This window comes from Haemaphysalis longicornis, unplaced genomic scaffold, assembly GCF_048455015.1.
Source record: "Haemaphysalis longicornis isolate Haplotype H1 unplaced genomic scaffold, Haemaphysalis longicornis Haplotype H1 scaffold_7, whole genome shotgun sequence".
Lineage (NCBI taxonomy): Eukaryota > Metazoa > Arthropoda > Arachnida > Ixodida > Ixodidae > Haemaphysalis > Haemaphysalis longicornis.
The window spans coordinates 87,766,718-87,838,264 of record NW_027526422.1 but is presented as its reverse complement, the minus strand read 5'-3'; the positions used below and the strand labels follow the sequence as shown (position 1 = coordinate 87,838,264).

Here is a 71,547-nt window from a genome sequence, read left to right as displayed (position 1 = left end):
CGTTATACATGGCCTGTCCCAAATCTCCCCGGAATTTTTTGTTTGTAAATCTTTTCTTTGATATAAGTTTACAATCTTTTTATAAATTTCAATGTATACTTCCCCTGAATCTATGCACCATTGACAATGCTTCACCTAATCATTGAAGGTGCTCTGGAAACCGTCAGCGGGAAATTTAACCTCTTTCAGCGAGGTCGTCGCAGCTGCTTTTACTGAGCCCAGTGCGCTATGCCGAGTTCCTGTCAGCGATATTTCAATTCTCGTCCCTTGTGGTTACTCTGTCGAATATTTGTGTGAACCTTTCGTAGCGTTCATGCAATTCCTGGTCCTTCAACGAACGCTCTTCCTTCAACTCACTCGTCAGGACTTTGGGCACCTTCGTTGCGCAGACTTTTCTCATTTGAGTATCCTCTGTTAAAATGCGATGAATGATTGTTTTGGATATTTCACACTCCTTTGCGGTAACACGTATGCGCCCATCCTTGTCCAAGACGTGACGCACATTTTGCACCTAGTCGTGATTTTGTGATGTTGGCGGACGCCCCGGTTCGTTACCATCGTTGACGGACTCCCGACGGACTCCCGACCCGAGCCTCTAGTGCCACATGAACGTTTGACTTTGTTTCATCGCGTCGCCATCAAAGGCTTTCCGAATAATTTTGTCCGCCTCCGCCTCGTTTCTACCCAGTTTCACACAAAACTTGGTTGCAGAATTCTGCTCCAAAAACTGGTTTTCTCGACGAGGGTACACTAAATCCACTGCGCGGAGTGTTACCTGCCTCGACAAATGCCCGCTGTCAACTGAGATCGGTCTTCTTTTGAAGCTTAGATCCCCTAATAACTTCTTCAAAAGAAGCCCCGCTGCACCAGGCAGCATTGCCGACTTCGAAAAATCATTCCGGGAACTCTTGGGCAGATCCTGTATAAATAACGAAAGACGACGCAACGCTTCTAGGTGATGCAGCCTTGCGTTGTTGGAGGTATATATTTTTAAAGAACTGGCCGAAGTATATGCTGTTGTGGGTATCTATATTCGTGATTATTTTAGTTTACCATACTGCTGCGGACATAGATTTCATAATGAGCATTATTTAATCCGGTAGGACGGTAATCGGCCGTCCTCGTTGCAAGTACATGGATCATCAAATGAAAAATGACCCAAAGAAAGAACTCCCATGCCAGCTCCACTAACGTGAAACCCGGGGAGGGCGAAGCACGAAGTGCGTAAGTGTATGCTTGGCGCCTTGGCATTTTTTGCCCACGGAGATGAAAGCGTAACGCGAAACTTGAGGAAGGGCGATTCATGCAGTGTATAAGTGTACCCTTGGCCGCTTGATCTTCTTGCCAACAGAGATGAAACCGTTGGGGGACAGAGGTATACCGCTTTGCTGTAAAACTCTCGTGTCTTTGAAGCACGAAGTGTTCTAGCGCGAGGCGTTGGAAAACGAGAGTCCCGGTGTGTACGCGTTACGCCTTACATTCTGTCGCGAGGCGTTGAAAGAGGGGTGTCCCGGTGCTTCAGTACTGTAACTACATGATGCTACACCGACATAAGACGCCGATGAGATGAGACGCTGATAGCCCGAGCCCCTAAGGGGCTTTGCCCCTAAAAGCACGTCAAGTAATGCTAAGAAATTCGGAAAAGTCATTTATGAAGCTACACTGCACAAATATGAAGTAATTCGGTTGGAAAGGATAAGGTAAATATTCAAGGGGGTAGGGGAGGGGTACTTGAACCAGTGTTTTCCGGAAGGCGACACAAGCACGATTCCTCAATTCTATGGCGGCTCCACCGCCATAGTTGACTAGACGCGCGCCTGGTTGATGCGATGTTGCGCTCGATTTTTAAATTTGTGTTGCGGCATGGATTCATAACCTACCTAAAGAGTAAGCTGATCAGGGCAATTTTAATAGCGAAGCTCTTGAGCAAATCGTTTGTGTATAGTGTACGGAGTTAAAAATACCAAGAAAAAGCCCCGCGCTGGTGCACGTGCCCCTGGAGCACACGTAGGGCTGTGGACGCGGCGCGAACTCAAGGCGTCCTGGACTAGGCAAGCCACCCCGAAGACTCCATTTTAATTTTTTTTCTCTATAACTTAAGTTTATTCTCTCTCTCTCTCTCTCTCTCTCTCTCTCTCTCTCTCTCTCTCTCTCTCTCTCTCTCTCTCTCATCAAGCTAAGCATGCCCCTTAGAGAAAGTGACCAATATTGGCCAAAAATAAAGCTCCAGTGTTCACCGCATGCTTCCAGCGCGCGTTCGTCAAGCCCAGCATACCCCCTTAGGGAGATTGGCTGACACTGGCCACAAAAGAACTCCACAGTGAACCGTATCGTGCACACAACACTTTCTCGGAACGGGAAACACACGTCATAGCGTGCGCCCCTCGTTTTTTCGTCTTTGTGTCGTCGTGCGGATCAGCTCTGTAGAGCCGAAAAGCCGCGACTAAACGTCGAAGCTGCTGTAAGGAAACATTGGCTCCCCATGTTCCTGCCGCGGATAGTTCGCACGGCCGAGGAAGAGGCCGCGCTTCGAAAGGCTTGGCGCTCGAGGCATCCGCTAGAGATGAGAAGTGGTGCTTGCAGATTGGCGTGCGAAAACGTCGACCGAAACGACCAGCTCACTGTGGCCTTGCTCAACCTAAGTTCATGAAAATGTCATGCTGTCGACTTCAAAGGCTACACCAGAACGATACTAAAGTTCGACCTTGTGTTCGTCAATGATCGCCTAGAACTTCGCCATTAAAATCTTGCGCGTGAGTGCACCCTTCTCCGTTTTTTTTAGAAGTGCAGTGAAACCTGAATGTAACGAAGTCGAGAAAAGTGCGCAGTTCTTTGTTACATCCAGGATTTCAATACATGCAGGTTTCCTGTTATGGCTCGGGGGAATGAACCAGAAACGAAACAAAAATTGTAGACATCAGTCAAGGTGCACTTACCCTTCATGAGTTTATTTCACAGCAAAAAAACTGAGTGAGCTGCGCCTCCTTTCTCAAAGGCTTAGGCACTACACGGCACTCCAAAAACCAAATTCACTTACCCCCGCATTAGAAAACGTATCTTACGTATCACTTTTGACAATTTTCGGCGCTTTAAAGTGTTACAAGAAGCAAGCTTATGCTGAAAGGGTGCCTTTCTGCGAACTTGATGCTGTTATACAACACTCAAGATTGTTGACAAGGTGCTAGCTGAGATACTATGCCAGGCGGCAACATTCTTCTTGCTCGCCAGCGCCGACGGCATTTAAGATCGTGCGCTTTTCTTGCAAAGACACATGTTTTCATTTTCTACCAGCAGCACTCATCACCGACGAACCGATACCACAGACGGATGTGGAGACGCGCGACTGCAGGCCGACAAGACGGCCTAGCCCCTACAAACATAAGTCTGCAACCGAAACCGCACGCACACGTATGAATGCACGATAGTTTGCGGTGCTGGCGAAACTAAAAAGGTGAAGGGTAGTTACTCTGGCTAGCTGGTGTGGTGTCACGCTACGCAAGCAACACCAGAACTGACTGCTACGTTACCCACGGGACAGTGCTAGTCCCTCCGTTCATCACCATCATTAAAATAATAATAATAATCAATCAATCAATCAATCAATCAATCAATCAATCAATCAATCAATCATGTTTTTTACGTGCCCAGGAACAGCCAGAGGCCTGGGTGCTGGCGCACGGATAGTTACATGAAAACAAAATACAAGAAACGTATTGAAAGAAACAAACAAGCGACAACTCACACACAAATTGAAGTAGCGAAAATTACAGAAATAAAGCACAGGCGGAGCCTGGGTACAGGTAAAAAAGAAAAAGAAGATGCCTTTGTGGCTCAGCTTATTGTAATGAAATACACAACAAGCAGAGAACAAAGTTTAACAGTAAGACGACAAAAACAATGACAAAGTATAGAGACAAATGATAAGACAAGCATGATAAGTAAACAGTGTCAAAAACAGGCAACTATATTGATTAAACAGAACCACAGAGAAACCAATAATAATAATAATAATAATAATAATAATAATAATAATAATCAATCAATCAATCAATCAATCAATCAATCAACCTTTATTTTCGGTGCCCAGGAACAACCCTAGGGTCTTGGTACTGGTACACCATATACAAATCGTACATAAAAACAAACTAAAATCAAGACAACACAACACACAAAACTGTATGCATGAAAGAAACAATAAAGTAAAGATAGTTACAGTAATCTCAGAAAGCAAAACAGCAAAAAAAAAAAAGAAAAGAAAAGAAACAGGAGACCTAGCGTTGCAAGCCATGACACTCGGACAGCGAAATGTTCAAGGCACGTGAAAAACAGGAAATACTCACTGAACATGACAGCGATAAGTTATACGCATAACACGAAGGTTTTATAACAAAATGTTCGGAAGTTTCAACTTTGAAAGAAGTTCAGCATTACAAGCACTGGCACTCAAACCTACAGAAATTCAAGCAACGCAAAACCAGGAAATGTGAAAAACAAACAAAGAAGAACATGATTTGCCTAAAATAAATACAGCACATAAATTTGCAATGACTAAAGGCACTTAAGCTACAACAGTTTTCAAGTCGTTTGAGAACAAAGAAAAAGAGCTCTGAAATATATCAAGACGATCAGAATATTCATTATATGCACATTGTATTCTGCAGATGGACGAGCGTCTTCTACTTAAAGCATCTGTTCTAAAAGTTCGAAATGTTCGGAAAAGTTTGTTCGGCAAGTTGACATTGATAAGTGTAACCAAGTCGTCACACAAAATATCCCCATGAAGAAGTTTATAAAGAAAGATAATATCAGCTCGCATTCGTCGACACCGAAGGGAAGGAAGACTTTTCAGAAAAGGCACACTGCCGTTAGCGTCTTCTAGCACATGACGGAAGCGGTGCTTAAAGATAAAGAGGAACTTATTTTGAACTCTTTCGATACGGTCACTATTGGACTTGCAAGTTCCATTCCAAACAACAGAGCCGTATTCGAGAAGAGGTAGGCAGAGAGCCGAATACAACTTTAAAAAAGGAAGAGGACCTTTAAACTCTCTAGAATACCTGCAAACAGCACCCAGACATCGAAGAGAGCGACGGGTAATTTGTGTAACGTGGGAAGAGAAAGTCAGAGAAGAATCAAATAGTACTCCCAAGTCTCGAATTTCAGTCACCCTCGGCAATGCAGTGCTTGCAATTTTATAAGAGTATTGCAGCTGTTGAGTTTTTCTACTATAGGAGACAACTTTCGTTTTTGAGGGGTTCAAAATTAGGTCGTTTTTGGTGCACCAACGATGGAATGACGCAATATCAGCCTGAAGATAATTACAGTCATGAATATTGCGCACTTCTCTAAAGATTTTCATATCATCAGCATACAACAAAAAAGAAGAATTTTGAATTACAGAAGCAACATCGTTAATGAAAATGGAGAAAAGAAGGGGACCCAGAACAGATCCCTGGGGTACACCACTTGTTGCTTTGTACCTAAATGAAGTTTGACCGTTAACACTTACATAGCAATATCGCTGCTGGAGATAGCAACGTATAAGACCCACCAAAGAAGCATGGACATCTAACAGAATGAGCTTGGCAAGCAATAACGAGTGGTTGACTACATCAAAGGCCTTGCTCATGTCACAGTAGACCACATCAAGCTGGCTTCTACCAACGATTGCTGGGACAGCCTGCTCCATGAAGCACGCGAGGTTTGTGGAAGTTGAACGACCACGCATAAAGCCATGTTGATTAGGAATGAGGACGTGTTTAAGTGAGAAAGACAACACCATATGAAGAGATAACTCGAATAGTTTAGAGGCAGAACAAAGGAGCGAGACTGGCCTATAGTTTATGGCGTCAGTTTTTGGGCCTGACTTGAATACAGGGAATACGCGAGAGATTTTCCATGAGCGAGGGAACGTGCCAGACCGGAGACAGTTATTAAACATTGAAGTGAACACTGGAACGAATATGTTTGCATACGTTTTTAGAATGGCGCCAGGAATACCATCTGGTCCACAAGAAAGCGAGGGCTTTAGCCGCTAATAATAATAATAATAATAATAATAATAATAATAATATTAATAATAATAATAATAATAATAATATTAACTTTCGGGCTTACCCAGTCGAAAATGACGACAACAGAAATTTCTGTAGTTTTGTCGTATTTTGGCGTGCCGTACTGTCCGATCTTGTCGTATTCTTATAGTAGTGGGATTCTGATGTTCTGTCGTGTGTCCTATTCCTGTCCTCATTTTGATGTTCCGTCGTGCCGAATTCCTGTCTTGTCGTGATCCTGACGTTCCATCAGGAGTTGCCCATGGTTTGAATGTTATTGCCTTTTGTGAAGCGTAGCGTCAATGGCAGTTCTTCTGTAACTACAGGAGTGTTTGTCGTTGAGAAAATGGACTTTGTCGTTACAACAGAAATGTGTGTTGTAACAACCGATGACTTTGTCGTAACAACAGGACTTAACAAAGTTTTTCTGTCGTACGACAGGAATACTTATTAGGTTTTTGCGGTATTCCTGTGGGGATTTTAGACTCGGTAGGGGATTCCAGGCGTTTTCATTGCTGCGGCCTCCTTACGGTAGTGCTTGTATTCGCTAAATTAGTTCATTTCTCCGGTCAATTTTCGACTAAAGGTGCATAAAACAATCACTGATCAGGCCGCCGTGTTCGTTACATTAAGGTGAACAGCCGCGACGTTTCGTTACATAGAGGTCGCAAACACACGAGCTTCAATGGGGGTGGCAATGCCGAATTGAAAAACTTCGTTAAATCCAAAAGTTTGTTACACAAAAATTCCTTACAATCGGGTTCAACTGTAGCGTTCTTGCAATCCGCCTCTTTGACAACGCTACTGCGCATGCGCATGGCCCTGGCGGAGGAGGCCGGAAACAGTCTGGCAGGTGCCGGCCGGTCCGCTCCACGGTGATTCCACTGCTGTCCGCGGCTGTAACTGAGCCCGTGTAGTGAAAGCCTGCGGCCGGGTTCGGCCCCCATCGATAAAACAAAACGCAGTACGTTTTAAAAATGCAACTATCGGCCAAACCATAACATGAAAGGTGAAATTTTTGTTTCTATCGACACACGCCAGCCCCGAAACGAAAGTGAACAAATAGGAGCTCTCCGCCACGGCACCATGCATTCTGCGTCCCGTCGCAGTCACACCAGGCATTCAAACCGCCGGTGACGATAACCTGCTGGCACGCCAAATCAAGAGATCACATTGTCATATTACTCCGGCGAAGATACGAACACACCGGCCGACCGAAAGTTGCCGTAGTACGACAGGCTCGTTGATTAAGGCGGCCAGTAGATCCGACTAGATTCGAGGTGCGACGAATGTGCCTCTATTTTGCTAGTTCGTACAGCGTAATAAACTTCGTAAGGTCAACGAAGCGAACGTATCTTCACACTACGTATGCGATCCGTATGTCGTGGCTAGCGACGCTTCGCTGACTTCGCTTAACCTAAGCTCCATATGCGTAAACGTCGGGCACGCTTGTAGAAAATGTGAGGCATGTTAAGTACACAAGAAGGTTTACTAACTTCATCTAGGAAACGGAGAATCAAAATCAACCAATGTTTCTGTCGTAAAGCGCAAAATAAGTACGACGAGCACATTTTTTTCGACTGGTGGACTCGCAATCTGCTTGCGAGCTAAAATTTGCTATCGTATTTCCTGGCTTTACAGTAACGTAGAGAAAGAGACGCTCAGTGGGCAAATGCTATTCAAAGAATGATGACCAGTTTCTGTGCCAGCAGTACTATAAAAAAAACTTTTGAGAGAGGTGCAAACATATAAGCTAAACCTCAGTTTTGTATCCACGGCATTCGAGAGCGGTCGCTTGCTGTGCCGTGGCCGAGTGGTCTAGAGCGTCAGAAACACTGGCCTGCTGGAATGTGGTGGTTAGAATCATCTTGGGGATCTCTTTTTTTTTTGTCCTGACATGCTTGTGGAAAGTGATGTATTTTTTTGTCGTAATCTGCACATACAGCCCTCCACTGTTGGGAAATGTATTCATCCAAATGGCCAGGAGCTTGTGATTTCAGTAGAAATGTAGGTCCGTGCACACTTTTTTCGCCCGTGATATTGCCGCTGTTTAAAAGAAATGAACTAATACTAACTCCTCAAACTGACAGTTCTTCTAAAGAAGAAAATGTAATCGTACGACTACGATGAACATGTGCGCTTAGGAATAAAAACGCTCCCCAAAAAGCAATTGTCTGAGATGCGTCGGTACTTCGGTTTATTTGTACTTCACTTTCTTCGGTGAAGACGCTAACAAAAGGAATCTGCACATGCATTTATGCTCGTTATGATAATTAACAGAAAAAAAAGAACGACGTAATTCAAGAAATCTGCAGCCACGTATAATATTTTGCATCGCTGATATCCACATACCAGCTTCAAGCAATGATTTGTATAAAGGCCACATTAAGGGCCTGCGTTTATGCTGCTGTCTTACAGATACCCATGTCCCTCTCCAATCTCTTTTAAGCGCTAGAAGAAAGAATGTTGTGAGAACATCTCTTCCACAGCCTAAGATAGCCACCCTCCGGTACTGACACTTGCGGAACTGCTGCAAAAAGAAATGAGCGTCGCACGCTTGTTAGGATGTTTTCCACGTTGAAAACGTACGTCTTCCCGCATAGTTATTTTTTCTGCGGCTTCAGGTTGGCAATACAATTCACGTGAAACAAATAAACACCAGCAACGCAGCCCTGATTCCCGTTCCTGCAGTGCCAGCCCACTTGCACCCATGCCATATCGCTTGTCGGCGGGCCCACTAGAGGCCGCCACAGCGCAATGACAAAGGCGGATTAACAAAGTATGCCGCCGCAACATTTCATTCCTGGAAGTGCAACACTAGCGCCATCACGGTGCATCCACTAAAACCTGCGGTCGTACGGCCCAGCCCATGGTGCTAAGAAAAGCTTTCTTTCCTCCATGGCCCAGCCCTAAAAGATGTCGCGCAAGCAGTGCGAACGGCGCCCTGGACTTGGGGCCCCACCCACGAGTCTCCCTCTAATCTTTTAACCTCTCCCCGGCCACTTATATTTTATAAAGTTTTTCTACTACTACTACTACTACTACTACTACTGAAGTAACCGCAACTAGGAAAGTACCGCAATCACCGGGTGGCGCGCGGGCAGCTTTTCTTGTTTGTTGCCAGATAAAGCCCAGCGCGGTGGGCGCGTCGTCTGCTACGAGTGCAAATCGCCGCTAGCGCGCGTGAGAACTTTTCTACAGCTGGCGGATTAGCCCTCAATTAATATGTTGATGCGAGCTAGTTGGTATGCCATCATATTATTTAGGTTAAGCGCAAGCACGACTTCAGAACAAAAAAGATTTTGATAGGCCAAAGGCGCCTCTCCTATAAAAATCCTTTTTTCCTTTAAGTTATGCTTGGCACCTAAACCTAACTCATATGACAGATTAGCCTTTTACGGATGTTATTCGGGAATTTTGTATAGTTAATAGTGAAGCTCTTGTTGCTGGCCGTAATGTGTGGGGTGTGCGGCGTCATCATAAAACGGGGTCATAGTTTCTTAACTTCCGCCCTTTACCGTGCATGTGATCACGCGCTCCACGAGGCGCGTTCGGCGTCGCCCAGGCTTGCGCGTGGCGCTCGCAAAAAATACCTAGAAAAAATTTCACCTGCGTCCGCGCCTCAACAGGGGGATCAGAAGGCAGGTCGTACTACGGAAGCCCAGTTCGCGATGCCTAGCCCGCCGGTTCTACCGCGTGCTGATGCGTTACCATTTGGGAGAAATGTAAACGCCTGAGGACAAAACGATCCGGGCCCGACAGTCATGCATGAGGAAGACGACGATATACAATGGAATGCCGCTCATACGTCCCCCGGACTTACGACGACTCGCTCGTTACGATGAATCACTGCGGTCCCGGCAAACTCCCCATAGAAGCAATACATTAAAAACCCCGATATTATGACGCCCCTGTGCATTCGGTCTGCTTCATACTACGGACCCTGGCGCAAATTAACCGGTGTTTTGCCCATCTTTTACACCGCTTCACCACCTCGTAGCAGCATTCTTTATTCTTAAGCCCCGTTTGACGCTGCTTGATGCGCAAAGGTCCGCATTCGGGTCAGACCACTTACTGAACACACGCAAGCAAGTAGGCGGGAACTTGTGAACGGGAGTGGACCTTCCACGGCCCCACCGGCAGCAGTGCGCCCACGTGCCAAGCGCGAGAAGTCAAAGCTGAGGTGGCAGGCGGAACGGGAATTTGAAGCTACCATCGAGACACCGACGAACGTGAAAAAACATAGGACACAACCCCACGATCATTACCGAAAAGCCGGTGTCCACCCTTCCCCCCCCCCCCCCCCCCCCCAATGCTCGATCAAACTTCTTCCTTTCACGACGCTCTTTCTCCCTATATCACTGCTCTCTGCTTATCAGTGCCTTTCAGAGCCGCGTTGTCACTACGCCCCTTTCTTTGCTACAGTGTCCCAATTTACGCGCGTCCGCTGCAAGGGTGGAGGCACGTATCCGTTGGCACCGCGTTTTGGGTCAACCGCTGGCCGCCACAGCATGTCACTGTAGCAAGACCGCGCTATAATTTTCGCCGCTTCGGGGTTTACTAGCGAAGTTTGACTCACTTATTTTTCGCGTTGATAGATCTTCAAGGAAGCAAAAACAGCTATGTGTTGATCACTTTGGCCCAATGGCACGCACGGGACCCTTCAAGGGGGGCTGGAGGCCTTGGTCAGGAGGGAGTAAATGGGTAACAAAAAGAGATAGCTAGGTCGGTACAAGCGTGTGCAGGTCGAAGAAAGGGGACACGCCGGTGTGTAAATAAGAGAGGGTGAGAATTGAAGATCGCGTACATAAATATGCGGAGTAGCAGGAAACAAGAGAAATGGCACGCACCTAACGGAGCTGGAAGAACCTCCAGTAATCGGAGAGCATGTATGGGAAGGTTGCAATAGGACGGCTGGGTCAAGAAAAGGCAGAGGAGTAGGTATGCCTATAGGACAGGGGGCAAATTGGAAAAGAGTGAAAGAAGACTGTAAATAGCATGTGTGGTTGACAGGGATGGTTAGGGGGTAGGGAGGTGTCTTTAGGAGTGTCGTACCTGTGGACGGGTGAAGAGAGTAAGGAACAAAACGAAAGCCTGGTGGCGTGCCTAAAAATGGACATTAAGGATTTGAAACGATCCGGGGAAGTACTACTGAAAGGGGACATGAACGCCCACATTGAAGATCTCGACGGCTACACAGACAACAACGGAATCTAATGCTGGATATCTGTGACGAACAGAAAGAACATCATCATTGTAAATAGGGAACGAAAATGCAAAGTTTAATCACGTGGGAGTGGGGCAGGAGACAGTCGAGTACCGACTACTGCCTCCTCTCGAAGGGGCTTTATGCACCGTTGGATGGAGTGAGCATAGATGAGTAAGGGGGTCCTAGTATGGGCAGTGACTAAAAGCGTATACAGCTGAATTGTGGGGAAGAGGGAGGCGGGAAACCGGGCCGACCGGAGCAGAACACTAAGTTAAGCAGTAAACAAATTACGGCCATAGCCAAAAGTATAGAGGCCGACATAGAAAGAAATCCCGAAGAAACATGGGAAAAAAGCAGGCTTATCAAAACTATGCAGAAAAAATAGCCAAGACAGAAAGGGCAAATCGATGTAAAACAGAGAAAACACCCAGAAGCTGATGGAACGAAGAAATCAAGGATGCTATAGAGACTCGTAAACAGGCGTCTAGAGAATCCAGGCAGGTCAAAAGGGCAAGTAGGGAGCAGGAAGAGGTGGACATAAAATGGGAGCATAAGCAAAGAAAATGGGAAGTGCAACTGTTGGTGGATGCGAAAATAAATGGCAAAAGTGAGCGATGGGCGGCCCAAATACGATGGAAAAGTAGAGAAGCGCCAATACGTTTTGTAACCATGTGCGGGCATTAGGGAAACGCAGGGAACATACAGACGGTGCTACTATAGAAAATAGAGCGGGCCGGATACTCAAGGGAGAGATGGCTTTGGCATATCTTCATGAAATTATCACTGATAAATTTTGTAGGGTTGATAGAGCGGCCCCGCAGCGCCACAGCGATGTCACGACGGAGAGGCCGAAAGGTCTAGAGATAGGAGTGGACAAGCTCAAGTGGGGAAAAGCAGAGGGAAAGGTTCCCAAAAATACTGCAGTAGGCACGGGTGGGATACCAATGGAGTTGATCAACCAGTTACGACCAAAGAGCAAGGGAAGGCTACTACTAGCCATCAGCACAGGGGCAGAAAAGAAGGAAATACAGGACACGTGGCATACTAGCAGGATGAGCTTAATCTATAAAAGCAATCGAGACAAGACTTAACCGAGCTCGTATTGGCCAGTCACCGTCACGTCCGTGCTATATAGGTTGCCAATGCAGGCAGTGAAATTTGAACTAGAACAGTGGCTACAATAGAATAGAGTGCTCGGGAAACTTCAAAATGTGTTTCGAAAGGACAGAAGACTAGATGACAACCTTTAAGCCGATGCATAGAGGTGGCGAAGCTGCAAGACCGACCTTTGTGGTTCGCCTTTCTGGAGATTAAAGCGGCTTATGATAGTGTGGACAGGAAGCGGCCATGGAGTATCCTGGAGGACGAGGGAGTAGGGGAGAATTCATTAACTTACTCAGGGAGCTATACCGGGAGAACCAAGTGCGAATAGTCTGGGAGGGGATAACATAAGGCCTGCATACACCTACAATCCTTTGAAACAAGGATGTCCTCTCTCTCGAGTTCTGTTCATGATCTACATGGCGGGTTTAGAAAGGAAGCTAGAGATCAGTAGGCTGGGATTTGATTTATCATTCATTAAAAACGAATAGTTGGTGGAACAGCCAATCCCAAGATTATTGTATGCAGACGACATATTGTTGATGGCGGATGACCGGATAGGTATGCAGGGCCTGATGGATATACGCGGAGAGGAAGCAACTCACCTTGGGCTATCCTTTAGCAGAGAAAAATTAGGGACCATGGTCATCAATGACGACACGGAACACAAATCCGTATCAGTTCAACAAGTAGAAATGCAACGGGTAAAGAAGTATACATATTTAGGCGTATGGCTTAATGACGGCGCAGATTACGCGCATGCGCATGAGGCCCACCTTAAAACAAAAGGAAGACGGAACGCGGCTGGAATGATACATAGAGCACTTTGGGGCTGCAACAAACACGAGGTGGTTAGGGGAGTGGGAAGGGGGTCATGGTACCAGGATTTACTTCCGGAAATGCGGTCATATGAATAAAGTCAGACAGTTAGATAAGAGGGCGGTAGGCACGCTGGCCTTAGGGGCCCACTTGCAAAACAACAAATGAAGCGGTACAGGGGGATATGGGCTGGTTGCTCTTTGAGGCAAGGGAAGCGCAGAGCAAGATAAAATTTGAGGAGAGACTACGTGCCATGGAGAAGGAAAAATGGGTCGCCAGAGTGTTTAGGTACCTGTATATGAGGAGCATGGACACGCGGTGGCGACAGAGGACCAGACAGCTGACCAAGCGGTACGGAAATTCGTTAGGGGAAGATGGGGTATACACAACAATTAAAAAGCAGGGAAAAGCAGCAGAGACTACGAATTTGGTACAGACAATGGAAGAAAAAAAAACCCTGGAGAGTTAAGGAACCGAGAAACTAGATAGAAATGAGGAAGGAAGGTTTCTATGGCAACACGAGAGGCAGTAGTACATCGCTGTTGGAAGCACGGGCGGTGTGGGGTGTCTGAGAACACGGGAATACATGGCTAACTGCAGGCAACCCGACGAAACTTGCGTATGCTGCGGCAGGGATCGGGAGACTGTAGAGCATATTTATTGCCATGGACTGCACAGAGATACTTTCGCGGCGGAACGATGGGGAAACAACGTTGACGGAGGCTTTGGGATTTGATGTGAGGGGGAGCCTCAACTTCAGGGCCATAGAGGTAACGAAGAGGCGCCTGGAGTGGTGGTGGAAGAAAAGTATGGAAGTGAGTGGGACGTAGGAAGGGTAATATACCGAATTAGAATTTATAACATAAGGGCGCGGTAAACAGGTGTGCAAGGGCAGGAAGGGGGGAAGCCATGGGAGTTTAAAACCAAGGGGGGAGGGGGGGGGGGTCTGACCCATTAGGCTGGTTAAAGGTGGGGAAAATGAGTATAATAACACAGGCAAGTCGGCTGGTAAGAACTGACGTCACAATAAAAGTGGAGGGCCTCTAATCAGCATCATCATCATCATCATCATCATCAGTGCCTTGGCTTGTACTGACTTGGCAGCAGGGTGTCGCGCTTTGAGGACCTCAACGCCAACTTACAACTTTCAGTTCGGCTGCGAGGTCAACATACCAATCCCAATATCTCATCCTCGCACTCAAAGGGATCGACCCGTGACCTTTGCAGCAGCCATCAGATGCTCTTGGACGATTTACCATTTTCCTTCATGCTATCGCGAACTGCGAGTCATACCTGTACTAACCGCACCAGTGTCAGCGAAATTGCAGTTAATTGTTCACGAATATAAACACGCCGTTTGCCCCGCTATTCTCTGTGAAGACCATTTACCGAATATTAGAGAGTGGGAAGGAAGGAAGCAAACTTTATTAAGAAATGATTAGAGGGTAGAAAGTTATAGTAGAGCGGAGAACCGGTCCTTGTACGGTACCTGGTAGGCGACCGGCGCAACTGCACGTGCGCAGTGTCGAAAAAATTGGTAGTGCGCATGCACATGTTTACCGTACCCGGACCGGATTTCCGCTCTGCTATTTAACTCTCTAGCTTTAGCATACCGTGCGTACCTGTAAACGACTGGGTATGTACGGATTCGTTCCGTATGGGGGCTTAGCTCCGCTGATGGGCGGCCCCCACCAGGCCGCGCCCGTGCATTCGTTCCGCTGGGGCGTGACCTTCCTCGCCGTGCCCCCACACGCATGCGCAGTCGGGTCCCGGTACACATGGTGAACCCGGTGACTTCAAACTGAAACTCTCTATTAAAGCTGGGGGCAGCGAGACGAGTGCGTGCGTTTTAGTGACAGTCGTTTGTCAACGTGGCATGCAGCTGAACCGCGAAGTCAGGGCTCTTAACGGAATCGAATTGCCTTTGCCGATCATATCGCATTTCGGTCACCGGCTGTTGTAAGTAAGTATAGAATAGAATAGAATAGAATATGCTTTTTATTCCAAGAAAAGATACATAACAAAACTTTGAATGACGCATCTGGGTCCTTAGCCGACAAGGCTAGTGCGGACCCATTACAAAATGGTGTTGGTACATAATCCCTTCAGGATAGCTCAGATAACAAACAATAATAAAGACAGGATAGCTTAGAATTACAAACAAATAATACTCTATGGGTTAGGAGAAGTATAACACTCGGACAAAAGATATTTCTTTAATGATAGTGCAAAATTTGGCACACACTTAATATCCAAAGGTAACTGGTTCCATACTTTGGACCCAATAAAAGATATTAGACGACGACCATATACATTATACACTTTTGACAAATTGAGGTTATTATGGCACGCATGTCGCGTATCCCGCAGAGGCAATAAAAAAACTGATGACGGGTAAGGTGTATTGAGAGTCAGAACTCTGTTAACAAGAAGGGCCGTTTTATAGTCCCGAACTATATTAAAAGGCATTATGCTAAGTTCGTCAAAAATTGGTGCGGAGGGTGAAGTCCTTGAAGCTGATGCCATGATTCTTAAGGCTCTTTTTCGAAGAATGTTTATGTGTGCTAGATATGATGCATAGGTGAATCCCCATGACTCTATACAATAGGTTAAGTGACAATGAAAAACACTAAAATAGATCATACGTAAGGTTTCTTTATCAAAATGTTTTCTTGCATTAATTAGCGCGTAACATCCGTAAGCTAGTTTCCGACTTAATTCTTCTATATGTGGTGCCCAATGAAGTGAAGAGTCTAGAGTTATTGCTGGGGGTCAGTAGTAGTAGTAGCAGAAAACGTTTTATTGGGTCGGTGATGGGGGAGTGGCTCCCTGTTACAGGAAGCCGTGTGATGAGCGGGCAACCTTCGCTTCGGAGGCCACCAGTACCTGGAAGTCCAGATCGCTGCTGGTCACCAGGTTCTCCCACAGCTCAGCAATGGAAAGGGGGATGGAAGGGAGAGAAAAAGAGTGAAGTTTTACTTTCCGCAGGACCTGATTCGAGGTCATAATTTGAGTGTTCGATTCACCGGATCCACGTAGTACTGCAGAATGCCCGTGCGGATCCGGTGAACATGTTCATAGAGAGCTTTCTTGGCCGCCGGATGTTTACTGTCGGCGGGGGAGACAGCCACAGCTCTCAAAAATGGATGGAGGAGGGGGATGAAGAAAGAGATGACGGATTGCAGACCCAATAAGAACGAGGGATGGATGGGTATGAAGAACAGGTGGGACAGGAAGGATGGCCAGGGCGCCTATAGATGCGGTGAGGAGAGGTTGTGGTTGTGCTTGCACTCTAATATGATATCCGGAAGAGCGCCGAGTTGCAAACAGAACTTGTATTCGGCAGGGGATAGCGCAGTCTGCTGAGCGTAAGCTGCGATTGCCACTCGCGCATTTTGAGACGACAAAGCAAAGCGCCTGAGCAAAGTTGGAACTGAAGCCACGGTGACAAACTCTGGGATTTAATGAGCCTGTTTCGCAGGAAAACCAGAGCAAAGATTGCTGGCCTTCGGGGGATCACGGACGCATAGTAGGGTGGGTGGAGCGCATGGTCATGAACTGGGCATCGAACAGGGCGGAAGCATAGGGAGTGAGAGAGAGAGAGAGGAAGGGATAAAGATAGGGAGAGCGAGAGAGAGAACCATTTTTATAATGGCCACCCCCAGTACACCGTTACCGTTGCTAACACTCTGTGCCCCTACAAAGATCTCGTGGCCCTCTATTTCTGCCCTCCTCCGCAGCACAACCAGCGTGGTGGCACCAGTTCAACTACACGTATTCTCACTTAGTTTACGTAGTCATATACCCGATCGTTGTCTGCCTCGTACTTTTGCCGATGAAGTGCAAATAAAAGTAGTAATTCACTGGGGAATACTATTTTCCGGGAGCCTAGATAGGCCTATTCCTGTCCATGTGCGGGTAAATAAACGCGATCGTTTATTACATTGCGAAAAAATAACAATACCGATATTCATAGTGATGCCGTTAAGATTACCATAATTGTTACTATTGTATTTTGTAATACCACATCATCATCTTCATCACTGCAAACCCCTAAAGCGGACCCACAAATCCCCCCCCCCCCCCTGGGCGCGTGCATGTCTGTCGGAATTGTTTGAAGCTTGTTGTATCAACTGGGGGTCCTGTCGTGTTAGACACGTAGAAGTGCGTTTCGAAGTGTAGCTTCAACTATACGAACAACGGATTGGGAGTGCCTGGGGAACTTGGGGTTCATAATGATTTTTAGTTTGTTCGGCTTTATTTCAGTCCCACCATTTCAGTTTTGACGTGTTTTTTTCCGCTTCTTGTACGATCATTGAGTAGTGGTGTGGCCGAGGGAAATCATGGAAATTCGACGTCTTCATTGTTTTGCCTGAGCCGATCTGCCTACAAGATACCTTGTGCTTTTGCCTTTGTCGGCGAACTGTTCGGTGTACTGGGTATTCTACCTCGGCATACCGGATTAGGCGAGATATCTACAAAGTCGTCACAAACGACGCAGTAAATTTACGGGTCGGAGTCGCCCTTTTCTGTCTGCATTCTCTAACAAGTGGGGTACACAGCAGTTGCGGGAAGGTTCTTGGACACATGCCCAATATGTCCGCAACAATAGAACGCCTTTTTGCAAGGTTCATATAGAGGAACGTTAAAAATGGCCATATAGTACCTTATGACATCTGGGGGTTGGGGAGCCCGCGGTGTCCACTGCTTTGTTCATACTGCAGAGGCCATTGAAGGCCAAAATTGGGCTTGCTATGATCAAGGCCATTGGTTTCGTTAATTTCCTGGGTTGAGTCTCTGGGCTTGGATTCACCTACGCCACGTGGTGTGCTCGAACGTTACAAGAAAGGCTTCGGTGCTACTGGGACAGAAACTAGGGTCCGTCTTGTGAGAAGTGGAATTGTCTGAGTGAACGGAGACGTCGCAGGTGGGCTTCAACGTTAGTCGTAACACGTATGCAGTTTCCAAAGGTGTCGCATTAATTCTACGCTAGCTCCTGATAGGTTCAGGCCCCCTGCGTGTGATAACATAGGCGAGGGCAAGTTTGGGAATGTTATAAAGGTTAAAGTTTGCTAGTTGTCTCAGCCCGATGAAGTACTCAGGACTGCTCATTCCATCGGTTTATTTGAAGGACCACGGCTTGCATGATTTATTATTGCGCTATCTTGCTTCAGGGCATCAAAGGAATGTAAATATAAAAAAAGGAAAGCGGCGGGAGGCAAGTGGCTTCATGCAATATAGAATGCTGTAAAGGCCAGTCTCAGCAAGAAAGTCCAACAGCTGCTTGTAAAGAGAACCACGCGTTCAGCGATGAACATCTGGCGTACGGCCTCGGTGATGTCCTGGGGCTACCGTGTGTCAGGTTCGGGCTGGTTGGAGTCCTAGACATGTACCTAAGAGGTGGTCCAATGTAGCTTGCGCAGCTATAGCGGACGATTCGTATCGGGTAGTTTGTTGTCTGGTGGTCGGCCTTGGGTGGTGGCGGCATAGCGAAAAGGTTTATTTGACTCGCAGCAGGAATGTCTCTCGTACCTATTCTTTTTCTAGTGTATGAAGGACTTGCGGGGTCCGAAACGCAGCGTGCAGTGTGTACAGTGTACAGCAGCACATCTTCCTGGCGTCGGTGAATTCGGGTAAGTTACTGGAATACACTGGAGATGCCAGCGGCGTGGCTCCGGCCAGCCGGGAAGCACCCTAGGATCAGCATTGGAGCGTGGTTGATTTATGTTGCATATTGACGACGACGACGTGTCTCCGACCAGCAGTTGCTCCACGCCCGGCGCCCACGTTGAACATGCGAGATGCCCAAGAAGCACAAGCTGTGGTGGACGGGAGAGCGGCGAAAATGCCGGCGACGAAGTGCCACACATGTGCGATGAGATTTTCAGTTGAAAACAGCAGTGCGTGCAGAGAGTCTCCCTAAATATGCAGTTACTCGTCAGACTGGCGTTCAGACGCTTTAGCGTGCGAAAGAGGCCGTTCATATGGCAGCAATGGGAGGCCGCACTGCTTAAGTCGAAATAACCGCCGTGCAGCTGGCTTAAGACTACGCCAGAGCCCATGGGTTTGCTGACCGCCGTCTAATGGGACGATGCTACCCGCATTTCCAAGCGTTGACTTTGCCCCAACAAAGATGACAATTAGGTTTTTCACCACCATCATCGTAATCCATGCCGTAATGCGCCGGTAAATCCGCAGTGAACTGTTTTCGGACCGGCATTAACATTTCGAGCTTCTAAGGCCAGCTCTCATCATCATCGGCCCCTTCCCATTAGAAGGCAAATGCTACTTGTGGCGGAAATTTTCTGCGACTAACACGAAAGCCCAATGTGAAAGCGGTGCTAAGAGTTTGATGTAGAAAGTGCACGCGTTAACTACATGATCTCATAATTTCTGCACTCTGAGGCGCAGACGTGCAACCTTGCAAAAGGCATTTTCTTGAAATAAACATGTCTTTCCTTAACTGTGACTGTACTTTATTATGCTTATTGTACCGTTTAAATGCAGCCTTTTTTTGGTGCAGTATTCCCCCGAACATTTCTTGATGGCACAGATAAAGTGCCGGTGGCCCGCGCGAGTAGCAGGAGGGGGCGTGGGGCCATAAGAAGAAGACGAAGGATTCTAGCCACGCCATGCAGGGTTCGACGGGGTGCCGCAGCCTTGAGTAGTAGCTACATTGTCCTAAAGGTGACCTGCATCAGCCGTCGTCGAAATGGCGGCCGCGCCGGTTGCGAGTGCCCAACCTCCCGTGGTCGACCCCGTCATGGAAGATAAGAAGCGTGCTGCGGTCAAGGTGGTCACGACGCAGTTCCCGCGCATTCCGAAGGTGACCACGCTGCTGCTAGACTTCTACCTTCACCGTGAAGGCAGGCTGGACCTTATGCGGGAGCCCCTGTGCCACTTTTGCATAGAGGAAGTGCTGCTCGCCGCACAGGACCTCTTGGAGAAGTTGAACCGCCAGGTCATCACGTATCAGGACATCCGGGATACAATCGAGAACCTCATCCACTTGCACAACTTGTGTTACAAGAAGTCACAGGACATTGCCAAAGAAGTGGGCGACAACATCCGCAAGGTGATTGTTATTGTGGGGGAACTGGCGACCTCCCTCGAGAGGGTGTCCGATGTGCCTCCGACAGATTGGATGGGTGTCGGTGACACCATCGTGGCCAAGACAGAGAAGTTGAATTTGGCTGAGATATCGCCGTTCTGGCACTACATTCCAAAGATGAACGATTTTCTTTCTGTGAAGCTTCTTGGAGCCGGCGGCTTCGGTGCGGTCTATAAGGCAGTTTTCAAGCCTACCAATTTTACTTGCACCATGAAGCTGGTCTCGGCCAGCTTGTTTCAACGGCACAAGCAGGCAATTACCGACAAGGTGGTCGCTTCGGTGATTCGGAACCCGTTCCTGGTGAAGTATTATGCTTGCTACTGCACGAAGGAAGCATTGATCACCGTCATGGAATACGTCTGCGGCATTGACCTTATGAGGGTTGTGGACAAAAGCATTTACTTGCCCACGCAAGAGTGTCGCATTGTAATGGCTCAACTAATTCTGGCGCTCGAGCACATGCATTTAAGGGGACTCTTGCACAGAGACATAAAGGTCTCGAACATATTGATTCTCCCTGGCGGAAGATGCAAGTTAATTGACTTCGACACGAACAAAGTTTGCATCGGACATTTCTCGAAGCGCGTCTACAAGGGCTACTTTACGAAAACGGCGTTCGAGTTCAACGACGGCGAGTCGGCGGGAACGATCCCATACATGGCACCCGAGATCCTCAAGCGGCGTCCGTACGGGCGCGCCTGCGACTGGTGGTCGGCCGGCGTGACTTTCTACAAGCTTATGACCGGCCGCGTGCCGTTCAGAGGTGAGACAAAGGAAGAGCTGCGCGACAAAATCATCAATTCGCCACTCAAGTGGCCCAAAGTAGAAGAACATCCTCATTCAGCCACGCCCGAGGCAAAAGACATGGTGAACAAGTTGCTGCAGAAGAACCCCGTCGAACGACTCGGCTCCGCCACGTACGCCGACATCCGAGGCCACCCATTCTACGACAAGTTCAACTGGAAGTGGCTGGCCACTGAGACAGAGCTTTGCAACATTCCGGCCATAGCCGAAATTATGGGGGGCGGGAAGCCGCCAAAAGCGGGAGAAAAACCGCATCTCACTGTGGGCGCCACAAGCGGCACTCTCAAGAGAAAGCTGCTTAAGATGGAGGACATGTCGGACATTGCGCCTGCTATTCAGAGGCCCCTCTACACGTACTCATCGCCTAGCTTCAAGAAAATGATCGATTTCGCGAATAAATCCAAAGGGCCTATTGACCTCCATGAAGACGACTTTAAGTCAAGCGACGCTGCCTCCGAAGAAGTGGACTACAGGAGACCCTCCGACGCGAACGTTATGTTGGGAATCAGCGGGTACTCCGGCCCCACAGGATCGTTAGCAGACAAGACCATCACTGCCAAGGAGAGGATGGATATTCTCCTCTACAGAACCAAGACCTTTGGAAAGTACTGGAGCTTTGGAGCAAGCATTGTACAGGTATCGGGAGAATACAATAGGAAGTTCTATATCGTCGAAAAAGTCACAAGTGGCAGCCCTGCCGACGCCTCGCACGTTCTGGAGGGAGACGTCCTAGTGGCAGTCAACGGACAGGACGTGGGGGAGCTGCCCATAGCTGAAGTGAAGCGTAGAATGCAGGACTGTGGAGATCAATTGGTGATAACAGTTCTGTCGTCGAGCGCCTTCCGCCTATTGGAAACTCGCCGTGACATGGATCAAATGATAAAGGCGGCGGGACAAGACACGATCCAGCTCAGGGCTATCAAGACAGCGTGCTCAGGCCGAGGCTACTTTGGGTTCCAGACTTTTGAGGCGAAAGCGTGGAACGAGTCGAAAAAAGCCATGGTTCACTGTCACGTGATTAAAACGGTGACTAGACCGCAGATCATCACGGCAAACAAGAACATGTATCCCGGCGACGTCTTGGTCATGATTGAGGGCACTCCTGTTGATAGCATGGATTGGTATGGTGTCAGAGCTGCCCTCAGTAAGGGCGCTGACGAGATAACCATCACCATTGCCCCTATGTCGCCGCTGCGGCTCAAGCGGCCCTCGTACACCCGGCTGCACGAGACAGTGATGACTGACGCTAACGTCCCTGAACCGTCGGCCAAGGCGAACATTGAAGCTGCGCCGCCTGCACCGCCTGCACCGGCTCGTGCCTAGAGGAGGGCGTTAGAGACACCTGTCGCGGAAGTCGCTTTCAAGGATGTCGCAGGGCCATAAATGGCCAAATCAGCGTTATAGTGTTTATGGCCTTATGTAAAATTTGACTCTGCGTGGCAAACGAAAATTCGCCCACGGTTACAATTGGGCTCCTTTCAAACAGCGCAGACGGCCCAACTCATCTCGCCTAGATTCGTGCGGCGAGTGCAACGAACTTAATCGCCAGTAAATAAACGTAATTTAATCCATGCGCTTTAACCTAGCTTTGGTTCTATTTTTCAGTACGAAAACACTATCAACACACCTTTGTTCCGCCAGGTATATGCAAAGTCTCATTTGCGATGCCTGCTGTATTTGCCGGTTGATAAGTTGCTTTCGGAAGAGTTGATGCGCCGACGTGGGAGGAGGTAACACTAACGGTTGACGGCATGAAGTTCCGTCTAACGTAACTCTTAGGGGTCTAATGTCGCCAACCGGAATACCCAGCTCGGCGCCCTATATTACTTCGCTTGGCATGTCGCAAGCCTTTAACTTGAAAGATATCTAAAGTTAGGCCTAAGACTCCTGGAAGTTTTACGCCGTACACCGGTACCCATTCAAACAGATGCTCATTGTACACCCCTCTGCAGGCACTGTTTGGCGTCGAGGCCTTAATAAAGTGCAACGTAAGGCCTAACAGAGCACATTCCCGCCACGTGCTGCTGTCAAGCTTGCGAACTGAAACAAGCCCACGCGAAGACACATACTCGTAGTGGTGTATTGAACAAGGCTTTATAAGCTTCGTGCCTGCGGGGGCATTATTCAATCAATCAATCAATCAATCAATCAATCAATCAATCAATCAATCAATCAATCAATCAATCAATCAATCAATCAATCAATCAATCAATCAATTAATCAATCAATCAATCAATCAATCAATCAATCAATCAATCAATCACTTCGAGCGCTGCATTACGATGGTCAAACCACAAGGAATCTGCCTGTATCGTAAACCCTGTTCTCGTAGAGTAAGCGTACCAAAGGGTTTCGTAAACACAAATAGGCTTACCCGATTTGGCCTATTTTAGTACTATTTATTAGCAGAAATGGATGCCGCTTTCGTTCGATATTAGTGGTTGGCACAATCAAGCCGTCTGTCATTTTTACGGCGAAGCTGCTCGGCTGTAGTTGGCCTTTTTTTTTTCGTGCCAGTGGTGGTGCAAAAACTCACTGTTACTTGCGCACACACCACACCCCATACCCCAACTGTTGTATTGGCCACGGCTTTTACCCGGAATTGTCTTGCTGTTCGTGATTGTTGCGTAACAGGTCAGAGAGGGCCTTGTAGAATTGACGTTCCACTACGTGTCACGGTAATTGCGAAAGCATAAATACCTCTTTACGCAAAATTCCGACGTACGGTGTCTGTCGATGTCGCCGAGCGATGGTTCCGAGAATTGACAATGGTGCAAACGAAATGAAAGTAACAAAACAAAAATCGGTCGTATTTGACTCGATAATGCAAACTTGGGAACTGCGAAAAAATTGCGCCCACCTCCCCTCGCGGGAACCCTGGTGTGATGCGACGCTGAAGGGGGTTTCGTTGGGTGTTTCCGTTGGGTCGAGCAGTCGAATTGCGTGAAACGCGTAGTGAACGTGAATTGCGTTTCAATCACATCACTAAGCTCCACGCGAGGGGATTAAGCAATCGTCGCTACTGCGAGAGAGCAAGCGCAAGCGCGGGCGACCGTCGACTGAGAGACCGGTCGGAGCGCAGGACTCCGCTTATATGCGCAGCGCACGCGAAGGAGAGGAGACCGCGGAGAGAGAGAGTACTGCACATGCGCACAGCGCTCAGCGCCGCGCGCAGCGCCGCCCTCCGGCGGAGTGAGAGTGCGCTGCGCCACGCGCCCGCCGATGTTGGGCGAAAGTGTTCGCTATCGAAGAGAGGAGAGGGGGTGAGCGGACGAGAGACGCAGCTGTGCGGACGCGGACGACGACGACGGACGCAGGACAGGGCCGCCGGCAAGAGATGCTTCTCTCAGCGTTGCACCTAATAACACTCGGGCTCGCATCCCCTAAATCGCGGGTGACCCTTCTCTGGGTACTCTTGGTATTTAAAGATGCTCTAGTTGCAAAGATGTTCTAGGTATAAAAATACTCCGGGTACTTAAAGATGAAGCAACTGAATGCGTTGTGGTCTTAGACCTAGGAACGTCCGAGCATGCTGACTGCAAAAGTACCGAAGTCAGTTTACGCTAATAGGGTACAGGTAGCTAATCGACCAGATTTAGGGGAAATCCCCAAGGTGGAGTAAGTTTCTGTAAAGGAAAGTTTGACATCCACCTAAATGCAGCCATACGGCTACAAAGGAAAGCTATACAGCTTTCTTCGGAAACTTCGCAGTTGAAGAAAAATTCGTCCTGGTCCAGGATTCGAACCCGGGACCACTGCTTAACCGGAGCAGTCGCTCTACCAACTGAGCTAACCAGGAGGCTAGTCGCTAGTAGCGCGAAAGCGAATTGATCAACAACTCTCAGTGAAGGACAGGTGTTAATCGACCAGATTTAGGGGAAATCCCCGAGGTGGAGTAAATGAAAGTCTGACATCCGTCCTGGACCAGGACGAATTTTTCTTCAACTGCGAAGTTTCCGAGAAAGCTGTATAGCTTTCCTATGTAGCCGTATGGCTGCATTTAGGTGGATGTCAAACTTTCCTTTACAGAAACTTACTCCACCTTGTGGATTTCCCCTAAATCTGGTCGATTAACACCTGTCCTTCACTTCGAGTTGTTGATCAATTCGCATTCGCGCTACTAACGACTAGCCTCCTGGTTAGCTCAGTTGGTAGAGCGATTGCTCCGGTTAAGCAGTGGTCCCGGGTTCGAATCCTGGACCAGGACGAATTTTTCTTCAACTGCGAAGTTTTCGAGAAAGCTGTATAGCTTTCCTTTGTAGCCGTATGGCTGCAGTTAGGTGGATGTCCAACTTTCCTTTACGTGTACAGGTAGCTGTAGCAAGGACGAAGAAGAAGACAAGAGAATACAAGACGACGCAAAGTTAAGCTTCCTCCCCAGTAGGCCGGTACAGCAAAAACGCGAAGGAGCTCCTGATTAGGTGGTCAAGGATGGCGAATACGGTCATTCTGCAGTGGGGACAGTAAGGAGGCCTCCCGATGCCTCAGAAGATGATCCTCCATTTGAAGATCTGAATTTTATCAGAGACCTTGGGCCGTTCTGTGTAGAGAGTGGTCTTTCAAGATTAGTGTAGAATCGGGCCTACTCCGGTCGTGAAAATCCCCTAATAGTAGATCTACACCTTAGCCTGACCTCCGCGGTCTGAAAGGAACCCTTGTGCCGTCTTCATGGACGCATCATCTTTTTAACTGGGCTACTCCTTCCTTCCCCTCCTTCTCCTACCCCTATTTTGGCCGCATGGCCTTCCCCCGCCTAATAAAGGACTACAACAAGAACTCCCGGTAGCGAACTATACTGTGGCCGTGTGCGCGCGAGTGTGCGTGCGTGCGAGTGTGCGTGTGTGTGCATGTGTGTGTGTGTGCACTTGTGGGTGGGCTTTTTTCTGTCGTGTATTCTTGTTTATATATGTCTGCATGTATCATCGCGCACTCTTTTTCCCCCTTATCTGCCTGCCTTTCATCCCCATCCCCCACGCCATATAGACCAACAGGCGTTCCGTTGTCCACCCTAGGTGAGGCAAACTACGCCTGCAGGTTGACCCGATTTTTTATGGTCTATAACAATCAATTCATTATTCATTCAGTCAATGTTTATTAGAGCGCGACAACGCTATTGAGAGCACGCAATCGCATCACCGGTAGCCTACGTAAGTATTTTGAGCATGCCAGATGCAAAAGCAAAGCCCATTCCTACTAAACGTTTTCACTAGTAGTACTGGAACTGCTACTTTACGCCAAAAGACTATGTCTAGGAATAACAAGGGCCATTGTGCAGGTGCATCTGTCATATCATTAAAGAGAGCAACAAAATGACACAACGGGAAAAGAATCGTGACACTGATGATGACAGCCGCGACACGATCCCGTCACTCGACACGCTAGTACTGGAGGTGGTGTCTCTACTCCCCTGATGTCTGAGGGTTTAAAAAAATTCCCCGCATTTCCCCGAGGGGAACAATGTGAAAGTGCGAATGCACGAGTTGAATTTGCGCGGTTCGGTAATGTTCGCGAAAGAGAGATCACACACACACACACACAACTACAAAGAAAGAAAGATGCATTTATTCACAGACACCTATTGGTGTTGTCGTTGTACTTGATTGCTAGAGCGGATCTCAGCTTTGAAATTTCGTGTCAGTACTTCTTTAAGCGGGTGCATTAGCCCTTCTCACGCCCGATTCCTGGCCAATCCCCCACGTGGGTATGTGCCATGCACAGACACCTATTTGTGTTGTCGTTGTACTTGATTGCTGGAGCGGATCTCAGCTTTGAAATTTCGTGTCAGTACTCCTTTAAGCGGGTGCATTAGCCCTTATCACGCCCGATTCCTGGCCAATCCCCCACGTGGGTATGTGCCATGTCAGCGGCCAGGCAGCGCGCGCCCATCTCCCCCCGTTGCCAAGGAAGACGAGGAGATTCCTGGCCAATCCCCCACGTGGGTATGTGATGCGGACATCGCCGGTGGACGCAGGTTCAGGGTCGCTTAAGAAGTGCATTGCACTTAAAAGCAGCAGCATCTGTGGAAGCTCATCGCCCACTGAAGTGCGCCTTATCACATGATGCAAGGGAACACACACACACCGTGCGTCAAGCAACGACGCAGGCGCTCGCTGCAGCTAAAGCAGTCATAGGCGGTCGCAACCGCAGCAATTTGGGCGGAAGCGTTACACGTCAACTATATATCTTTCTCTTGATTAAGAGAGTGGAGTGAAAGAAAGTGAGATGATTACGACGAGCCTACCATTAGGGAATCTTACAGCGGGAACGAAAATGCAATGATCTCGCATTTTCATGTGTGAGCAGTCTCAAATGTTCTCTATAGCAATACCAACGCAACACGAAATTGCATTTTTTTAAAGCTAAAGTAACACCAAAGATCATTATACGGAACCTGGCTTATAACTTAAGCGCAGCGCAGTCAAACCTGCCCAACCGATTGCCCCGCGCAAGTAGCTTCATTTATGAGAATAAAGCCGTCAGCGATATCTTAGTACAAAGAACAGTACGTCCAAGCAAGACTTTACGCTTGAAATTGGGGAGAAAAGGAAAAAAATAATGTGCTTGTTCCTTCTTCCATAGGAACCTGTAAAACACGAAAGTGAAATGTGCCTTCACAGGAGCAGTTGAATGTTTATTGTGCATCGATACGATCTTGCACATCGATATTTCGTCGCTATGGCACCGTTAAACGCATCAACGTTAGACACTGGATTGCACGTGCCGCAGCATTGCGTAAACCCGACTGAAACCACACGCGCACGCAAAGCGTCCGCGCGAACGAAACAAACGGGTTGACAGCGATACGTTTGGTGAACACACGGTCCGCTGCAGCGAAAGGATCAGCGGACCTTGTCACGCGGGCGATATCCGCAAGTCGGCTTTACCGCATCTTCCGCTGCGCGTCCCCCGTACACGTAGGCGCTGGCATCGAGGCGCCAACTGTCGGCGCTCATTAGCTAATTCGCCTCTTCTATAGATGGCAGCACCATCTGAAAGGAATGATATAAGGCGCGGTTTCTGTAGCATCATAGAGAAATAAAAAAGTATTTCTTTCTCTATGGTAGCATTCACGCGTTTGTTCATAGCAGTGTTGTACGGAACGCCGTTACAAGGAACGGCGTTCCTGGAACTAGTTCCTTTTTGGAGGAACGGAGGAACGCCACCGTTCCATTAAGGGTCGGTGGAACTGTAACGGTAACTCGTTACGTTTTTGAAGGAACGGCAAGAACGGCGTTCCTGCCGTTACATCGCTGGGATTTGGCTTTTTCTGATGCCAAGGCTCGAGTACAGAATTCCACAAAGCGCTACTGCGTTTCTCTTCCTATAAGATGGTCAATTTGCCCGCCCTTCAGCCGTACGTGCTTCCTCGAAGGTCAAAGGCAGAAGACTAACCACGCAGCAGGCCGCAGCTTGTGTTTGCTTTCATGCTTGTTGCTTGCGCGGCGTTCGACGGGTGAATAGCGTAGCCGCGAGAATGCTTTTCACTCTTCATCGTTTGTACGGGGACGCCAGAATGCGCGTCTGGCCGATAGAATTGTTCCCTGGCGGGGAAAGAATAGAGCGTTTTAGCAGTCGGTCCGTTCTGTCGTATGCATTGTTACTGGGTTGACCGGGACCCGGCTGGGCTCTTGGGCATTCGTCGCGGTAGGGGGATTAGTTCCGCCGGCCTGCCTTCGCCATGTCCGTGCCTCCGCACCCTTCCTACTCACCCTTCCGCGCGCTCAGGAGTAGACCGGTCCCGGCAACCCGGTAACAACGTAGCCAACGAAACGGACGGACTGCTAAACAGGGTCCGGACATTTCGGTGTAGGAATTTCGGTCCAGCACGTTTCGGTGTGGACATTTCTGTGCACGAACATTTTGGTGCACGACGTCTTGGCCCAGACATTTTGAGTGAGGGGATGTCCCAGGCATTCTTTGAACATTTTAGCTTTAATATTGTAATTTCGTGACTTGATATCATTTTACGTTCGAGACTTGTGCTTGCGCCGCCGTTCTTGGAAACGAACGCTAAACCCTGGCGGAGCATTGGCACGTGAAACCCAATTTCTGTAGCAGATGGTAAAAATTAACGTTGTTAATTTGGATCCGTTCAACCATTTTTTTTTGCTATTTTAACATTCATGTGAACAACCCCCCTAATACTTTAAGTGTTACCAAAGCGCTTTCCTTTCACTTCACCCAACGGTGCAAGACGCTGCTGCTTTTAGTCTAATCCTCCCCTTCCCCCCCCCCCCCCCCCCAGGAAAACTTCCGCGGAAAAACAACAGAAAAACGAGGTCGATTAGGCGCGTGTGCATTTCGTTTTAATTAATCTCTCAATCAATCTCGCCTTCGTTGCATTCGGTGGCAGTTCTACTGAAAACTAACAAACCAACCATCGCACTTACGGTGGCGTTACTTAGGGGAGGGGAAAGCTGAGCCCCGCCGGCAATCATCCCCCTAAGTAAAGAGAGAGGGGTGTCACTTGTGCTTCACCATTGCGTCGACTGAACTTCGAAAACTTGAAGGCGACTGTTGCCGCTCTCGTCACACTAGCCTATTCATTTTTTTTTTTGCTCCTTATAATGGGAGGAAGCGATGTATACCTGGGGTGTCCATGATATGCGCGACTTGATGAGTCAATTCCCAAGGGGGCGACTGAAGGCGCCGAAAGAGCGATTCCTGGAGTGGGGGCGCCTAGAGCACTGCACGGGCCTGATTTTAAGGCCCGAGCCCGGCCCGAGCCCGCTTCGCGAAGCCCGAGCCCGACCCGGGCCCGTAAAACCTAGCCCGAGCCCGGTCCGGGCCCGGGCATTCAAAAGTGAGCCTGGCCCGAGCCCGGCCCGGGCCCGCCATCTCAAGCCCAGGCCCGGCCCAGCCCGGTGATTTATTTTTTGGCCTAGAGAGGCCCCGCGCGTGTGAGACCAGGCCCGGTCTCTGACGCTGAAGTAAGTTTGTTTATTATATTCTCGGCCATCAGACGAAGCATCTAGTCTGTACAAGCACGTCATGAACTGAACGCAAAAAATGAGTGTTTAAAAGTGCACGTAGTTTAGCTTTCACCGTCTGCAGTTCACGCCACATCGGCGTAATAATAGCTCGTATTCTTAGACGAGAGACATTATCACCTTTGATTACCAGACTCTTGGCAACTTCACGTGGTTGTCTCGGCCACAAGTTGGTATTGCTGAAATTTTTTATACGCATTTGAATCAACGAGTATGTACGCGCGTTGAAATACTTCACCTGCAGTGGTCGTTAAGCGGTGGTGTTTCTCTGGCATGCGTGTTTGATTCCCGGCCACGGCAACCGCATTTTGATTGGTGCGACATCTAAAACACACGTGTACATACATAGACATAGGTGCACAGCTCCAGGATATCTGAATTAATTCCTTCCCCTCTTGGGCATTCCTTGTAACCGTATCTTTGGTATGTTATACAGAAAAATATAAAATCTTGCTGCAGTACAAGAAATGACATTAAAATTGCAGTATAGTGGCCATCAGACCTAGCAAAACACGTTTTTAAAACAATGAGTACAACTAACAGCAAGGAGCGCGCAAAAATAAACCAAGAATATTCATTTTGAGGCTCTTTTCTATACTTCACGTCGGACCGATTAACGGCCGTGCCTATGAATTCAAGCCCGAGCCCGGCCCGGGCCCACGGCGTCGAGCCCGAGCCCGGCCCGGGCCCACGGCATTGAGCCCGGGCCCGGCCCGGGCCCGCCGAAAATTGACTTCGGGTGGCCCGGCCCGGCCCGCGGGCCGGGTCGGGACCGGGCTTTCGGGCCGGCCCGGGCCCGTGCAGTGCTCTAGGGGCGCCGTCGATATGACCGCGACGCGCGGAAGGGCGTAGCCAGCAAACGATAGTGGCCATTGTGTTCTCAGCGGCTTTTTGGGTGGCTTTTTGTGTCACATTATAGAGGTTTCGTGCGGCCACGGTGAATGTAACGCTTTTTCTCTGTTTTAAACGCGAAGTGTGCTATGTAATTGTTCTGAATGTATCACCCAATTCCTGCAAAAGCCTCCACTAAGAGGCTAGCAGTATGTTCTAAATAAAAAATAAAAAATCACTGCGGTGACGCTTCGGAGACCATGAACTCCACCACGCCAGTAGGATTTTCAGGGGAAACCGAAAATAATATGGTTGAAAAAGAAATCTGGTCGAGATTCGAGCGTACAGGCGGGAGGTGGGAGGTAGGGGGGGGGGGCGCTAGAACAAAGAATTTAAAGAATTAAAATGTGGCAAATGTAGGCTTGTAAACATTAAACGAAGGTTGGTTGTCCCGAACACAATGGCTGGATTTTGTATGCACAACCGGTACGCGCTTAATCAGCATTTAGGACATTAGAACCTGCGGCTGTTTTCCAAAAGGTCCGTTTTTCCTCCCCGACAATATCCTAGACCAGTATTCGCGAATTCATTTTAGCAAGGCAGCCCAGCCTACGTAATACTCTTCATAAGGTTTTCTTCATTCTGATGGGCTAGCTAATGTTTGTTACTTTTTGGATATTGAGAGTGTGCATGTAATTTGTGTAATTTGAGGGTGTGTAATTTAAAAAAATACAAAAGAGGCGGTAGACCATCGTAAACACGGGTAATTGTCTTAGCTAAAACAGAGCGAATATAAATTACAACCTGTCATAAATGAAAAAAAAACCTGTGCTAAAGAATTCAATCGGCTACATAACAGGTGTCCCCAGGAAGAGGTATTAAACAAAAATATATAAATGTAGAATTTCTAAAAATACCTGGCAAGGATCGATCATGGCATCAATCAGAAAAATAAATTCACTGTTCCAGATTGTTGACCATAACCCACGTTAAGCGGAAATAAAAATATAACGGCTTTCGCAAACGGCAAGCACCGGATAATGTCCTCGAGCCGTCTGGAGTTTGTCCGGTGCTCCCTGAAAAAATTCGCATAGGAGCGTTTCTTTTGATTATCTTTATCTCCAGATAATCTGCTGCCGGTGGTGTTAATATTCTTATAATATACGTAGTTCAATGTGAGTTTTAAATGTCTCACATAATTTCGACCCAGGATTATCCGACACTATATTTTAATTTAAAAACCTAATTGTAACGTTAATGTAACGACACGTTCCAATTTTCGGCGTGGAACTGGAACGCGTTCGTTTCGCTATAAAGGAACTTGTAACGGGAACTCGTTTCAAAATTGGCAAGGAACGAGGAACGAGGTTTCGTTCCTATTTTGGAGGAACGTGTACAACACTGGTTCATAGCGCAGTCGGGAGCGCATTCCGTACCTCCCGTTGCAGCGAAAAGAGTTCGTGGCTCGAATCCCGGCGCAGGCGCGTCAATCTAAATTTTTCTGGCGATGTCAGTTCCGTGACGGACATGACGTCGGTTAGATTTTGGTGGACTCCGGCATGAAACACTTTCGTGTAATAACTGCGCCATTAGAGGTTTAAAGCGACGAGGGAACATAACACTTTTTATGGTTTGTGAATTCGCTAGAATTACTGTCCAATTGAACGCAGCTGAGATTCAACGCTTGGAGCTTGGCTCTGAGAGTAATGGTTGTTGCGCCGCTACAGATGAGCAGTGTGTGCTGCGCCGCTCCGGACACCACCTTCCCAACACAGCCGCGACTCCCCACTTTCAAGCAGGCTGTGTGAATGCCCAGGTTTTGCGTAGCCACGCGGTCTATTACTCGCGTTTTAAAGCGAAGCTCTATGTGCTCCTCTCACGGGTTTTTTAAGACGATAGTCTTTCTTGGGCTACTTAAACCCAGAAATTTCCGTCTGTCTCTATGTCCGTCTGTCTGTCTGTCTGTCTGTCCGTCTGTCTGTTCGTCTGTCTGTCTGTAACTCGATCCAGCCACCCGGCAAAAGTAAAATTGATATTGCGCAATAGTCTTATACAGTCAAACCCGTTTATAGCGAACTGCAATATGCACCGCGATTAGTTCGATATATCCGATAGTTCGATATAGCCGAACTCGCCTATAACGAGATTATTGTTACGAGTTCGCAATCCGCGGGAGCCCCCTCACCCTCCCCCCCTTCACCAATTCCGCCATCCGCGTATGCAGAAACAAACCCAGTACAGTAGCCATTACCATACCAAAATAATCAATTTATTCCAAGTAATAAAGCTACTTTCCGCCTTAACTGCCCACGTTGCAAAAAAAAAGTGGCGATTTTTGTTTTCACTTGCGTTTTGGCGGCTTCAATTAGCATAGCATTCTCTACACGAAAAATTGTTTGCACCAGTTGGAGTCGGGGTCCTCAAAAATCTAAGAAGCATTGGCAGAGCACATCGACTGCCGAAAGCGCTTCATTATAAGCGTCGTACGAATTTCACTCGCGACATCATCGGGAACGCTGGCGAGCTCTTCCCACAGTTAACCGATGCTGCTCTCTTGGGCTTGACTTGCTGACTGGGCGGGTTCTGTCGCGAGTCTCGCGCGTCGGCGACAGTTACGGAAAGTATTGGGCGTCACGTCGCTCCGTGCGAGGCGCAATGTCTCAGTCGCGGCTCTTGCTCCATGGTCGCGGTCAATCAGCATCTCAATCGCCACTCCGGGATCATGCATTTCGGCGGCCATTCTACGCGCCCAGAGTTCGATATATCGGATGTGAACTTCGTTATAAGGAATATATTTCGGATGTATTTCTGTAACTGAATTATTTTTGTTCGATATATAGCATAATTCGCTCTATCCGGGTTCGTTATAGCCGGGTTTGACTGTATACTCACAGGCAAATGTAAACGACTAAGCACGGTTTATATGTTCATGCGTGTCAACAGCAAAGAAAGGTTCCACTAGCTATAGGTTTCACGTTCTGCTGGGAACACACGTGGAGCACGGCTACGCGGTTCTATAATGGCCTGTAGCAGTGGAACGCGGTAAATTCAAATCGCCTTGCGCAAACCTTTAGTGTGTTTACCTTGGGATGAGCGCGACAGAACAGGAACAGCATGACAGGTGAGCGGGAAAGCAAAGGGGGGCATTTCCTTGTCAAATTTCTACAAAGACTGTCGTCTTTTGACGACATTTGCAACGAAAGGAGCAGATACGCGGCCAATTTTCTAGGTGATGCGCCGGACTGCTGTTTCCCTAGCCCAGTGGTTCTCAACATCGCTAATGTGCACAGGGACCTTTTTTGGGCTGGTGAAAGTCATGGGGGAACCAATGATAAGCGATGATTATTCCTCTTAAAATGTCAAACAATTTGCATGTTCAGCTAAAGCAACCCAAATACTTATTAGATTATGTCTCTTTGCGTCCGACCATTATTAAAGCGAAACATTAGTGCACCCACTGACGCCGTCGCACGCCAATACGCCCTGTAGGAAAGGCAACTTTCTGCGACGATGATGAATTCCCGTGCGTGAAGGGAAAGAAATATACGCTTCTCGTGGCCGAAATCGAACCTAGGTCGATCGCGTGGTGAAGCCGCCTTCTATCCGATTGCTCCATGTCGACATGGTCGGCGCGGAATCCACGCAGAAGGTACCAATCCGCACCGTGCACCCCAAAACCGAACGTTAAGCGTACAGAGTGCACACCCGAGTGTTCCTGTGGGTATCCTAGAAAAGTAGTGCACACCTCCAGAGTAGACCGTACTCGCAGTGTTGAATTGGCCAAAAAAAAAATCCACCATGAAAAAGCTTCGCATTCAACTATCGTCATGGTTAGAAGGAGGGGTGCCTGGCATTTTGGATGCGTGTGATATATTCAATTAATTTGTTTCTGCAGCAAAAAGTCACCGAACTTGCACAATGTGCAGCCTTTCGTGTTCCTGGCTTTTTCGCGTGGCTGGCGTGCTGTGCAAAAAGTCTACCTTACAAAATGTGCTACGCGGAGAAATTAAACGCATAAATAGTGCAGCGATCCCACCTTTTTAATATCAAGCAAACTTTGGAAAAAATGAGAAGAGAGTGCGGTGGAGGGTTTCGGGAAGAACTTCGCGGACTCCCGAAACCCCCTCAGGGACCCCCTGGGGTCCGAGGACTCCCACTTGGTAACCGCGGAGTGCAGCTCGGGCCAGCTGGCTCCTCGTCGCCCGCCTCTCCTCGTCACCCACCACTCCAGAGGCGAGGAGGGGCATTTCGGGTTTTTCACAAAACCTCCAAGTGGCGAACTGGTCTTCCCGTATCCACGCGAATGTCGTTTCCCACCACCACCGAGGTTTGTGCAGGGTACGTGAACACGCGCCAGCAAAAAACCTAAAACACTCCCCCAACGTCCAGGACGCGTATATGCGTTTCATAGTCAATCCAGCCAGCCGTCACCTGAGCTTCCTTATGGGGGTTGTATCACTGCATAAGCGGGCCTAAAGCACGCAAAACCACTCGAACTGAAATAAATAACAGCCAAAAGGGACCTGCAATGGTTGAAAACCACGATGTAGAAAAATATTGAACAGAAATAGCCGAAACCGACCTAAAAGGGGAAAACCCGCAAAAACGTACAAGATGCAGTAGCTGAAACTGACCAAAAGGCAACGAAAATACCTGAAATCCCATTAATAATACATAAAGATGTCGTAGATTATAATGCATGATAACAAATGTTAATATTGAAATATGACAAACCATTGAAAATGAAAAAAAAAGCGGTAACAGGATTTGAACCCGGGTTAGGATGTTTGCTTCGCAGGAGCGGAACTACTATACTACGAGACCAAGCGATTCTGAGCTATTAAATTGAGTGCCACATGCACGTGGACATAACTTCAAGCATGCCCCTAGATGGCGCCATGCGTCGCTTGGCTGTGCTGACTAGGAAACGCCCATACGCGGCCATGATGCCCGAGAAATCATTTCAAACGGTGCTATTTGAACTCCATTGCACAGATAAAAACACTAGTATTATTGACGATGTGAAAGCTTCGCTTTACGTCGATTTTAACGTATCCGTGCTACTCGCCAATTTTGTCTTTTATAAGCGTGCAGACTTGAATGGGAGTCATTAACTCCTGAAACAGAAGAACCGGTATTCATGGTGTAGTAACACAGGCGCGCGCAGCGCCGCAGCATAGACGATGGTCGGGCAGTCAACGACGGCGTTTATTGTCAGGAGCGTGATTATATGCGGTGGCATAAAGAGAGGGTAAAGGGAGGGGGGAGAGAGGGAGGATGACGGCGCACAGGGCCAAAAAGAAAAGATGCGCGCGCAGCTGGTTTTGCTGGCGCAGCTGGTTTTGCATGACCTGGCTAGAGTGAACTAGAATATTACAATATTCTAGTTCACTGTAACATGGCACTAAAGGCCGCATTGGGAGGGTCAGCTGTTTTTCGTCGTCGCCTAATCGCCCATAGTTGTGCGTAAGTGGGTATGCTAGCGCACGCACGGGGCGACGCTCGTGGGGCGCGAACGTCTCGTTCTTTCATTTTACTGTTTTTAGTGATTTCAAACCGAGATTGATAAATTCTTATTACTAATACTACTTTTTATTTAGAAGGGATGGCTCCAGGTGCAGTCATGACTGGATGAAGCGGTAAGGAAGGCTAGGGGGTCCCACTCTCTTGTGAATGCCCTGGTCCTTGCAAAAGTCTACGGCGACATAAAATGTCCTCTTCCCTCGTTTCACGGGATGTCAACGCACCCTTCCTTCCCTTTTTTGTGAATTGAAACAAATAATGATAATGATAACAGTTCCTTGACACATTCAGTCTTACACATTCCCGTGCGCCTACAACTGATGCCAAACTCGTGACGCAAGATAAAAGCACAGTTTCAACAATCGCGTCAATTCTGTTTACGGCCTTAAACGAATAATTTGTGTCTGACCAACTTCGTCAGTGTGGGTAATTTCTGCGAATCATTATCATCATCATCACCATAATATCTTCACCATCATCATTGAGGCCTGCCATCTTTGCCAAGCCATTTCCTCAGAATCCCGAGGCATGAACCCTTCACTGCACCTTTCCGCCGCTCTTTGGCTCGCGTGTCTCGTCGCGCCAACCGTACAAGAGTGCAGGGATGAGTACAAGAAGATTCCCGGTCACACGGCCTGCAAGCCGCCCAACGCGGCCTGCACCATCTACAAGCGGTCCCTGAGCATGACAGAGCGCGAGGAGGTGCTGAAACTGCACAACGACCTCCGAAGCAAGGTGGCCAAGGGCAACCTCCCGGGCTTCCCGCCGGCCAAGGACATGACCCAACTGCTCTGGGACGAAGAAATTGCATCCGTGGCGCAGGCGCTGGCCGAGCAGTGCACCGGCCCGGGCGGCAATCTTAAACACGACCAACAAGCAGAGCGCGCCACCACCGCATTCAACCATACGGGCCAGAACCTCGCCTGGGACGGTAGCTCAGTGTCCTTGGACGCTGCCGGACCCGACTGGAAAGGACAGGTGAACAACTGGTTCGATGAGTACAAACTCCTCAAAAATAACGAAAAGAGCGTGGTGAGCAGATTCAGCGGTGCAGCGATTAATGCCGGCCACTTCACGCAGGTAGTGTGGGCCAAAACGCACTACTTGGGCTGCGGCTACGTGTACTACACGGTTACGGGCGCCCGGTACGCCCACATGCGCTACTACGTGTGTAACTACGCCGAGGCCGGCAACGTGAATCAGAGGCCCGTATACCAGGAAGGGGATGCGTGCTCGGCCTGCCCCTCGGGCACAGAGTGCGTAAAAGACACCGGTCTGTGTGCGTCGCCAGAGGCCGCCAACGGTCATTGCTCGAGTGGCGGAGGGATCGTCGTTACTGTGTTGGCTGTGTTCATTGCGCTCCAACAAGCACAGTAGACCACTCTTCAGCTTCGGCGGCTCTTGGGGACATTTCGGGGATCGTAAATACACAGACTGGTCATATTTGTCTACCGTATCGCCTCTTTTTGCGTGAAATACTCACCTACGGGGCATAAACTTGGAGGCTCACTGAGAGGGTTCAACTTAAATTGAGAACGACTCAGCGGGAAATGGAGCGGAAAATGATAGGTGTAACATTTAGGGACAGGAAGAGAGCGGAGTGGGTCAGGGAGCAAACTGGTGTTAAAGACATATTGGTAGAAATTAAGAAGAAGAAATGGCCGTGGGCAGGGCATGTAATGCGAAGGCAAGATAACCGCTGGTCATTAGGGGAACAGAGTGGATCCCTAGAGAAGGCAAGCGCTGCAGGGGGCGGCAGAAAGTTAGATGGGCAGATGAGATCAAGAAGTTTGCGGGGATAAATTGGTCACAGTTGGCACAGGACCGGGGTAATTGGAGAATAATGGGAGAGGCCTTTGCCCTGCAGTGGTCGTAGATAGGCTGGTGATGATGATGATGATGATGACGTCATTTGATAACACCTGCCGATCGTATAGGTCATGTGATAACACCTGCCTATCGTAGCAGGATCCGGGTTTTTTTCCCTTGCAAGCTGTTTCCCTAGCGGAGTTACAGGTGCGTAGCTGCAGCGACGGGGATATCACGGACATCTAAGGGGGCACACATTTCATTGGAAGTGTAAGCAGCTACAATAGATCAAAGGTGGTGGTGGCCCCAGACCTAAAAGGTATGAGGCATTTAGGCACGTCAAAAAAACCATTGCCATTGGTTCGTCTTGCCGTTCTTTTAACAACATTCGCGGCTACGTTAATAAGAAGCCTTGAAATGTACTGTACAGTCGGTAAATGGCCTGTCTAAAACAAAGCTTTTGCACTTTCAGACTTATCCTTCCTCGCCCAAGCGGCATTTGAAGAAAAGTGCTGCGGCGTTCCGAAGCCTAAGTCCACCCCTTTTGTCTCAAAAATATCTTTAACGGCTATGTTTTGGCAGTTGTCAGATGTCTCTAGCTGAAGTTTAAATCGCTGTTATAAACAAGCGTTTTAGCGACTGTGCAAACAGAGAAACTACAAGGTGACAAGTTTTGATGGACAACCTCCGGAAATCTGAAAGGCGAAGCACTATCGAACGTGGCTATCGAACGCCATCATTGCTGCGACTGAAGGAAAGGCAACCAATAGCCGCTACACTGCTGTAATGAGGTAAGTCCAGTGGTCGAAAAACGCCGAGACCGGGAAAAAGAGAAAAATCTCGGGAGCAAGTTTTATAATTTTACCTGATGAGCATAGAGCAGTAATTTCTCGCAGAGGTACCTGCCACCCTCTAATCTAAGTAGTGGATGTGTTGGTTGACTACGTTCTGCAAAAAAAGCCTTTAAGATTTCGAAAAAAAGTTAAAAGAAACTGTGGCAGGGTTCTTTCGAGCTAGCCTAATACCTACTCCAACCAAAGAAAACCGAACCCATTTAAACACAAGTCCTCTACGCTGTGCTCACTTTATGACTGAAAGAAAGCGGAGGGACTTGAGTGAGAAAGAACGACAAATGAAAACATTGTTACTCATAGAAAAAAATTGGCTCCAATCAATGCTGTGAAGGTGTTCTTGGGATGACCTGGCGGTTGATGAATTGTAGTCTTCGCTAGCAGTACAATTTGGGGTGACGAACTCAATTCAGTTGACCCCCGTACCCCGTTTCCATTTTTTCCGTCTTGTCGCCGCCCCTCCGCTAGTTGCATCCCCCTCATTACCCCTTCCATCCCGCTTCTCTACTTGCACAACTTACCCACTCCTTGCCGTTTCATTCCCCCGTCCACTGTCTTACAGCACCCTTTCACTTTCTCCAACCTCATCAGCCACTTGACTCTGTCCTCTTTACCATTTACTGAATGTGTAAACAGGAGGATGGTTTAGCTTAGAAGTCTGAACAAAGACAGACATTCTACAAAGTAGGGGGAAGCAGGCGACTAACGCAAAAAAAATTCGCTCCAATCCACGCTGTGAAGGTGGTTGGAAAGCAAACCTTCAAACGACACCCACAACAATTGCCCATGCGACGTCACTTGAATTCACACACGTGGCACTACAAAGAGGGAACCCAGAGATTCTGCCAGCCGTTACCTGGGGTTCGCGGGTGCGGCGACCCGAACACAGCAGCAGCGTTGGCCACTGCCGGACTAGAGCGGCGGACGCCGCAGCTGTAGTCCGCCCGTGCATCGGCAGAAACAAAACGGAGAGGAGCGTCTTTCGAAGGCTGAGGCAGTGGAACCTAGCCATCCTGATGTGCTAGGTTGGGGCTACACCACCGCGTGACACAAGCGCAGACACCGAAACAATTCGGCATGTGAGCTTAGTGATTCCCATTTATACCGATTCAAACTTGTTAGTTTAGCAAGTTTGAGAGTTGCGAGAAAGCTGAGGGAACTTTTATAATCGCTATTTATCAGAACCAGTTGCTACTTTCGTCTTTTGTAATACCTGTTAAAACACAATCGAATTGGTAACCACCAATTTAGAGAACGCAGTCCATTCGTGGCAAGCAGTGCGCAAAAGGTAGCGTTTCTCTAGCGGCCAGATGTCTGTATGTGGTTTGTACATTTTGTTTTCCCGCCTTGCAGCCAATCCTTAACGTATGTTTGTACGACCACTTAATTCCGTCGGCTGCAGGTTACCCTTGAGGTGCTGTCGAACAAGTTAATCAAGCCGTGTGAAGGCACCACGCAGTGGACGCGAAGCTGCATCAAAACAGGCCCAAAACAACGGTCGCTACAGGAGACGAGAAAGCCGTACCGCCGACGCCGCCGCCGGCAGATTAGGCACTTCCGCGCGGGATACGCTGGGTAACCATTCGCTGCGCCACCTCTACTGTGCTTACTGAGTGAAACCTTCCACCCCTCCCCCCGCCACCGCCGCCTTCGACGCGTTGGGAATTTGTTGTCCCGCACGCCACGAAAGTACCGTTGGCTGGTAAGCTAGAAAGCTTTGATTTAAAATGCTAAAAAAGCGTAAGTCATTCCACTGTGGTTAGGTGAGTGAGTGAGAGAGTGAGTGAGTGAAACGACTTTATTCGATCATCCGGCGGACGACTATCCTAGCCCCACGTGGGGAGGGTAATCGCGATGCGGCCACACATCATCTCGGCGTGGTGTCCTTTACTCAGCGAGCAGCCCTCACTACTCCCGCCTTCTGGCACCCGCGCCTGCCCCTGTGCTGGGGTGGTAGCGAGCACCTGGCGCTTTCGCTCGGGCGCTGCTTTTCGAGGGCAGCCGAAATCCACTGGACGGCCCGTGTCTGTTGTTCCCGTTGGTCGCTTCCCGCAGCGGCCGCAAGCCACGGCGGGATCGTCGTCACTGTCCGTGCCTCCCTTGGATTTTGTGCACAGTCCCACAAAATGTGGGCCGCAGTAGCCCTTTCCGATTCACACACGCGACACAAGTCACTCACATATACGCTAGAGCACACGTGTTTCATGAGCACCGGCGTGGGTAGCGACCCAGTCTGCAATTGCCGGAACGTCACCGCCTCGCTTCGGGTCAGGCGCGGGTGAGGCAGGGGCATAGTCCTGCGCCCTAGTCTATACCAGTTCAACACTTCACTATACTCCGTCATCCTGTCTTTGGCTTCGCACCACCACTCCTTCGTCGAGTCGGCCGGTTGGGCGGGGCGGTATGTGAGACCTCGCGCCGCCTCGTTGGCCGTCTCGTTGTGGTTTGCGTTGCCTCGGGCTGACACGTCCCTTCCCATGTGGGCCGGGAACCACTTGATAGTCACCGCTCTGTTCGTTGGGTTCACCGCGCGCAACACCCGCACTGCTGCCACACACACACTGCCTCTGGCGTAGTTCCGCACCGCGGTCCTGGAATCGCTCAGCACGGTCGTGCATCCGGGGTGGGCGAGGGCCAGGGCGATGGCTACCTCCTCGGCCTGATGCGCCGACCGTGTCCACACGCTCGCCGCCGCCTTCATCTCGCCGGTGACCGCACTGACCACCGCCGCGGCGAAAGCTCCCCTCCTGTCCTGATATTCCGCCGCGTCCACATATACGGCACCGCTGTCTCTGGCGTGGAGGTCGATCAAGCTCCTGGCCCTTGCCGCCCTCCGCACCCTGTTGTACTGAGGATTTACGTTCTTCGGTATCGGGCACACTTGCACGTGTCTCCGCACACACTCTGGTACCTCCGCTCCTTCCGCAGTCTCCTCATCCGCTCTCCTCAGCTCCAAACCTAGGTTACGGAGCACCTTCCGGCCGGTTCTCGTGCCCGAGAGCCGCTCCAGCTGGGCCGTTCTCTGGGCTTCTGCAATCTCCTCGAGAGTGTTGTGCACCCCCAGTGACAGGAGCTTCTCCGTGTTTGCACAGTCGAAAAGCCCGAGTGCGGCCTTGTAGGCCCTTCGTATGAGCGCGTTGATTCTGTTGCGCTCGTGTACCGTCCAATTGTGGAAGGCCGCCACATAGGCAATATGGCTCACGGCAAAGGACTGGACCAGCCGCGTTAGGCTGGCCTCCTTCATGCCTTCGGCCCTTCTGCTCGATACCCTCTTTATGAGGCGTATGGCCGTGTTGACTTTGGCCGTTAGGCGGTTGATGGTTTCGCCATTGCCTCTGCCTCGCTCTAGGAGCATGCCCAGCACCCGGATCTTTTCGACGTGCGGGATCACCTGGCCGCCGCTCGTTCGTATCATGATTTTCTCGCTGTCCATTCTCGGGTCTCGCTTCTTCTTTCTCACTCCCTTCGGTGGCACCACTAGCAACTCCGACTTGCTCGGTGAACACACCAGCCCCGAGCCGTCCAGTTGCTCCTCGATGGCGTCGACCACCGCCTGTAGCGTGTCTTCAATGTGGGCGTCGCTGCCTCCCTTTACCCAGAGCGTGATATCGTCGGCGTAGATGGTGTGCCTGACCCCGCTGACGCGCAAGAGCCGTTCAGCCACTCCGATCATCACTAGATTAAACAGCAGCGGCGAAATGACCGACCCCTGCGGGGTCCCCACGCTGCCAAGCTTCTTTTCCGGTAGCTCAAGGTCGCCAGCGTGTATTTCAACCGTGCGACCCGACAGAAAATCTCTGATGTATCTGTATGATCGCTCGCCCATGTTCAGCCTCGACACCTGCGCCAGGATCGCAGAGTGCGTCACCTTATCAAAGGCGCTCTGCAGGTCCAGGCCGAGCACGGCACGGTTGTCCCTCGTCCTGGTGTTGTCGTCCAAAATTTCGCTCTTGAGCTGGATCATAGCGTCCTGGGTGCCTAGCTTGCTCCTGAAGCCGATGACCGTGTCCGGGTAGAGCCCCGACTCCTCCAGGTACCGCTGCCACCTGTTCATCAGGACGTGCTCCAGCACCTTGCCCACGCAGGACGTGAGCGAGATGGGCCGGAGGTTTCCAATGTCTGGCGGCTTGCCCGGCTTGGGGATCAGGATGGTTTTGGCCGCTTTCCACTGCCGGGGAAGAGTCCCAGCCCGCCAGCAACGGTTGTAGTAGTCCGTCAGGCTCGCGATCGCTGACTCGCCGAGATTCTTCAGCACCTTGTTCGGCACTCGATCTGGTCCTGCCGCCGATCTGGTATTGAGGTCATGCAGGGCCGCTCGGACCTCCCATACCTCAATGTCTCTGTCCAGGTTCGAGTTGGCCGCACCCTGGTAGTCCGGGTGATGCACCGTCGGGGTGGCCGGCAGGTACTTGGCGTCCAGGCGCCTTCTCACCTCGTCCTCCCCGCATTCCGTGACCGCTGCGTGCATGATCCTGGTTAGCCGCTCTCGCTGGTGCGACTTGGTCCTGGTTTCGTCCAGGAGGTGCCGCAGCAGGGTCCACGTCCTGCCGCAGTGCATCTGCCCGTCCGCCGCGCTGCAGATCTCGTGCCATCGCTGGGCGCACAGTGTTGCGCAGTGGGCCTCGATTACTCTGTTTAGCTCCGCGATCTTCTTGCGGAGCTTCCTGTTGGTGCGCTGCGCTTTCCACCTCGTCAGGAGGGCTTTCTTGGCCTCGATGAGGTGGGCCAGTCGGTTGTCCACTCGCTCGATACTGGCATCCGTCTCAATCTCTCTGGTCGCAGCCGCGGCCCGCTCCATGAGCCCCGCCGTCCACTCCTCGATGTCCTCGATCACCACCGTCTCGCCCGGTAGGGACCCTCGGAAGGCGTTCCAGTCGGTGACTTTGTGCGTCCTGGCGCAGTTTCTGGAGTTGGTGGCCGTGTCGCCGCTGCTGAGCGGGACGGCGATCTCCACGATGTAGTGATCGCTGCCCAGCTCGTGCCCCGTGTTCCGCCAGCCAAAGTCCCCCGTTTCCGCATTGTCGCTGCCGCCGCTCCGAACGAACGCGAGGTCCGGCGTCGTGTCTCGGGTGACCGAGTTGCCGATCCGCGTGGGGTCCGCCGGGTCGGTGATCAGGGTCAGCCCAAGGTCGGTCGCGTTCTGCAGGAGGTCCCGGCACTTGACCAGTGTCCTGCTATAACCCCAGGCCTGGTTCGGCGCGTTAAAGTCTCCGCACACGACCAGTCTGTTGCTCGGTCCGGCGATGCGGTTAGCCTTGTGGAGCAGAGCCTTGAATTTCTGTTTCCTGTGTGCCGGGCTGCTATAGACGTTTAGTATGAATGTGCTCTCCTTCCTACTCTTCTTCCCGGTTACCACCTCGACGAAAGTGTGCTCAATGAGGCTGTTCACGCCGAGTACCTCGTGCTCTAGGAAAGTGATGCCCTTTCTCACCAGGGTGCAGGCCCCTCTGCCGGTGCTGCCGGTAGTGTCCCGCAGGCTCGGAGGGCTGACGCTCGCCTTGTAGCCTGGGAGCTTTACCTCCTCGGTAAGGGTCTCCTGCAGTAAGATGACGTCGGGCCTCACGGTTGCCTGTTCCAGGTGTTGCTGCAGGACTGCCTTCTTTCTGACGAAGCCGTTACAATTCCACTGCCAGACTATGAGGCCTCGCGTGGTCCCTACTGCTGTAGCTGATGTTGTTGCTGCTCTATCCATGCTTGCGGTGGGTGGTGTTGCTGGCTTGGTACTTGTACTCCTGACGCCTGCAGCGCCGCCATGATTTGTTGTAGAGCGGTGTCAATGTTCGCAAAGTGTTCATTGAATGCACTGATTGTCAAGTTGTGTTGCTCTTCCATTCTGTTGAGCCTCTCGTTGATTCTCCGCTCTTTGAGGCTTTCGGTGGCTCTCTTCTTGGGCACCGGTCCCGCCGCCACGGTCGTCGTCTCGTCTTCCACAGTCTCCTCTTCCATAGCCTGAGGGGCTGCGGCAGCCGGGGTTTGCGCCCGCTCCGCATGTTGATGCAGCGGTTGCTGTTGTCGCCGCTCGCATTGCCGCTCCTCCGCCAACTGTTGTGTCGGCGTGGGTCGTCCCGGTAGACCCAGCTTGAGCGCCATCACTTCCTTGTTGGACTTGTCCAGCGCTGCCACGAGCTCCGCGACTTTTCTGTTGAGTAACTCGTTTGCTCTGGTAAGCATGACCACGTTCTTCTTGAGTAGCTCCTTCTCCTCGTCCCTCTTGTCGCCTTTCTTGTCCCCGCTGTTACCTCCACCGCTCGGCCCTGGGCTCTGGTGCAGCGATGGACCCCTCTTCCTAATTCCTGCTTTGGTGGCGTCCGCCCAGCTTACGCGCTCTCCTGACTTGGATCTGCCGCGCTGGCGACTCGCGCTTCGGCCCCTGCTGTTCTTCCTGGAACGTGACGTGCTCCGCTCGGTAGCAGCTGTTGTTGCTCTCTCCACTGGCGTCCTCAGTTCCGGGAACTCGTCTGGGTTCGGCAGCTGCCGTCTTGCACGCTGCTCCTCCATCTTCCTTTCCCACTGCCGCCGGGTCACCACGTAAGGTACCTTGTACCGATGCTTGCAGTCGCGATCGCCTGTTGGGTGTGGCCCCCCGCAGATCCTGCAGTTGACCTTACAGTCGTGCCCCTCGGTCGGGTTGTTAACGCCGCAGTCGAAGCACACTTTAGCACTGGGATTGGGGCATACGTCCCTCCTGTGTCCGACCCTACCACAGTAACCACACTGGCTGCACACGTCAATGTGCTTGCGGTACAGGCTGCACCGGAGGAGTACCGTTTCATAGCACACATAATTGGGCACCTTCAGCCCCTCAAAGGCCACGATCACCGTTGTCGTATTGCCAATGCGTTGCGCTCCGCGAGCCAGCGGGTTGCGCGGGTGGACGATGTTCCGGTGGATTTCTGCCGGCGTGTCCTCCACTGGAACTCCTCGTATTATTCCCTTCACCGTGCCGTCTGGCGTAGTTTGGTATGCTCCTACCTCATGTACGCGATCTCCAATGAGGATGGACTGAATTCTGGCGTAGGCCCGGGCTCGTCCCTCGTCTGGGGTGCTGCCCCCCACCGCTGCCGCGCGAATGGCCGTCACTACGGTCGCCTGCAGCTTGGCAATGTTTAGGCCTCCCCGAGGCCTGACGACGATTTTGATGTCCTCGCTTGGTAACACATTCGGCATTTTTGACGCCCTTGCCGTGGAGGCGATGACTCTCTTGGCGTACTGGTTCCTTTATCGAGGCCGAGATTGCCGCTCTGGTGACGCCGGCCGCGCAGCCTCCTTGCCTTGGATCTTAGGTTTTCGGACCACTTGCGTCCAGCCGGAGCCTTCTTGAAAATCCTCGGTTGTAATTTCTTCTCCCTCCACTTCAACTTGCATCTGACTAATGCCGGGGCCAGAAGCCGCAAAATCCTCCACCGGAGACGCCGTCTCCCTCGTAGAAGAGGAAGCCATTACGTAACCGCCGCTGGCCGGCGAACCCTTGATTTAGGGTTACCGTGGCGGCCACCGCTTCGGAACTTCCCGGGGTCGTAAAATGAGAATTAATGGCTTGCCTGGGGAAAATCTGGTCTCCCGGTGATCGCGTGGAGAATCTCTGTCGATTGGTACCAGTTTCGTGGCCTTGAATGCACTTGGCGCGTCAGAGGACCGGTATTTGCTGGAGCCGACGTGATGCACGACTGCATCGGTTGGCCCCCTGGTGGCCTTTCCACTGTGGTTAGGTGGGTACCGGCGAAGTTGAAGTGACACCCGAATTGTCTGTCCAGAATGTTTTAACAGCGCAGCTGTGTTAGTGGTGGCTTGACGGCAGTGTCTGCTGGTATCGTCTCCAGCTCCCTCTGGAACAGGTTCCTCGGCCCTGCGAAACCGGTTCCCATAATAGAAAAATTCATAAAAAATAAAAAGAGTTCATAGGGACTTAATATTTTGAAATAAGACGGCTTATGTTGTCCCTAAAACATAATTCTGACAGCAATAGATTTGCTTTTAGAGGTGAGGTGGACATTAAAGAAATAGGTTGGCGCTTGGTCTTTCCAAGCTGGCTGGTTGAGCAGTGAATTGTGGCCATCTGCGGAGAGAATGTAGCTGAAGAAAACGGCTGTTTTTTGGAAGGGCTATTTTCGGGATATTGTTTATAAAAAAAGATTGCGATACAAATTATATAACCTTTGGCCGCTAAGATGACTCTACCATGATGTTGTATTTCATTTAATCGTCGTAAATCGTTATTTCACAGGGAAGTTGTAGGGGTTACAGCACTATTGTTTGTGGTCAATACACGCCGATTTACGGACGAAGTATATTGCTGAACGTGGCAGTGACTGTAATGTCATCGGAACCACCCGAAAACAATCTATATGAGAGTTAGCCACTAAGAAGACTCTAACATTACACACAAGAAAAAATAGCAGTTGCTTAGCTCTGCTATGCCAGAATATATGTAACGTGAGTTAAGGTTCAGCTGTTTATTAGTAGCTTTCCTGGTTGTCTAGAATTAGCTTTATATCATGCTTACGGCTGCTTCAATGACACACACACGGTACCGCATTATGTGACACATGTATATTTATCAAGCGGCTCCTGCGCAGCGTCAGCAATCGCCCCAGAGCTAAGCTGGTTCCACAGGCGCCCGCTGGTGCTGCCGCGACGCACGAGCCATCGGTTCCACACCAGGCCACCCCTCGTATGATCATCAAGTAGACCGGGCCGCCACGTGCGGAAAGGAAGTTGGCGAGGACGCTGGGCGCGTGGGGTGTGTGAGAGACGCGGGCAGCGGGCAACGTTCTGTGCGCAATGCGACGTCACTGCTCCAAGCGCATGCGCAGCACGGCTCTCCAGGAGCCACGCCAAAACTGCTCAACCTCGGCCAGTGTATCCCACGCTACAAAAAGCGGAAGTTAAACAGAATCTTCGCAACTTCAAGCCACACATCCGCAGTTTCAGCAAATTTCACCTTGGTTGCAACTGGGTGTACTTTTTTAAGGCATAGCTTTACTAAACTCGTCCAGTGGTTCCGCCGTCCCGAAGGATTTGACCTTCGTTAAACCGCAAGTGACTCGGCGGGCCGAGGCCTACCGTCAGCCGCGTTCGCTAGCCGCCCGGCACCGCCGCCAGTGCAGGGTTAGCGCATGCGCTCTCCGCAGCTGCTTCGCCACCTGGCCACGTGACTCGCCGCGTGCATCAAGCTTGGCCATGAAAGAGAGCGACCCGAGGCCATCTTCTCTTTTCTGAGCATTGTGCGGGAGCTGAAGGCGTTGAGCCGTCGGCGCAAAGCGGCGCCTCATATCACCTTGCGAGCGGCTTCACTGGAGGAATACCAAGAGCATAAAGCTAGCGTTGGCGACGGAGGAAGAGCGGGCGGTCCTGCTCAGAATGCGCTTGAAGCGGGACCACAACCGTTGGCAAAGGCAGACTTTGGACGTATAGTACCATAATTACAGCTAAATCAAAGGTTAAACAAGTGAAAACAAGGCTTAACCAAGCTAAGCCAAGCTTTTGCTTTGCACACCTAGGGTTAGCTGAGCTGAGCCGCAGCCTTTTTTTACTCAGTGTATTCTACTTCAAGTCTTCAAATTTAGCAGGATGGTGCCTGCGTCTCTGCGATGCGTTCTCCGCCCCGCAGCTCCGGTCGTATTGTCTCAGTTGTCCCTTGCGTTCGGTGTTTTCTGCACAATGTTCATTTGTGTTTTCAGCCCACTGGCGACGTTTCCATCCTCGTGTCTGTTCCATTCGTCGTTCTTCGAAGGCACGTGGCTTCTCGGGAGTCCAGACTGTACTTGGCCTTTTTGTCACGCAAGGGAATAATTTCATAAGACCATGGGAATCAACTGCTCCGCTGTAAAGAGAAAGTTGCAGTGCTTCTGGTTGGGCCTCCGGTTGCGCTGCCCTTCCGTCGAAGTTACACTTTCCCTGTCCAGGCTGGCCACGCTCGAGACCTCGTGGCTGTCCAACAGTGACTCGTCCTCATCGGTCACACAACGCCTGTCGTGGCCTTCTCGCCTCGGTAGCTCTATCGGGCCGTTCTGTCAGTCGCGCCTGAAGCCTTGTGAGGAGGAGGAAAAGGAAAAGGAGCCGTAGCGGCCGTCCACGGCTCCCGCGGCGGCCCAGCTCCGGTTTTCTCAGGGGGCTTCGCCGTATCCTCCGCGGGGGGCTCCTCCACCCCGTCCTGCGCGACCCCCTCCCCTCCTCATGGCGGGGGGAGGGGCACCGCGGGGTGGTCGGCTGCGGGGGGCTAGCTTATACCCCCGGCTCCCCCACACCCCATAGGAGGAGCACCCAGCTCGCTGCGAAGCTGCTGGTCAATCTCAAGCTTCTTCCTGGCTCAGCTTCTCCACCTCCTTAAAAAGCGTCAGGTGGTACTCGAGGTCGACGAGGACGTGGGCGTTGCGATGCTCTCCACCGTATCCACAAACACAAAGGGCACCATTGGAATCCCCATAATATCTTATGCATCTGCTTTGCCTGGCCATGTAGTATGGGGAAACTCCTTTCTGGGGCTTTCGTTCTCATTTTCATTCTCGATCTTGTCTCGCACCACGCCAGACTTGTCGACCATCTCTTGGATGATTCGGCCGTTCTTCCCTATCACTCTGTGGACGAGTATCCTAGGTACTTGGATGGGCTCCTCTGCGTAATCCAGCATGCCCCGTGCTGTTTTCACTGACTCGTCAGTCTTGAAGGTGCACGTGGCCTCCTCGTGACGCCGTCGAGCTTGCCGGCATTCGGGATATTGGCCCCGTGTGCCTCAATCGCCAGCCCCATCAGGTACTAGTGCACACTGAACTCCTCCACAAACGCAGAGCTCGAGTGGAGCCGCGTGCTCTTTTGTTTCGAATTGGCATCCCCTCTCTGAGAAGACTTCCGACTCTCGAGCTTCCGGGAAGCCTATTCTGGCTTGCTGAGCAGGATAAGCTTCTGCCTCAGGATGCGGTAACAGATCTCGCTCATTATCTACGCCCGTTTTTTGGCCGCCTCCGCACGAACAATGACCATGAGGCACTGCTTGGAGAGGATGCAGAACACCACAACCGCCCGTATGGCTTCTTGAACTTTTTGTGCGCCAAGCTATCCTTGCAGCTTCCACAATACTCACACTGGAGGTCGGACACGTCCAGCTCGAACTTGGTGAAGGTGTTCTTTGTGATAGGAGGCTTGGGGATCTCGGGCCACAGGCGGGCCGACGGCACGATCTCCGAGTACCCGTGTCCCAGCTCTGGTACTCGACCACTTGGAAGTCCGCCTTAGCCGTCTTCACGCGGGCGTCCCACCAGCCGGAGGCCTCCTGGTCGTTGGCCTTGGAAAAATCCTCCACCTCCTGGTTCTCCGTGAAGAGGTCATCGCTTCGCCCGCTCAACGGCACCCGCACCCGCTGGAACGCGAACTTGTTGGGCGGCTGCCTGTCGTTCTCGAACGCAACTGTGATGTCGTTCTCGTGGACGTCGACGACGAAGGCCTTATATTTTCCCCACTCACTTGGACCGCTAGCTCAATCATACTGGGTGCCGGAAAACTTCCGGTGGGTTCCATTTCTCGTGAGATCTCGCTTGATTGGCTGCCTGTATTTCTCATGGTGTTATCGGACGCGCAGCCCATCACACGATACCGCACGAGAAATCGAACGCACCGAACGTTTTCTGGCATCCAGTAAGGTTTGCCTCCTGGGCTCGAACTCAAGTCATTTAGAATCACGCTTCACGCCACAGCCAGACGGAGCCCGAAGAACATATGGCTTTTCTCCGCACATTTTTCTAGAAGGGACGTGCTTTTTGTCATACACTAGCGACTGGTCTGAGAAATTCTATACGGCAATTCGAATGCCGGCGGGTAGAAAAGCGGCGTCGGTTAAACGTCGATCAGTTTGCGTAACAGCAAAATGAAGTTTATTGAGTACCGTACTTAGGCTGTTTTGTGGCTTTTTTGGGTACGTGTTATCGCATTGTTCTGATCGTGCAGAGTGGCGGTGTTTCGGCCTGTACTTATATGTGAGATGTGTGTACTTAAAGGGGTCCTGAAATGCCTTCCGCCGATGCATGGATGTACATGTAACCAAATAAAGCAATGTATTAGCAATCTCCTCCTGCAAGAATTTTGTTAAAGCGATGAGTATTAGCTGAGAAATCGTAAATCAAAAACCGCGCATTATCGTCGCGCCGTATTTCCTCCTCCTTTCAACTGTTTCTTCTCTGTTGGCCTCCCCTCCCATGATGCTCCGCTCCTCAGCGGTGACGTACTTCCGCTATTGCGCTCCCACAGACTGCCGTCTGCTACGGGCCAGCTCTTTCGGCTTTTAAGTGCGAATGCACTTTATAAGCGACCCCAAACCTTCCACCGCCGGCGGCGGTGGCGGCGGCGGCGTCCGCAGTCCTCCTCTCCCTAGCAACGGCGTGGAGCGGAGAGGAGCGTCGGTAGCAACGGTGCGGTGACGTCATTTCACCACGTGACCGCGCTCGCTCTGCATCCTCGCCGTGGCTGCGCGGGTGCGCGCCGCTCCCCGCACCGCTCCTCGCGCCGTGACGTCATGGTATGACGTCACAGCGCGCCTCCTCTCCCCAGCAGCTGCCGCGCGCCTCTCTCTCCACCGTGACGTCACACTCTCTCCTCTCCCCCTCGCTCGGCTGCAGCTGCCGTGCGCCGCTGTCCCTCTCCCCTTGCGCTCGCCTCCTCTCTCAGCCACCTGGCTCGGCACGCTCGGCGCGGCGTACCCCCCTATATATGCAGCGATAAACTGCCAGACCTCCGTGGGTCGGCTCGCGCGCGCTCACGGGCGAATGCCAACGGATTTTAACTTTACTCCCCCTCATAGCATCACCCCGTGCATTCGCACTTAACCATGTTAACCCTCGGGGAAATGCTTGGGAGTTTTTTTCATCTTTGTTGACACCATGGACACTCCTCTAAAGGCTGGAAAAGCGAACGAAAGACCTGGCCGCATGTGTGCGGCCTGGCCTTGCCCTTTCGCGGTGTACGTAGCTGCAGTTGGTATCGGCGGCGAACTCGCAGCCGCGCGGGGAGAATCGTGCGCTCGTTCCCTTTGGTGCACAGCGCACTGTTTATCCAAAAAGCGCGGTCTCAGACGTGGCCCCGCTGGTGCCGGGTCTTATTTTGCGGCGGTTGTAATTCCTACTACCGGCGGCATGTGAAAAAAGACATTTTAAACCTACACAGGACCAGTGCACAAAACGCTTCGGATCGGATTGCTTTATCAGAGGCGATGAACGGGAAGGCGCAGAGCAAACCAACGCCGCACTCGAGCAGCGAGCAGCCGTGTTCTGAGAAGCTGCACCCATGTGTTGCATTCCACACTGATGGGAAAGCGTTGTTTTCACTTGTTTTGATAGTCGTAAAATGTCCAGGCACTCCGGCACTCCGCTAGCAGATCAGCCGGCGAGTCGTTTCGGAAAACATTTAATTGACAGATGGCGCCGTATGCATTAGCATGTCGCAACGCAAAACTGATGAGACGTTCTACTAAAACTCCCTCGCGATGTTTACGTAGCGGGACGCAAACATTTAGCGTTTAGCTTATGCAAAGGCAACAAACGCTGTACTAAAACTCTCTATTAGCAGTAAAATAGCGTGCGTACGTGAGGCTGCTTGCGTTTACAAAGCTGCACGCCGAGCGCTTACGTTTCAATCCTAGTGACATCATTTAAATACACTCGCAAGCACAGTGTAACGTAGTCACATATCAACCGTATGCTCAGGCGACAAGCAAGAGCTTATTTTATGTGGGACGGAGATTGCGCATAAAGGCCCGTTCGCACTTGCGACGAAAACGAGCGAAAGCGATGGGAATTCCGTCACTTTGTCGCGCGACGATCGTGTTTGTCGAATGGTCGGGAGAAATTTTCGTCGCGCGACAGAATTGCCGTCGCTTTCGCTCGCTTTCGCCGCAAGCGGGATTGGAAAGTTCTGCCGCTGCCGTCTGCTACGCAGCGCGGAGGCAACCGCGCGATCTGCTCGGGCCGGGCGAACGCGCACACTACCGCACGGCAGCGTCCCAAGCGGCAGCCGGCCGCGTACATCGCTCCCGGCGCCCGCCTGGAGCCCGCCCTCGGCACACTAGCCGGTCTATTTCAGGCACAACAATGGAGGAAAGATTTTTTGCTTCCGATGAACCAAGTTCTTTGCCCCTGTGTTTTTAAATACGTGAAGTGGTTAGCACGTCGCCCTCACGCAGCTTTGTATCGTCGTAGCATCGCTGACTGTCCGAACGAAGCCTGCAGCTAAGCCAATGCAGCGACCGAAGCGAGAGTGTATTAGAAACTTCTAGTACACTCTACCGAAACTGTGTGTGTGTGTGTGCATCACCTCCTGTGTGTAGTGGACGCGTTCGTTTCGCGATGAAATGCGACGTTGTACTGCGGGTGGATAGTGCTTCCCATGGTCTGGATTATCTTTCTCGAACGACGTACGACTCAACCTCGCATGGGGTATGTGTAGTGTGCCTGGCTAAAAGCCTTCTCGCTTGCGTGCCAGAGTTCAGTGGCTTGCTGTTCGTCCCGGAAACCGGGTGTGAGGTGAGTGCCGAATTTACAACGGGCAGGAGGAGGCAACCCATCGTCTGTCAATCGCGGTTCAGACTTGCAACGCATGTTGTGACGTTGCGTTCGTTCGAAACGCATCTCTGGATTGTTTTGAAGTTGAATAAAATGTACGCGTCAAACCCGGACATTCGGCTCAGGGTGTTCTCTGCGGTTGCACGAAAGAAGTGCCACGGGGCTTTCTTTATGGTACGTACTCACGTAAGATAAAATCCATGTCGTGTTATGGCCGTGTCGCATTCAATACAAACGGTTAAGCGTTTGTTTACACTTGTTTCGTTTGTCGTAAAATGTCCAAGTACTCCGGCACTCCGCTGGCAGATCAGCCGGCGAGCCGACGCTGAGCAGACGACTCATCTCTTTGCCGGAAGTGCGTGAAAAAGCCGCCCAATAGCAGGATGTCTAGCTCATGACGAACATCTGGGAATCGGTGATGTAGACATGTGAAGATGGCGGCGTCCAAAAATACGAAGGGAAGGGTGAGAAAAAAGCGACAGACTTTGCAACAAAAGTGTGAGCTTTCCGCTGCGCGTAAAAGAGTAATACTTGGCACAGCTGACGTTGACGACCCAATCTAACGAGTGCGCTAGTTCATTTAGTTTGCTCAAAATGCCTTTCAGGGCCCCTTTAAAGGTTAGCTGCAAGTCTGCGCTAAGCAAACATACGCATCGAAGCACAATACGAGCAAACCATCCCCATCGGAGACACACTGAGGGTCCTCGGACTAATGATACAATTCCGCGGACACAATACGACAAACGATAGAAACGCTCACCCAGAAATCGGAAGACACAATCCGACTCGTCGCACGAGTATTGAACAGGCGAGGAGACCTAACGGAACACAACCTCTAAGACTTTACAACGCCTTCTTAATCAGTTACGTAAACTACGTCGCAGCAGCTGTAGACTGGGCCAAAACCGAGGAGGGCAAAGTTAACACGCTCATCAGGAGATGCATCAAGAGGGCCCTTGGCCTCCCTACTAGTGCCAGCACCGAAAAGCTTGAAATACTAGGCGTACACAACAAAATAGCAGAGATCATCGAAACACAAAGGGAAGCCCAAAGGCAAAGACTCCTAACTACGAGAGCGGGAATGGCCATACTCCTCACCACGAGGCACATACCCCAAAATGTTGAAGCATACGAAATCGTACACAACAAAACCAGGCCCATCCCTCGCAACATACACCCGCAATTCATTGAAGGCAGGAGAACGGCCAGGGCCCAGGCGCTACTGAAAATTGCACGAGAAGGGTGGCAAACGTCGACGCTCGTGGATACAGCACCATACGGCCGCCCGAACAAATACGTGGCGGTCATAACCGACCCAGCTGCAGAACAACTGAACACAACATCCGTAGTTTCCCACAAACCCGCAGTCGCAGAACAAGTGGCGATTGCCCTGATTATGGCCGACCCGTCGAGACAGAACATCTACTTCAATTCAACGGCAGCAGTCCGTGCGTTCCTCAAAGGAATGATAGCCAAGGAAGCAGCGCGGATCATTAACAACAGAAGCGAGGACGACTATCACTACATTACGTGTTTCCAAGCCCACATGGGATATGAAATACCCGAGAACATCCCCAGCGCCAACGAGATGGCCCAAGACTGCGCGCGTGAAATCACTCGCCGCGGTGGAAAGGGACGCTCGACGACCAGTGACTGCGAAGAGTATAGAGATCTACTACAGACTTTGAACAAGGTCACGGTGCATCACAAGCTAGAGAGAAAGAAATACCCAGCCCCGCACGCTAAACTTAAGCGATCATAATCCACTCCTTTAGAATGCTCCAGACGGGTACATTCCCTCTAGAAGCGTATTTAGCCACTTCACACACGTAATCGAACCATACTGCACAAAATGTAGAAGCACGACAGGCTCCGTAAACCACATGCTCTGGCAAGGCCCTGCGTTACCAAGCTGTGACTTTATTACAGAAGAAGAGTGGAAGACGCCCTACAAAGGGAAGAGTACGTTATCCAACCCCGGGCTGTCCAGATTGCTTGCGAGAGATCGCTGGAACAAGGACTCCCGCCCGCTGCGCAAGTGCGGCCCGCATCCGTAGGACGCAGTCACTGACTGCCAACGGATTTTCTGGACCTCAATAAAGTTGTCTGTCTGTCTGTCTGTCTGTCTGTCTGTCTGTCTGTCTGTCTGTCTGTCTGTCTGTCTGTCTGTCTGTCTGTCTGTCTGTCTGTCTGTCACAATAACTTACCGCGAAGTCCGTCATTGTTGGAACAAGTGCTCTTGATTAGAACAGAAACGGCAAATACTCAGCTGCCCTAGATAAATATGTTCGTTTATGTTATGCGAAAACAACAGCCCCAGACCATACCCCAGCGTGGCCTTTGTGCCGATGCGTGGGCAGGCCGATGCATTAGCCAGGGTCAAGAAATTTGCATACTCGCCCCAGGTCAAAATAAAGGTTCTCAAATTCATCCGAGGGGGGTGGGGGTGTGAAAAGAAACTGCCCTGCACCATCACATGATACGTATACCCACGTGGAGGATTGACAGAAAGGGAATCAAGTCCCCGCGTACAATTCAACAAACGCACATTTCATTACCCTCGTCATACTCGTCAAAGAAGGAATTTGCGCACGGAGGGCAGGAAATGAACGGGATAATGATGGAAACATTCTATATTTGGCTCTAAAATTTGTCTTTGGTCCTCCTATTCCGGGAGTTGGCTGAAGGGGAGAAAAAAATTACACCATCTTCTCGTAGGGGAACCCTGAGTAGTATGCGAAGCACCCATGGGGTCGACTGAATTTCCCATTAGTTTTCAGTTCGTCGTTTCCGTTGACGTTCAGCTTCGCGCGCCATCGTTGTATCAGTAGCTTCTTGACGTAGTTTGAATGAGTGAAGGACATATGGCGCGTTCATAGCACATGCTCCCGTCTCATGGGAAGAGCGCCATGTACCTCCCGTTGCGGCCAGAAAGTCGTGGGATTGAAACCGGGTGACGCCTATTTCTTTTTATAGTGGACTGCGCTGACGTCAGCTCAAACGCTGACGAGGCTGAAGAGACGCGCGTGCGCAGTAGAGTGCAGACGGCGGACAACCACAACGAGGGAGGGAAGGACACAGCCCCGAGCATGAGATGCTTCGCATCTAAAAAACCTCGCTATGGAGGAGCTGGCCTTGGGGAAGAGTTTTTATTCCAGGACCCTTTGACACCGTAGGGTTTCTTAGGCTCTCTTCGCCAGCCAAGCTGGGATGTTGCTGCGACTCTAGCTCCTGCCATCATCCCCGGCTGAACTTTCGAGCCTGCGCGGGGGAGCAGATTTCCTCCCACCACTCAATCTTCGTGATGTTGGTTTAAGTTATTTCCGAGTTGTTTTGGCAGGCCCATTCTGCATGCTATAGGTCCGCTAGAACACCGCAGGGTACGTATTTAGGCTTATATTCGTCATATAATATTTCGTGGGGCCATTGGAAATTGAGTACGTATGATCATGACGACGACAACGATGGTGGTGTGATGATGATTATGATGATGACGACGATGACGATGACGACGATGATGATGATGATGATGATGTCCTCGAAGTGTCTGGAACGTACAAAGACCCGGGATTGACAAGGGCTGAAGCCTTCACTGTGCCCTATTGGAGGCACCGGTGGTTGGATCTTATATATTAAATTAATTCCTTAGAGGAGAAAATATATAGAGTTAAATGAAAGTAAGTCGACTTCGATTAAATTCGTAGTACCCAGGGCTTCCTTACCTATTCAAGCCGGCATTTGTGAAACCATAAGCTTGTATAAAATGAACCGCCGCTCGTTTTGTGTACCCCAAGTGTGTTGGCCCAAAACACAGAAGGAATGCCATAAAAAGCGTCTGTTTCGCAGGTTTGTTCGGCTCTTCTAAAAGCAACCTCATAGCTATCGAGAAGCGTCGGCTCCTCATAGTTGTTGATGATGATGATGATGCCCAAACGTGTTATGACCTTACCCATTAGGGCTGATTGGCCAGGGCTAAATCTCTTATTTTACCTGAACATCGTATCCGTCATCGTCTTTACTTGCGCCGCCGTAAGATATTGGCCAAGACGACGCATTTTTACCATCATATCGCCGTTGTCCTCGTTCGTGCGTGGATAGTCAAAACAACAATCATCATTGCTGCCATCGTTCTCGGCAGTGGAATAGATTAGCGGGAGTGGTAACAGTAAGCCCAGATAAATGCCCTTTCGTCCTCTGGGAGATAAGTTTTGCACGTCGTGCTGTTGCTTAGAATGGCAACACCGGACGCCTGTTTCGTTGATCAGTGACGTTCTGCAGTCATTGGCTGCGCAGAGCAAAATCATTCAAAGTTTGGAATATATTGCAAGTCGCGTTCCTTGATCGTCAACGAACGGATTTTCCAGCTCCTTATGGCCGCGACCTTAGTTTCATACTTACCTCTGTTAACCTCCCTTTAGCCGGTTAATATGGATAGCCTAATTTTCTCGCATAACAATAATTTGCGCCAGTATGTGGCCAACCTCTTCCCTTGGTTCCGCGAGGCTTAAGAAGAGGAGGAAGACAAAGCATCGCCGCGGTCAAGCTCGGCAGGTTCTCGACCATCGAACCGACGTGTTTTCACGAGCATGAGCGGTGAGTGTCAAATATGTCTGCATCTTGATTTTTAGTTGCCTATCTGAACAACTCATTGGAAGAAGAATAGATACTTATGCGGGCCTTCAAGTCGTATTGATCGATTGACTGTAGGGTTTAACGCGCCGACTCTTCACAGGCGAATGAGGCTCGCAGTAGTGAAAGGCTTCGGATTAATGTCGACCGCCTGGGGGTGCCGAAAATCTCAAACACACCCCTGAAGTCGGAACTGTTCCGTGCTTTACGCGTCGCGTTTACATGGCTGCGACACAAGCGCATCGCAGCGAGCTAGGGCAGCGGTGAGATAACGCTGATAACAAATAACGTGAGATAACAAATGCCGAGTGCAGCGTGCCGTTTGCATGATAATAGAAAGTTTTAGCTGACCATTTTCGACGCTCCGCTCCGGTATCGGCGGCCCGCTCAGCGCGACCAAAGCCAATGCCGTTCGCGGCCAAGCGCGCCACGCATGCGCAATGGCGCTTCCGCTTGCTATCGCAGCGGTGCGGACCGTGAAAGACGGTCAGCTAAAACTCCCTAATCAGGCGATACAAGCTGGGTTCACTGCGCTTCTGTGCTTCTGTCGCAACCGTTGTTTGACTAGAACTGCAATGCCGCTTTACTGAAATGCCGTTTTTACTAGAACTGCAATACTGCAATGCCCCCGTAGCCCGTTTGAGTTTCACGCGCTCTGACCACACATGGGAAATTGTTTTATATTTATGTGGTGTCGCGTCGGCGACGGCCCCGAAGGGCGAAGCAGGAGACAAACGCCCGGTGAAAGAGTCAAGCCTAAAGAGAGCAATTTATTTAGTCACGTGAAATATTTACCCAGGTTGGTATATATTGGTGGTAGAATCGGTTGACGTCAAAACCGAAACCGAAACGGAAAACCCCCGAATACTACATTTTCTCTTATATACCCAGGGCTAGCCCCCTGGTGGTAGAATCTGTTAACGTCAAAACCGAAACCGAAACTGAAAACCCCCGAATACTACAATTTCATTATGTGTTTAACTCGCCGAAGCTACACCTAGGCTTTGCAGTGCGCTTTGGTGGAAGGCTCCGGTCAACAGCGATTACATATATAAAAATTTCTTTTATTTATTACCAGGGTCATTTCTAAGTAAAGCTGTAGACTGGGCTAGTTGGTAATTCATAGTGATCAAATGCAGCTCAGGAGAAATACACGGGACGGAAAGAATACACACGGACGAGCGCTGGGTGTACTCGCTCTTTCTTTGTATTTTTTAGTTTTCATTTTTTGGTGCTTTGTTTTTTCCTCTTTTTATTGTTCGTGCTACGGCTAAGCACATATATTTTCCGTCATGTGAATAAAGGATCAGTTGGAAGTGAGCGCTCGTCCGTGTTTATTCTTTCCGTCCCGTGTGTTTGTCCTGCGCTACATTTGATCATTTATAAGCGTTTGTGACACCGACCGTAACTTGGGCAACACGTACGATGTCCTTTGCTTTTGAGGAACATTGAGAGGGGACTTGTGTTAACGAACTAAAACAAGCCAGCTGCTCACGATGTAATGCTATTTTCCAGAACGTATGACGACGCAACGTTCGATACGCCTTGTTTGAAGCCCTGGTTACACGTACGTTGCGTCGGTAGCTAATTTTTGTTCTTTTTCCACTGTGGCCACCTCCAATTAGCGAAATATCAACTTAGGTATAACGAGGAATATCAAGGAGTGCGATGTAAACAGGTTAGATTGGAGAATTGGTTCGTACGTACGAGGGAACAAATTTTGGTTCGTGGGTTATTTTTTCCTACTTCACAGTTCTTACTGCGTTAATCTCGCCCTATGGGACTTCCGCAATGGCGTCCAGGCTAACGCGAAAAAGAGCTGAATATTGCTGACGGGCTGTCGAGGTGCACAAGCAATCTCAAATGAAATTCACAGCCACGCAGGCGGCATTTTGTCTTGTAATTATGCAATATACCATTAGTAGGCATATTCTTGATTAGTAGGCTTTGGTAACAGACCATGATATACGCCTTGATTTAAAAAAGCCTACTCTACTAACCTTTTTTTGTATATATCAATTCATAGGCAGCCGTTAGCAGCAGTTTGCTGGCCGAAGAAGCAAAATTTCAATGTAATTTCTATTCGGCGTAACAACTGGGCAGCCAGTTTGCGGAATCGTTTAGGAGTTATTTACTGCACGCATTTTACAGTTGCCCAGCGGTAGCAGTGGAGACAAGTTACCAGAAATCGTGACTCTGGTGGAGCGTTAGCTTTTATTTATGACTCTACGAATGTATATGATTTGCACGCGGCCGGCGCCTGTATTTGTAGATCTACGTGGGTTATTCAATCAATGCGTGAACTATTCATACGTCTGTGCAGGCAGCCGTAAGGCTATACAATAAACTTCAGACCGACTTCCTTGTATCTATTTCTGCATATGTGCGCACGTCTGCGCTAATGTTCGCGCACGGACTATACAACCCCACTTTTACTGAATACAGGGATAGACGCATGTACAGTGCTCAGCGATTGAAACGCGATACTCAGAGCGCGTGGCTGCCGGTGCTTGTTGCGCCACCGGTGAGCGCTTGTGAAAGCGAGCTGACGCATTGTGGTATACGGTGAGGGTGAGAGCGTCCGTGACGCCGGCTGACTGCATCCGGGAGACAGCCCTTCAGTGTGCGGTTCTTGGCGGCGCCATAGGGGTGCTACATGCCATGGCTTCAAAACGCTGCGCCGCGTGCCGCGCCGCGCCCCGCGAAGCTGGGCGAGCTGGCACTGCGCGCGTTATGAAGAAGTTGAATGCGCATTTATCGCGATGTGTTATCGTGGCGCGCACGGCACGCAGGCGCAGCGTTTTCAAAGGCGTCCGACAAAGTCGCACGCCTCTGAAAACGTGATTTGGGCATTCGTTGTACACGTCTTATCGCATGAATATGCACCTTGAGGAGATATAATAATATTGACCATTGTGAAGATAAACACGCGACTTTATCTCGTGCTTAGACGTTTTATCATTTGGATATTCATTTTGAGTACATTGATTAACGGTATGCACCACTTTCAAGATCAGTAAAGTCCAAATAAAGATAGGTATGCGCGTGTATGTATCATTCTAAAGGATGATCGCTGTCAAAGGTCAAAGGAAAAAGTCAGTACCCTACAACCCTGAGAAGAAGCATAAAACACATTCACTAAAAAACACGTTTGTATGCAATTGAGCAGCCCTTTGCCCTTTGCGACACCTAGCCCTTTGCGACACCGCGTGTATAATTGTACACGCGACTTTGAAGAGCATTTTTGTGAGTTACAACAGTCGTCATCCCCACTTGAACCACTCAGCCAGTATTCGCACTTCCTGCTCTACGCCAGGAACTTTTTTGGAATGAATAATAAACTGAACCTGAAACTGAAACTTAAATGCGAATGGTGGCTGAGCCGTTCAAGTGGGGTTCTACACCACCTACTTGAGACGCCTAAAGCTCGGCGCGTCAAATAGGTGTTCGTGGTTAAAGCTAGTTAAAACGTTTATTAAAGCAAAGCTGAAGCTATTACCTTAATATGTGAGGGCTACAGATCATAATAACCTGTATACGTTTTATATTGTAGCAAAGGTTTGGAAATGGTGGTCACGTTTACGATAGCGTGTTTACGATTAGGACACGACCTAATTTGTTAACTACTGATCAGATTCAGTTGTTTATGGTTTTTTAGGTGAAAGTGTGGTTATCGGAAACATACAGAGGGAGGGAGGGAGGGCAAGCTTTATTTACACCAGTCGAAAGCACAATACAGAGGCCGGAAATTTTTCTGACGGCTACATCCTAATGCGTGTCGCAAAGGGCTACCTGAGTGATACTTGGAAGGATAGGGAACAAATAAAGAGCGGTCCGTTTCCCTCCAGCGTCGTAGGGATAGCCGACCGCGAAAGGCAGCAGTAAGATTGGGCCGTGAGACATCCGCGTTGAAATCCCGCCCCCTTCCGCAGAACAGGCATGTCAACGGTGAGCGCTTGAAGCCTGCCTGCGCGTGCGCACCCTGCCTCCCAAAACCCACGTTCACCTATAAATACGGCAGGGAGCAGATGACGCTACGCGTGGGGAGGAGTATACACGACTCGCGCAGAAGGCGGCGGCGTTAGAGAACGGTATAATATAAAGTGGGTCTGTAACCGTACTCCCTCCGTAAATGGGCATGCTGGGTTGCGCAAACGCCAATGTGGAAAAGCCAGCTTACAGAGGTCAAGCTTACACCGATCTCTATAAAGACAGCTTCAGTTCTAAACACTACTTCTTTGCTGGGAAGAAATTTCTCGACGGGAAATATACGGCGTATCAAAATATAAAAGCCCTGACACAGTGTTTATTTAATTTTCCCGTACACTGAACACAAGTCCCCAGGGTTTCGTTCCACGAGCTTGGCTGTAATTAATGCGACAGTTTCACACTTAATGAAAGTATCCATTATCTTTTCTTCAGACACCACTTCAGGCGGTCCATCGGAGGGCAACGATTCCGTACTCAAAAGCGAGGACTCCAGCGACGGCGAATATCCGAATCAGGAGCGTCCAACTGTACGGTCCGTTTGGGCGGGCGAGCACCCTGGCATTCCAGACGACTCACTGCACGCTTCGGTGAAGCAGGAGCCGCCAGAAGTGAGCACTGAACCATTTCCTAGCCCCCCATGTGTCGCGAAAGAGCAGGATTCATCTTATTTTGATCTGTGGACAACCGACACCAAAATATGCCGTAGAAATGACAACCAGCTGAGCATAGTCAAGCATGAAATATCAGGCGAGTGCTCCTTGTGTCCAACGCAGCCATGCCAGCTTGAAAATGCTCAGGGTGCGGTCGAGCAACAAATGGGAGCAGAAACTTTGCTTCCCCAGTACGTTTGTGAGGATGTCATTAAAAAAGAGATCATTGAAGAAGCCCCACTAGGTCAGTTTGGTCCGGAAGAGTTCGCCGACGGAGTATTTGGCAACGGGCTGAAAACCGAAAACGAAGCTATCCACGAGTCCATAGTTTGTGAAGAGGGTGTCGGCGATTGCGTTGTTCAACCTAAAGATGAGTCGGAATTGGGGCCTTCAGGCACTGAGAGTGTCCTCTGCGACCCGGCGATGAACTCTGGGCAGGCGAGCAGCTCGGGGCCCTCCCAGGACACTGCAGCGCAGCAACGCGATGACGCCGTTCCAAGCACATCTGGCACCCAGACGAACAAGAAGCCGGCGGTCGAGAAACACCAGTGTTCCCTTTGCCAGGCCACGTTCAAAGTGAAGTACAGGCTGGCGGCTCACCTGCGCAGCCACACGGGAGAGCGGCCGTTCCCGTGCGATCTCTGCCCCAAGACATACATGTCGCAACATGGGCTCAAGAACCACATGATGCGCCACACGGGGGAGAGGCCCTGGAGTTGCGAGGAATGCTCCAAGGGCTACATCACCAAGCATCAGCTCAAGATCCACATACAACAGCAGCACACCGGGGAGCGACCGTTCAAGTGCGACGAGTGTCCCAAGGCCTTTGTCAGTTCGGCGAATCTACAGGTAACACTTTTCTGCCTTCTTCCTCAACATTGATGCCTGCTTCTGGAAGGGATTCTTGAATATTTCTATGACTTGTGGTGATCACTGTTTACAGCGGGAAGGCAAGATTAGCGGATTTTGAAGTCATGTTACAAGCCAATACGTTATTCATTCGTGTAGTCTGGTAGTACAAAAACTTTCCTGTCGCTTATCAATGCTCAAAAGGTTTCACAAGACCGATCTGGCCTAGTGTGACGCGGAAATAACGAGTTAAGGGAGAAGTTACAGAAACCCATGGCAGTTCTGCGATGGCACGTCCAATATTACGTGGTTAAACGCAGAAGCTTTTCACATGCGAAATAGCTGCGCCATGTACAATCTTAAAATTTGTGTGCGCTTGTGCCTGCCCGGACAACTTGAAAGGTGATTCGAAAATTTTTGTATCGTAAGCTATTCGGACTGAGCCTTGGTGTTACGGATTTATAATACAAAGCTTTCTACCTCTACCAGCCAACGGTTTCGTCGGGGTGTGCGCAACAAGAAACTCCCAACGCGGCTGGAGAGGGGGAGGGCGCTTTTCACTCACGGAGCAAGGTGTAGATGGCGGGACGATTGGGCGTTTCCTTCTCAGCTCACCTCTCGATGATCAGCTATGTCTGATCCAGAGAGCCAAGACGGGAGCCGTTGCATCTGGAGCCCTGGACGTCGGGCCCTACTCATGAACTCCCTCTAATCTTTTCACGCCTATCCCCTTCCCCCCTTCTTCCTACAATAAAAGTTGTACCTTTACTACTACTACTACTACTCCCTAAGCGTTCCCCACGCGCCGGAGCTTTTCACCCCGGCGGGCGCGTCGGCGAGACCATTCCGTCGGCTTTGTCGTATGCTTTAGCGACGGTTGTGTTGGGCCTGTTTTGGCGCAGCTTCGCGTACATTGCGTGCTTCCTTCGCGTGGCTTGATTAAATTGTTCAACAGCACCTCCTGGGCAACCCGGAGACGACGGAATTAAGTGGTCTTACGGCAAAAATGCGTTAAAGATTGGTTTGCAGGGCACGAAAACAATTTTTTCGAGCCCTGCAAACAAAACAAAACACAGACACCTGGCCGCTAGAGAAGCGCTATTTTTTTTCGCACTGCTGGCCTCGAATGGGACTCCGTTTTTTTTTAATTGGTGATTACAAATTCGGTTCTGTTTAAAGAGGTATTCTCAAACTTGTTAAAGTAACTAGTTCAAATCGCTATAAATAGGAATCACTAAGCTCACATGCCGAATTGTTTCGGTGTCTGCACAGCGGCGCCGTCCGCCGCTCTATCCCGGCTTTGGCCGATCGACGCTGCTGCGTTCGGAACGCCGCCGCCGCGAATCCCAAGTAACGGCTGGCGGAATCTCCGGTTTCACTCTTTGGAGAGCCGCGTGTGTGAATTCAAATGACGTCGTCGAAAGTGTAATTTGATAAACACGAAGGTTACAGGATTATGATTCAATAAACACAAGATTACAATGTACACATTCAACAGCCAAACCACAAAACACCTAAGTTAAGGCATTTGGTAAGAACAGAAATTCCTTTTCGAGGGGTTGACCTGGCCACGTGTTCAGTCTGTGTATATATTTGTGTTTATGCGTAATAAAATCCGTTGCGAATTGGCGCCATCGTGTGTGTCTTATCTGCAGTCGTCCGATTTTAAGCGCTACCTAACGATGTATATCAACACCGACTAGCCCAACTCTCGATTTTACTGAGCCTTTTAATATTCAAGGTGTCCGCAAAAAAAGAGCAAGAAAAAAGCTAGCATCACAGCATAAGTGCGCTTGTTTGCTTTTTTTCTTTTGCTCAACAAAAATTGGGGCAGCTTCGCACTAGTGGCCCAAAGTCTAGGCAAACAGTGAAGTTGGCGGCCCCGCCTAGCTTATTCTTGGTTCGGCTAAGTTATTACCTGGTTATGGTTCAAAACTCGGCCACATTTTTTGCGCCGTTATGCTTCGAGTATCGGCCAAGTTTTCTGTGTGGTGTCGTGGTTAGCCCCCCAAAGAGCAACTAACACACCGTCATCAAAGTATGTACCGTGTACGCGTGCCCACGGTTTTCGGTGAAGATCCAAGATTATCGGTCGAGCGTTTGCTGAGCATGTTTGAACTCGTTCGTTCGACACAGTTGGGCTTTTCTCGTTTCTCTTGTGCGACGCTAATTATGAAGTTAATGAACTTTATTGCTTCTCAGCCTTTTGGTTTTTTTCATTTCGGCGTTATTCTATTTGCACCGTCAAAACTGCACCACTCGTCGCAACAAGCGATTGAGGCTGTCATCCGGCAACGCGTTTCCAAAGGCATGCTAGCGCCAACTGTATCGCGACTCCCCGCACCTTGTTTTCAATGCTGTGCTTGTACCAGTTGTATCGCGCCTCCGTCAGGTGGCGACAATAGTCGTGCTGAATAGGCAAGGCTTACCTGCGCACGCGTTCGCCAGCCCATCCACCAGGTTAAACAGCATCTCTGTTAAAAGTTCGTCTGTGTTGAATGCGCAGGTCCACAAGAGGGTTCACTCGGGCGAGAAGCCGTGCGCCTGCCACCTGTGCCCGATGAGCTTCCTGGACGCCGGAACGCTCCGAAACCACGTGCTCGCCACTCACGGCACCGAAAGGCCGCACGTGTGCGAATACTGCGGGAAGTCGTTCGCTCTCCGCGCCAGCCTCACGTGCCACGTTCGGATGCACACGGGCGACACACCGTACGTGTGCCACCTGTGCCCGTCCAAGTTCACCAAGAGCCAGTCGCTGGTCATCCACCTGCGGGGACACGCCAACGAGCGCCCCTACCACTGCGAGCAGTGCGGCAAGCGCTTCGCCTGCGGGTCCAGGCTGTGGGTGCACCGCAGGAATGTCCACTCGGAGAAGCCCCCGTACGCATGCGCGGTCTGCTCGACGCGGTACCGCTGCAAGAGGAGCCTGCAAGACCACATGAAGACGAAGCATCCGGATGAGCCGGTCGAGTGAGCGGCCCGCGCCTTAGCCTCGGTGACCCTGAAGGACGTCGAACGAAGGGTACACTGAAAGGATTACGAACAACGCGTTTTGAACGGTGTTGTTATCCTCGCATCAGTTCCGTTGAACGGAGGGTGCAAGACCCAATAAAGAGTAATTATTGGTGACATATATGTGTAACCAAAGGAGTTCGGGTCAATTATCACTGAACATCCAGAGCGTAGTGGTATCAAAATATTACGGCACAAGCATATATCCTGGTTGTTATTTGAATAAACGTTACTTTTGCTCTGTACAGGTCCACAAATAATTGCGCGATGCAAACAATTTGTTGTTGGTTCTCTTCATTCGTGCCTTTGTTCATACAGATTGATTGACTGTTTCAGGGATCCTAAAAGCGTTGACATCGAGGTAACAGTAAACTCGCTGTGCTCTGTGCGTTGGAAAATGGGAGCATTTTTTAAGTGCGAATGCACTTTATAAGCGACCCTGAATTCCGTTGACTGCCGTCCGTCCACATAGCAACATCTGCGGGTGCGCGCGCTCTTCGTCTTCCTTGGCAACGGGGGGAGATGGCACATACCCACGTGGGAGATTGGCCAGGAATCTCCTCGTCTTCCTGGGCAACGGGGGGAGATGGGCGCGCGCTGCCTGGCCGCTGACATGGCACATATCCACGTGGGGGATTGGCCAGGAATCGGGCGTGAGAAGGGCTAATGCACCCGCTTAAAGGAGTACTGACACGAAATTTCAAAGCTGAGATCCGCTCTAGCAATCCAGTACAACGACAACACAAATAGGTGTCTGTGCATGGCGCATACCCACGTGGGGGATTGGCCAGGAATCGGGCGTGAGAAGGGCTAATGCACCCGCTTAAAGGAGTACTGACACGAAATTTCAAAGCTGAGATCCGCTCTAGCAATCAAGTACAACGACAACACAAATAGGTGTCTGTGAATAAATGCATCTTTCTTTCTTTGTAGTTGTGTGTGTGTGTGTGATCTCTCTTTCGCGAACATTACCGAACCGCGCAAATTCAACTCGTGCATTCGCACTTTCACATTCTTCCCCTCGGGGAAACGCGGGGAAATTTTTGAACCCTGTAATCCCTGAACGCCAATTCCACAGGTACTGCCACTAAGGTTTCACAGAGCAAAAGCAGGACGCGTAATTTTGGCGGGGTTCAAACATGAAAGGAGAGAATAAACTTTATTCGGTTTGCCAACTGTGTTGCTTAATCGTCGGCGATGAGCCCTTGGTCTCTGGCAGCGTCTTCAGCCAGCTGGACGGCCCAGAGGTAATTTTCCCGGCGGGAGCTGAACAGCACGGTCTCCCACTGTTCACTGTTAGCGATTGGGCTGCCATTTGTGGCCGGTTGCGGTGATTGTTTAAACACGTGCGCTACGTCCGTGTGTTCCTGACATCTATGACACTCGGGGGGGAGTAGCTCCCTGGGTAGCAATAGGTACACACAAGCGGGTTTGTGTTCGAGAAGGTCTGTATACGAGTCGCCAGACCGCGGAATGTCGCTTACTGAACCACGGAATGAGCATGTTTTCAATGACACTGGAAAGCTGAGCGCTTTTTTTTGCATGAACGAACAGCTCTCGTGATGCACCTTCAATTCCTGTGCTGAGTTATGTACAAACAAAAAACAGCTCCCTATTTATCATGACATCAAACTGCAGCTCTGCGACTGCTGTGCTAATATTTGTTACCTGTCATCCTACGATCGCAGACTACGTAATGCTAGTCTGCAACGTAATTTAAACCGCACTCTTAGCAATATAAAGTGACGTTGTATTAATGGGGAGCGACAGTAATGCCCAATGAGTGCTCACCCACCGTGACCGGACTACACATCGCAGGATTCTGATTTCGGAAAAAAAAAATATTTCGGCGCACACGGGAAAGGTAAGTAGGCTCATCACAGCCAGCAGAGCTTGAATTTATTTGCCATAACTTTTGTTTAAAATATAGGGACGTGGAATTTCCCTGAAATTGTTTTTCTGGAGGCAGCTTTGTTGTTTTTTGGAATTTCGAGTTTTGGGAGTTTGTAGATTTTAAAGGGGAGAGGTGAGCATAAGCCTGTAAATAACATGTCGTCTTCGTTTCCGTCGTAACCAATTTTTAAAAGAATACAGATTTGGCATAAAATCAAACTTTGTAGAATAACTCAAACATTTCTCTACAACGGCCTATAATTAAAAAAAAAATAAGCGGGCTGTGAGAGAATGCTTACGTTTATTAGAATCTTTTACTAGTTTATAGGAAGGTGAGTTGTTAGTGCAGTCTTTTAAACTCCTGCAACAATGGCATCAGCCATTTCTTCTTTTCCAGTAAATGCGTAGCGTCACTGCACCACAATAGCGCTTGTCAGAAGGCATACTTTCTTATCGTGACGGCTGCAAGCGTAAAGCGTAAGCGCTTTCGTTGGCTATTTTTATGCGTTGCCTGATACGCAGCCTCACCGTCAGTCGCGTCGAGGCAACACGGTCTAGTTCGGAAGGCCTGAGTACAAACAAACCACCAGAATAGTAGGCAAATTCTCTGCTTTTAGTTGTTTGCAGCTTTTGGTAGCTGGTGTTTTCTTAGACAAAAACCAAGAAGAACGCGGAATCTGTGGCGTCGCCTTTATCATTCTGTGCGCAGGCCTGTGCATTAATACGGTACGCGTCGTTCTAGGCGAGCAATCGTCCTGCGATAAACTGCGTTGGACGGCTATTGCTTTGTTCTGAAATCTTCTAGCGCGCTCCGGTTTGAGAGCACGTGCGTCTCGGGGACAAAATGGTCCTGGCAGTCAAAACAATGACCACGTGCGGCTATACGACGCTTCCACGTGTTGGTTCTAAAATGGTTCTACTGCCTCCCTTTCGGTGTGCGCCGTCACAGTGATATTTGCTCATGGTTCCGTAACTTGAGTTAACGTAGTACGGGTCAGTCTTGTGCACGCTTTCAAGAACCCTGGACGTAGCTTTCGAAGGCTAAAAAGCTGTGTCATAGTCCGCAGTTCGAAGGTAAATCTAATGTTTTATGAGAGGAAGATTTTTCGGCTCTCGGGGAATGTTATGGAACTAAAAATGGCACTTCTGCTAAAAAACTGTGTCAAAAATGCCATCCGCCGTTACTATAAGCACTCTACTAAAGTGACGTCTAGTCGCGTTATCTTGAGTAACGCCCCTCCAGCAGCAGTTGGCACTCCAAAACGTTTTTAGATTGGCTAGCCTAACAAAGCTAGCGTTTCTTCAACATAGCCTAACCTAACGCAACCTAACGAGAGCAGCCTAACCTAAGCGAACCTAGCCAAATCTAGCCCAAACTAACCTTATTGAAGCAAACTAATACTAACCTGAACCAAAAGTAATGTTCGAAACAAAAAATAAAAGCTAATTAAAACTCCACCGGTGCTTGGCTCGACCCTCGGCCCTTTGGGTCACTACGTCAAAATGCAGACGCTCCGCCACTATACTTTTTTGCTTGATTGACTCCTACATTGACTCCTACACCATGATAGAGGAGCAGGAGGAACAACTTTATTGATCATTTAATAGTAGCGCTTAAGCGCTATATGTGGTGGCTTCCCTCTTCTCGGGTACCATATGCTTCCAGTGCCTCCTGGCCCCTGGTGATCAGTGTTAGCTGGTCTTCGAAGGTGGGGCTGGACAGCAAGATTTCCCATCGTTCGGTAAGGGCATTGTTGGGTAGGGGGAGGGGCGGGGGGGGGGACGTTTTCGAGAAATTGCACTCTCCTATGACATGTCGGAGTGTTCGAGGTTGTTTGCAACAGTTGCATTCATTTTCCTGTCTCTCCGGATAGACATTCCCCACCATGCGAAGCCAGCCTCACCGAGACGAACGCAACAGACGGTACTACATCCGCAGCTGCAGCGCTCAGTTGGGACGGCGTCGAATGGCATTGTAGGCAAAAAACGTACCGTGCCTAGATCCGCGTAAAATAGCGGAAGGGCAGAAATTTGTCCGCCAAAACCATACAACGAAAATAATTACCTTCAAATACAAATTTGTGAAAAGTTATTGGGCAACAATATTTTGAAATTACGTCTTATACAAGCCTCCGTAAGATCTCTTCCGAGCAATCTATTTGAGTAAACTAGGAAAGCATACTTTGAAGGGGGCTTTGCATGTGGAAAGCAGTGGTTTCTCACATGAAGTTTGTAGAACTCAAGGGTTCCGCCCGGGCATTTCAGAGGTTTGCAAAACCTTCCCCAATGCTCTGCCTCCCCCGCACCCCCCCCCCCCCCACCACTCAAAAGTTTTACACGTTTTTGCTAATTTTGCTGTTAATGAGAAAGGTGGTTTCGCTGCATGAAACATAGATTGAACAACTTAGCAGAGACCATGTTGGAATCTCAGCTTTTTTACAACATAGCTGTGCAAAAAAAAGCAGACACACAAAAGGCGGGCATTAAATTGGTGTATAGGCTTTAAGGGACAAGAAGATAACGGAGGGGGTCAGGGAACCAACGCGTGTTAAGGAAATATTATTAGAAATTAAGAAAATGGACGTGGGCAGGGCATGTAATGCGAAGGCCAGATAAAAGTTGGTTATTAGGGGTGACAGAGTGGATCCCTAGAGAAGGCAAGCGCGTAAGCGGGCGGCAGAAAGAGCGATGGGCAGACGAGATCAAGAAGTTTGTGCGGATAAATTGGTCGCAGTTAGCACGGGACAGGGATAATTGGAGATGTATGGCAGAGGCATTTGGCCTGCAGTGGGCGCAGACATCATCATCATCATCATGATCGTGACGATGACGATGATAGGCTACATTAGCTGCAACTGGAAATTCTTGGACGTTATC

At 50.0% G+C, this 71,547-nt stretch overlaps 3 protein-coding genes and 1 pseudogene across 3 annotated transcripts; 3 read left to right on the top strand and 1 right to left on the bottom strand.

Annotated features, from left to right (window-relative positions):
• Window positions 1–19,894: 19,894 nt before the first annotated feature.
• Window positions 19,895–22,420, top strand: LOC144146391 (uncharacterized). The gene has a single exon (XM_077678346.1). It carries the CDS (start codon window positions 19,895–19,897, stop codon window positions 22,418–22,420), a length of 2,526 nt encoding a protein of 841 aa, XP_077534472.1.
• A 14,549-nt stretch (window positions 22,421–36,969) lies between these two features.
• On the top strand, window positions 36,970–37,818 carry LOC144146390 (venom allergen 5-like). Its single transcript, XM_077678345.1, has one exon. It carries the CDS (start codon window positions 36,970–36,972, stop codon window positions 37,816–37,818), a length of 849 nt encoding a protein of 282 aa, XP_077534471.1.
• An 11,502-nt stretch (window positions 37,819–49,320) lies between these two features.
• Window positions 49,321–55,869, bottom strand: LOC144146389 (RNA-binding protein FXR2-like; annotated as a pseudogene).
• A 1,942-nt stretch (window positions 55,870–57,811) lies between these two features.
• Window positions 57,812–66,982, top strand: LOC144144571 (uncharacterized). Its single transcript, XM_077676079.1, has 3 exons — window positions 57,812–58,240; window positions 62,699–63,765; window positions 66,272–66,982. The coding sequence occupies exons 1-3, from the start codon at window positions 58,234–58,236 to the stop codon at window positions 66,737–66,739; spliced, it is 1,542 nt and encodes a 513-aa protein (XP_077532205.1). The 5' UTR covers window positions 57,812–58,233; the 3' UTR covers window positions 66,740–66,982.
• The last annotated feature ends 4,565 nt before the right edge of the window (window positions 66,983–71,547 follow it).

Bases quoted from the DNA above. Each gene is read 5' to 3' on its own strand.
- LOC144144571 (XM_077676079.1), top strand. The intron at 63,766-66,271 runs GTAACACTTTTC...TTGAATGCGCAG, and splicing joins TCAGTTCGGCGAATCTACAG to GTCCACAAGAGGGTTCACTC.
- LOC144146391 (XM_077678346.1), top strand. From the start codon at position 19,895: ATGGCGGCCGCGCCGGTTGCGAGTGCCCAACCTCCCGTGGTCGACCCC.
- LOC144146390 (XM_077678345.1), top strand. From the start codon at position 36,970: ATGAACCCTTCACTGCACCTTTCCGCCGCTCTTTGGCTCGCGTGTCTC.